The sequence below is a fragment of the Eleutherodactylus coqui genome, chromosome 13 (genome assembly GCF_035609145.1).
Source record: "Eleutherodactylus coqui strain aEleCoq1 chromosome 13, aEleCoq1.hap1, whole genome shotgun sequence".
Classification (NCBI taxonomy): Eukaryota; Metazoa; Chordata; class Amphibia; order Anura; family Eleutherodactylidae; genus Eleutherodactylus; species Eleutherodactylus coqui.
In genome coordinates, this window is record NC_089849.1 from 105324389 (window position 1) to 105383428 (window position 59040).

The 59040-nt window shown below is 48.0% G+C and overlaps 1 protein-coding gene across 2 annotated transcripts; it reads left to right on the forward strand.

Moving 5' to 3' along the window:
• Positions 1 to 10215: 10215 nt before the first annotated feature.
• On the forward strand, positions 10216 to 53367 carry RHOT1 (ras homolog family member T1). 2 transcript variants are annotated; one of them, XM_066585854.1, is made up of 20 exons: positions 10216 to 10377; positions 13827 to 13885; positions 16744 to 16825; positions 17167 to 17210; positions 17688 to 17741; positions 17862 to 17914; positions 18061 to 18169; positions 20863 to 20964; positions 21437 to 21535; positions 21620 to 21728; positions 22157 to 22277; positions 22374 to 22458; positions 23352 to 23497; positions 23575 to 23675; positions 31474 to 31604; positions 38321 to 38404; positions 38486 to 38605; positions 38940 to 39139; positions 43439 to 43561; positions 52817 to 53367. In XM_066585854.1, the coding sequence occupies exons 1-20, from the start codon at positions 10341 to 10343 to the stop codon at positions 52932 to 52934; spliced, it is 1977 nt and encodes a 658-aa protein (XP_066441951.1). In that variant the 5' UTR covers positions 10216 to 10340; the 3' UTR covers positions 52935 to 53367. The 2 variants fall into 2 exon arrangements, with proteins under 2 accessions (XP_066441951.1, XP_066441952.1); XM_066585855.1 differs by lacking the exon at positions 43439 to 43561.
• Positions 53368 to 59040: the final 5673 nt, after the last annotated feature.

Sequence of the window (59040 nt, forward strand, 5' to 3'; positions counted from 1 at the left end):
ATTTCTGTGATTTCCGGTAACGAGATATTCCTGGACATTTGTGCTGGATGTTTCACCAGTAGTCCGCCATCTTATACGTCTCCCATTGTCTGCAGTCCTGTTTTTCCACGGTCCTTATATCCTGGTAAAATTCTTCACCCTGTTCATCACTTACATCACCAAAACAATCTGGAAATCCATCCAAAATGACTGCAGATAATACAATCTGATGCTCATGTTACACCCAAGCGTTCAACAAAAAAAGTTTGATACAGTGTTAAGGCCGCCTGCACACGGGCGGAAATCCCGCGGCGGGATTTCCGCCACTGAAAGCCTGCATAGGAGTGCATTATAATATGCACTCCTATGCAGACGGCCGCGCGAAATCTCACGCGGCAAACAAACCGCGGCATGTCCTATTTTTGTGCGGGGCTCGCAGAGCCTCGCACAGAAACGTCACTCACCCGGCCGCCAGCTCCGGTCTGCGCATGCGCCGGCTGCCCGGCAGCCGGCACATGAAAGAGCCGGGGCCACTGGGTGCGGGTGAGTACGTGCTCGTTTCTGCAGGCGCTCGGGTCGGGTCCCACGGCGAGAATTCTCGCCGCCGGATCCGACTCGCTCGTCTGCAGGTGGCCTTAGCCAGTAGAGTAAAGTGTGATTTGTTCTCAGTAAGAGAAACCAAGTAATCTTGTAGATATGATACCTTTTAATGGCTAACAAAAATGCATAATGTTAATGCAAGCTTTCCAACCTACTCAGGCTTCTTCTCCAGGCTTAACATTCACATTAACCAAGTGTTCAGGAACAGAAGTGAGCGTAGTCTCCACAAGTTCCCTGAAGTTAGCGGCCTTATAGTTCCCAAGGAAATGCTTTGCAACCCTACAAATTAACGACCGCGCATGCACCTCAAAGTGTCCACCGAATCTTGGGAACGCCTGTCTATCATGAGTTCCCAGATTTGTGGTCCATCCAATTTACCTGCTTCTAGCTTCTCCATGCTCCTCACAGGAAATTTTCTACATTTGTAGCCAAAACACGTTCCACTTCTCTTCAATGTCTTTACACATTGTTTCATCAACCCAAGTTTGATTTGCAGCAGTGGTGATATGTATCATATGTAGTAATAGTCAGCAAATGCTGGCGGGAAAATAAATGTGGCAAAAAAAGATAATGATATCAGGAATATTTGAAAAACTAGGAGTCCTAGAACAAAATGAATGGGATTTTCGGAATCAGCGGCACAAAAATGTTATATGTCCCCCACTTCCTATCCTGCGAAATCCCAACCCTCATCTTAGGTGATTTTAACATCCCCACTAATGACCCCAACTCCCCACCTGCCTCTCAGCTTCTATCGCTCACCTCCTCCCTTGGTCTCTTCTCAACTCACAGCCTCTCCCACTCACAGGGATGGTAACACTCTTGATCTGGTCTTCCTCCGTCTCTGCTCTGCTTCCAACTTCACTAACTCCCCTCTCCCGCTCTCGGATCACAATCTTCTCTCTTTCTCTGTCACGCTCCCTAACATCTCTCCAGACCCACCTACCTATAGTACCTACAGGAACTTTAAGGCCATTCATATCCAGAACTTTGCTGAATTCCTACAGTCCTCTCTATCCCCCATCTCTCTCCTCGCCTGCCCGAACCTGGCTGCCGTTCACTACAACACCGCTCTCAAACATGCCCTGGATGAAGCGGCGCCCCCCAGGACCCGAGCCATCCGATGTAAAACGCAGCAACCCTGGCTCACGCCTCAAACGCGCTGTATCCGGCGGTGCTCTAGAAGTGCTGAACGGCTGTGGAGAAAATCGCTAATGTCCGCAGACTTCCTCCACTACAAATTCATGCTCAGAACCTACAACCTCGCCCTCCACCATGCCAAACAAGTCTACTTCACCTCTCTAGTCTCCTCACTATCGCACAACCCTAAACGGCTCTTTGATACTTTTCAATCCCTTCTCAGCCCTAAACCGCAGCCCCCGGTGACTGATCTCAGTGCTGAAGAGCTGGCTGCCTACTTCAAAAAGAAAATTGATGACATCCGTCAGGAAATAACTTCCCAATCCCAGACTAGCCCTGACCCTAGTCTTGTCAGCACTGCATCTAGCTCCTGCTCACTGTCTGTACTCAGACAAGCGACAGGAAGAAGTCTCCAAATTGCTCTTCTCTGCTCGCCCCACCACCTGCGCTAGCGACCCTCTCCCCTCACACCTCCTCTGTTCCTTCTCCCCAGTGGTCATCTCCCATCTCACCACTATATTCAACCTCTCTCAGACCTCTGGCATCTTTCCCTCTTCTTTCAAACACGCCATCATATCCCCACTGCTAAAGAAGCCGACTCTGGACGAGACTGATGCTGCCAACTACCGACCCATCTCAAACCTCCCCTTCATCTCCAAACTACTAGAACGGCTGGTTTACTCCCGCCTTGTAAGCTATCTATCAGAGAACTCTCTCCTAGACCCCATACAGTCTGGCTTTCGACCTCAACACTCGACAGAAACTGCCCTCACAAGGGTATCCAATGACCTACTGACAGCCAAATCGAGGGGCGATTACTCCCTACTGATCCTCCTCGACCTTTCCGCAGCATTTGACAATGTTGACCACAAACTCCTCCTCAGTATGCTACGCGCCATTGGCCTAAAGGACACTGCCCTCTCCTGGTTCTCCTCCTACCTATCTGACCGCTCTTTCAGTGTCTCCTTTGCTGGTTCTACCTCCCCTCCTCTTCCCCTTGCTGTTGGGGTCCCCCAGGGCTCGGTCCTCGGCCCCCTTCTTTTCTCAATCTACACAGCCCCTATTGGACAAACCATCAGGAGATTTGGCCTCCAATACCACCTGTATGCTGACGACACCCAGCTATACACCTCTTCCCATGACATCTCTGCACCTTTACTCCAAAACATCACCGACTGTCTGTCCGCTGTCTCTAACACCATGTCCTCTCTCTACCTAAAACTAAACCTCTCTAAAACTGACTTACTGGTATTTCCACCCTCCACTAACCGACCTCCTCCTGACATCTCCATCTCAGTGTGTGGTGCCACCATAACTCCTAGACAACATGCCCGCTGCCTTGGGGTCATATTCGACTCAGATCTCTCCTTTACCCCCTACATCCAATCTCTGGCCCGAACATGTCAGCTGCACCTCAAGAACATCGCAAGAGTCCGCTCCTTTCTCACTGTGGACACGTTAAAAACGCTTACTGTTGCCCTCATCCACTCCCGGCTCGATTATTGCAACTCGTTGCTGATCGGCCTCCCCTGCACCAGACTCTACCCTCTCCAATCCGTCCTAAATGCGGCAGCCAGTCTCATCTTCCTGTCCAGCCGCTACTCAGACGCCTCTGCCCTGTGCCAGTCACTCCACTGGCTGCCCGTTAAATACAGAATTCAATTTAAACTCGCTACCTTCATCCACAAAGCCCTCCACAGCGCAGCACCACCCTATATCGCCTCCCTCATCTCAATCCATCACCCAGCCCGAGCTCTCTGCTCTGCTAACGAAACCAGACTGAGTGCCTCTTTAATTCGAACTTCTCATTCCCGCCTCCAAGACTTCTCCAGAGCAGCACCAGTCCTCTGGCACGCACTACCAAAGGCTACCCGAGCAATCCAGGACTCGCAGAACTTCAGGCGTGCTCTAAAAACGCACCTCTTCCGGGAGGCATACCGCATTCCCTAAACAAACCCCTCTGTACTCCGCCTGATAACAAACTCCCTGACCTACTGACTGCAATGCTTGCTAGCCATCATAAACCGCTCCTGCAGTCATACTGTTTCTGCCGTCACACGGCTAAATGTCTGACCATTGTCTATGTGTATAACATCGCTCACTCTCCACCTCGCCATACCGTGCACATCTCCAGCCCCTTTACCTTCTGTATCACCCCACTATTCGTAGTATGTAAGCTCGTTGGAGCAGGACCCGCACCCCTATTGTTTCCATCAATTGATTACTATGTAACCGTGGTTCTGTAATGTTTGTACTTTTGTCTTTCTGTATCCCCCTGTCCATGTAAGCGCTGCGGAATATGTTGGCGCTATACAAATAAAGATTATTATTATTATGGCTGGCAGGGATAGGTGGACAGGGGGTCACTCCGCCAGTCCTCTACCGTGTCCCTACCTACTTGCTCCCCTGGGCTAGGCTTCAGGGCGACAACTGGGTGACGGTCTGTGCGCTGCACTAGAGACAGGGACCCCAAGAAAGGAGGGACAGGGTGACAGGCAGGTGGGTACTGCGTAGCGGACAAGACGCAACAACAAGCAACCAAAGAGAAGTCGGGAAACAGGCCGGGTCAAACCAGGAAGGCACATGCGCACTACAGGAAGACAAACCAAAAACAGAGTCAGAATAGAAGCCGAAGTCAGAGCACAATAAGTCAGATCAATAATGCGGGTGTAGGCAGACGGAGTCAGAACCAAACACTGGCAACCAGTGTCTGGCCCAGCCAGGTATATAAGCAGAACCAGAGGGACATACCTTTTAAGGAGCGACTTGTCGAAAACCCTATGGATTCTCCACGTGTCCGCCAGGGCCACCTCGTACGCCGTAGGATTAACCACTCTGGTGACTGGAAAACGGCCCACAAATCGGGGAGCCAGCTTCAAAGAAGGCACTTTTAATTTCAAATTCTTGGAAAGCAAGTGTACTAACTGGCCCACAGAAAAAGGTTTCGAAATGGTACGGGTACTTATGCTCCTTCTTAACAGCCCACCCCTGGATTGCTCCAAGTTGCCACACACCTTCTCCCACACCTCCCGCAGGTCCTGGACCCGAGTGTCAGCAGAAAGATTGTTAGAGGAGGACGACACTGTGAAACTGGGATTAAAACCAAAATTACAGAAGAAGGGAGAAACGCCAGACGCCAAATGAGTATGGTTATTGATGGCAAATTCAGCCAACGCTAAATAATTGACCCAGAGACTCTGATAATTACTCACGTACATTCTGAGGTAGTAAACCAGTTCCTGGTACATATGTTCTGTCTGCCCATTAGACTCCGGGTGGAAGGCAGAGGAAAACGACAACCCGATGCCGATACTCTTACAAAAAGCCCTCCAAAACCAGGCAACAAATTGGGCTCCCCAGTCGGAAACAATATCCTTGGGAACCCCATGCAGGTGGACAATCTCCTTGATAAATATGGGGGCTAGATCAGAAGCGGACGGAAGCTTCTTAAGAGCAGTAAAATGCACCATCTTGGAAAATCTGTCGACGACCACCAAAATTACCGAGCACCCCAGGGACTCGGGCAAGTCCGTAATAAAATCCATCGACAGATAGGTCCATGGTCACTCTGGGACGGGAAGAGGAAAAAGCGGACCTTCAGGCCGTCTCCGTACACTCTTCCCTCGGGCACAAATAGGGCAGGACTTGACAAATTCCCTTACGTCTCGAGACATTTGTGGCCACCAATACAGATGACCACACAGTTCCAGGGTGCCTCGGACTTCTGGATGACCTGCTAAGACCGACGAATTAACTTTCTCCAGTATGAGAAGCCGCAAAGCCCTGGGAACAAATAACCTCCCCTCAGGGAGGCCTTTGGGAAAGGACTGCTGAGCTGCCCAGAGTAGAGCAGCAGTGTCGGACGTAAGGGCAGCTACCACCACGCCCGGGCCCAAAATACCCTCCGGCTGAGGCTCCCCTACCTCAGGTACCCCGAAGCTGCGGGACAAAGCATCAGCTTTGACATTTTTGGACCCAGGCACATATGTGACTACAAACTTGAAGCGTGAAAAAAACATTGCCCACCTAGCCTGATGAGGCACTTGTCGGACTCCAAATAAACCAAATTCTTATGGTCTGTGAGGACCGTAATAGTATGACGAGCGCCCTCTAAGAAATATCTCCATTCATCAAATGCCAATTTTATGGCCAAAAATTCCCTGTTGCCAATATCATAGTTGCGTTCCGCCTGGTTGAACTTCTTTGAAAAGAACATACAGGGTTGGAGACCAGGTCTGCTGGGAGATTCCTGTGAGAGGACTGCCCCCACACCATGCTCACAGGAATCCACTTCAATGATGAATGGGCGATCTAAATACGGCTGAGCCAAAACCGGTGCTGTGGAAAAAGCCCTCTTGAGAAGTGTGAAGGCCTTAACCGCCTCCTGCGACCAGAAATCAACCCTTGCCCCCTTTTTGGTCAGGTCAGTCAAGGGTTTGGCCACCACCGAAAAGTTCTTAATAAATTTCCGATAAAAGTTTGCCAACCCCAAAAAACGTTTTAACGCCTTTAAGTTGGTGGGTTGCACCAATTCGGTGATGGCCTTGACATTGTCCGAATCCATCCGGATGGCTGATGGAGAAATTACATACCCCAGAAAAGCAATCTCCTGTACCCCAAAAAGGCATTTCTCAAACTTGGCATATAAGTGATGGGCTCAAAGGCGGGAAAGAACTGTCTGTAAATGCTTAACATGGCTCTCCCAATCAGAAGAGAATATCAGAATGTCATACAACCATGTACGTACCCAGGATGTCATGGAAAATGGGGTTCATAAAACCTTGAAAAATAGCTGGTACGTTATATAACCTGAAGGGCATGACTAAACATTCAATATGCCCCAAAGGAGTATTAAACGCTGTTTTCTATTTGTCCCCCTCTCTGATACGGATGAGATTATAGGCTCCCCGAAGATCGAGCTTGGAGAACCAATGGGCCCCTACAACCTTGTTGAGGAGGTCAGGAAATAGGGGTAAAGAGTACTGATTCTTGATGGTTATCCTGTTTAAGGCTCTATAATCAACACAGGGCCCGAGGCCACCATCCTTCTCCACGAAAAATAACCCTGCCCCTGCGGGTGATTAGGAAGGACGTATATGTCCTTTGGGGAGACTTTCCGTAATATACTCCTTCATTGCCTCACGTTCCGGGACCATTATGTTATATATTCTCCCCTTGGGGATCTTGCTCTGGGAATAAGATCGATTTTGCAATTCTATTCTCGGTGTGGAGGTAACGTCTTAGACAGTTGTTTCGAAAACACGTCAAAAAAATCCTTAATATATGGAGGAAACCCCTTTACCTGACACTCAGTGGAATGCACCTGGACTGAGACCAAATGCTCACTGCAACCTTGCCCCCATTGCACTAGTTCAGAGGTGGACCAATCAAACTGGGGATTGTGAAGCCGGAGCCAGGGTAACCCAAGGACTAAATCAACGGAAAGGCTCTCCATCACCAAGAATGAACACACCTCAGAATGTAGCGCCCCTACAGAAAAAACTAGTTCATGAGTCCTCGTACTGATTAACCCCGCTGACAATGGACTGGAATCAATACCCGAGACCCGGATAGGAGAATTCACCAGTAAAAGAAATGCAGACATAGACTTGACAAATTCAAAGTTAACATAGTTTGCGGCAGCCCACGAATCAATGAAGACCTGACCACTGAGGTGATGAGCATTATATGAAATAGAGAACGGCACAACCAATTTGGAACATTCCGGAAGTACCGGAGCTCCTAGGCAATCCCTCCGGTCATAGCCTAGGAGCGGAAGTTTTCTGGCGGCTGTTTCTTGGGGCAGTTGGCGACCAGATGATCAGGACCTCCACAATAAAGGCATAGTCGATTCTCGAGCCGGAATTCCTTGCGCTCCTTTGGGGACATAAAGCCCACCTCCATTGCCTCAACTTCGTTGGTAGCTGAGGTTAAGGGCGGATTCTCGGATCGGGTCACGGGCAGTTTGGTCCAAGTCTTGCATCGGGCCCTAAGATGACAGTCGGCTTTTACCGCAATTGTCATAGCCTGTTCTAATGTCTCGGATTCTGGGTGCAACAACAACAGATCTTTGCAAGATAGATCAGACCGGGCAGCATCCAATATTAAAATTCTTCTTTATTTATCCATTTAGAATAGAGGGTGAACAAGCCATGTATCGACCCTACAACCCTGTCTTTTTCAAGCTCGTTCAAGATCTTTAACAGACTCAAACAACCCAGTAAGAAATAAATCTTTCAAAGCTTGGTCATTCCATCTCAACTCCACACAAAACTGCCAAAACTGGGAGTAGAATTCTACCGCGGAACGTCCTCCCTGCCGAAGCCTCAATAACTCACGGTGTACCCCACCCTATCTGGCTTGTCATAAATCTGCCCAAGGGCCGTAAAAAAGGCATCTACCGATTGGCGGGGCTGTGAGGTAGCGTGAATGCCCAGTTTTAAGGGTTGCCCAACAAACATGAAATAATTATGCCCACCCTCTGGTATCCCGAACCCTGAGAGTGGGCACGTAATTCAAAATATAACCTGTACGCTTCCCGAAATGAAAAAAACGTCCTATGGTCACCTGAAAAAAACATCAGGCAGAGAGGACTCAGGCTCGACCCCCGACCCCGGGAATGCAGCAGTTGCGACCGAAGCACTGGTAGCGGACTGCTTCTGACGCTGGAGCCAAGCGGACAGGTCCTGCACCAAACCAGTCAAGACTTGCACCTGGTTGGCAAGTGCTGCAACAGCCTCCATATCAGGGGTCAATAGGGAGGTCAAAACAGGTCCCCAGCAGCAATATTGGCCAGTGTTTCTGTTACGGCTGGCAGGGACAGGTGGTCCCTATGCTAGCCCTCTCCCATGTCCCTACCTATTTGCCCAACTCGGCTAGGCCCTAGGGCGACGGACCCTGCACTAGGGACAGGGACCCCAAGGAAGGAGGGACAGAGAGACTGGCAGGTAGGTACCACGTAGCTGACAGGACCCAACAACAAGCAACCAAAGAGAAGTTGGAGTCAGAGCACAATGTCAGGTCAATCATGTGGGTGTAGGCAGACGGAGTCAGAACCAAAAACTGGCAACCAGTGTCTGGCCCAGCCAGGTATATAAGCAGAAGTCCCTGAAGTCATATGAGACCAGAGGAAATCACAGGGTCGCCTCCCTGCAATACTAGGCACTGCCACTTTACAATGTGAGGCACTGTGCCTGGCGTGGACTGAAAATTCGCCCCCCTGCACACAGCAGAGCTGGATTCCGCATGCAGAATCCGTCTCTGCCAGCACCGGCGTCCGCGTGTACCTGATGACTTTAATTTTCATCTGTACAGCGGATAGTCCACACGGCGAGCTGTCGGACATGCGCAGTACTGATTTTTTTTTTTTTGAAAGTCCTGCTTTTCCTGTGTCATCGCCTAGTGATGACGCAGAATCCGCGACCTTTCCGCAATGTCAGTGCAGAAGGGCCATGGATCGGACGGCTTCCATTGACTTCACTGAGAGTGGTCCATGTGGAATCCGCACAAAAATGGAGCATGCTGCGATTTCTCCTCCGCGAGCGGAAACCGCAACAGATTTCTGCTCATGTAGAGGAATTCGCGGTATTTGGTGTGGACACACGCTCCGGATTCTGCAATGCAAATCCGTCCGTGTACAACTGGCCTAAGGAGCATAAAAAATACACACGTATGTGTGTGTGTATATGTGTATATGTGTATATATATATATATATATATATACACACACTGCTTTCTGCTCTTGGATCTGTTTACTTCGGCTGCAGGGTCGTTTAGCCATGTGACTGTTGCAGCCAATAGAAGACCTGTCTGAAACATCCCGTAAACCTGCTGGGGGGTCTCTTCTACATTAGAAGCCAGGTTTATGGGACGTCACCTATGAGATGCTGCGGCGACGGAGTCCCAAAATGTCGCCAGGGTGAATATATTATTTTTTAGCAATAAGCATTTTATTGCATTTTTTTACATGAAATAAGAGAACATGTAAATGACATATTACAGAATGTACCCGACGCATGGGGTGTACAATAGCTTATAGCTCACAGCTTTAGTACAGGCAATCCAGTAAGCCAACACGTGGTTCACGTTCCATCTTATAATGGGACGGAGTCTGGTGCTGACTGCCGAGCTTGTCTGGTCCCATCAATTATCTTGCACAGATCGGGGTGAATATATTATTTTATATAGTTTTGGGCCCAAAAGTATATAAAAAGAATGAAAGTTGAACAACTCCTTTAAATGAAGTGCCGCTCGCCAGAAATAGCTGCAATGCCCATGACTAGGAGCTGCGCTGGCTGTCACTCATCGATCGTGGCCCCGCCCACAGCGTGCAGTCATCTCGCCCTCTCCTGAGCTGTCACTTGTCACTCGTAGCCCGGCCCACAGCGTGCAGTCATCCCGCCCTCTCCTGCGCTGTCTGTCACGCATCGCTCGTAGCCCCGCCCACAGCGTGCAGTCATCCCCCCTGTGCCCCGCCCTCTCCTGAGGCCGCGCTGCAGCCCCGCCCCCTTTGTCCCACCGGGCCGCCGTCTTCCAACCTCCTCAGTGCGGGCTTCGCGGTGAGGTGACTCCGGGGTCCCGCCGGAGGAACAGGCCGCAGCGCCTCCTACACAGCCGGCAGCATGAAGAAGGACGTGAGGATCCTGCTGGTGGGAGAACGTAAGGGCGGAGGGGGTTGTGGCCGCATCACTATGTGCGGGGGCAGGTTATATAGTCCCTCGGGGACCGCAGAAGTCCTGTATATTCTGCCAAAAACGCCTGATCTTCTATATTACACCTCTGATCCCTCGCCGCATATCAAGGGGCGTAATAACTGCTTCCATATATAGAGAGACAGATTACAAAACTCGCCACGCTGCAAGTGCGTCCGTGAAAGTGACTGCAGCTGAAATGGCGATTATAGCCGGGCTACTGAGCAGAAAGCGAACAGACCCCATTATAGGTAATGTTGTACTTTGGCGCCGTTCGCTTAGTGCAATCCATTTTTGGATTAATGGCGGCCATAGAACGATACATGCGAATGAGAGGTCCACGGACACGGGCAGACCGCCAAAAATATCTAGGTTGGCTTTCGGGGTATTGCGCACAGTCTGTGTTTTCTTCGCAGCGCAGATCCTTCTCCAGTATTTATCCCAGAAGCGGAGAACAAGCGGCGCAGGAAATACGGCGCATTTCAGGGCCTGACTGATGAATCTGCCTCCTCTCTCAGGCATCTGCCATGTTGGTAGTACGTGTGTCCGTGCGCGCCAAAATGCATTCGGCCAGAACGTATTCGCACTCGCTGTCCGGACGGCCTGTTATCTGACAGCGCCGCGCGTGTCACCCGGACGTTATATCTCAGGGTACGTCCAGAAGCCCCCTGGATTGTACGAGGCCGGGGTCACAGCGGCGCCTGAACCGACGGACGGAGATCCCAGCCAAAATATCGGAAGAAAAACCACTGCGCTTTTTCTTCCTTCCAAAAACCGTGCGGAAAGCGTACGGACCCAATGCGGTGCGCCTGGCGCTGTTCAGAGACGGAGCCCCTCAGCTGCGGGGATTCCCCTTTCCTGAATGGAACAGAAAAGTGGAATCCCCAGTGCAGGCGTGAAAGCGTCCGGAGATATTCTGAAGGTAAAGCCAAACACAGTTTAGGCCTCCGGATTCCGCAGCAAATACCGCCCACAGCGTGCTACGGAAAAACACACAAGCGGAAATCAATTGCAATCTTCCCCTCACAGAGCAGCGTGTTCTATTCTTGCACGGATGGCTTCCTTTGAAATCAGTAGCTGCTATCTGACCCGCTGCATTGTGGAAAGGTGGCGGGTACCTACGTCATTGCCTAGCGACGGCGTGGGAAAAGCAGGGATTTAAAAAAAAAAAAAAATTGTACTGTGCATGTCTGCCGGCTCGCCGTGCGCACCATCCGCAGTATGGTAAAAGAAGAGGAAAAATGTGGTACGTGCGAAGGCCAGCCGGCACAGCGTTAGACTCCACCGTGGGGCTCCCGCATGTGTAATCCGTCCTGGTCGTGTGCGGCCTGAACAAATATATACATAAATGACAACAATAAATAAAATAATAGAAACACGTAAACAACATAAACATTCTGAACAGGCGCTGACTATTTTGGCGGCCTCGGAGCGGCGGTGCCTGTTTTGCGCTGGGCTGTTCTCACAAGGGGAGTCCTAACTATAGTTGCCTTACACTCTCGGGCGCTGGCCGTAACCCGCTTATACTTCTATATAGATCCCACCCATACTAGTGATGTCCGGGCAGGATGGATGATGTCATCGCGTGGCGCCGGGGAATTACATAACCTCACACAGCATCCAGGGATTTATTCTGCTTGTTACATTTGGCGCATAAACACGGGTGAGAAAATCGTGCAGGTTTTGTCCGTTGCGAGAGGCACGAAAATACAACCGTTATTAGTAATTGGTGGAGCACACGGGCGATTCTTCTCTCGCAGCGACGCTGCGTCTGCTATCTTCGTGTGCATCTCGCATTAGGATAGAACATGCAGATAGCCGGACTCCCGCATATCCCACGCGGACGGAATGTCCATGTGCGATGCGAGTTCTTCCTGAGAATGACGCGCATGACTCACTCTTGCTAGGATGAATGCTCCCTTGTGGAGTTTTTGCCTTGCTCTGGATCAACAGTGCCAAACAGTAGGCTGAACTTAGAGGGACATGGCAGACCCTGCAGCGTAGTCCGGCTCTGACCCCGGCGGTCGACCCCGCGAAACTTCTTTCTGTATTGCGGATGACTGTGGAGGATTTCTGTGCGCCGCATGGAAGTTATAAAACACATTTTATCTCCAGGACCCTATAAGATAACTTAATATACCATGAAATATGTGTCAGCATATTACTGTTAGTCCGCTCTCCCACAGGCGTATTGTTATTGCACGGCACGCGATGCGTTACAAAAAAAAAACGGGAAAGCCTCCATACTGTCAAATTTAGGGTTTTTAATAATGCTGTAGATGGCGCTATTCTCCATGGCAACACAGACAAACAATATATCATGCCAATACTAAACCATCCTACATGTTATAATCGCGGGATGTGATGGGAGGTTTTATAACATGTATTATTTGTCCTTTATAGATTATGTGGTTTATCAGCCATTATATATATATATATATATATATATATATATATATATATATATATATATATATATATATATATATGGGTGTCCTGACACGTTGGCCTTGATATATATTATTCCATAGGGCACTGGAGATGTTAGATTGATTACACAATTTTAGCAGTCGTTGGACAATTCAGACCCTTAATTATATATTGCATATATTAAAGGGCGTGTCTGGTATTTGGGGGATTTTTTCTATCTGGTCAGCTGATTCCTGGCATCGCTTTCAGTACGTGCAGCGCAGGGAGCAGATCGCAGCCACCCAGTTAGAATTCAGTGGGAGCTAAACCTGCACTACCAAACTGGGCCACCGTGGAATAAACAGCGCAATCTGCTTCCTGCACTGTCTGTACTGAAAGTGGTGCTGAGAATCAGCTGATTGGCGAGGATCCTGAGTGGTGGACCCCACTATTGGTGACTAATCCTAAAATTGGATCATCAGTGGGGAAAATAATCACCAAAGTCCCGAAAAACTCCCCTTAAAAGTTAATAACTAATAGAGATTATAGCCGTCCCGCACCGCGCGCCTCCCGGAGTTGGGAGGGCCCATCTTCCCTGCTCTGAAGCCTCTTCAGAGGGGACCCTACGCCAAGAGACTCGCCTCTATTCGGGCCTACAAAGTAAACTCGGATCAGTTGGGATTCAGCCAGATTCTGCTCTAATGAGCCCTGGACGGATGGGAAGGAGAGCATGGCCACAATGGGGGCGGCCGGACCGCCAAATGTGCAATACTAAACTAGATAGATCCAACGCGACGAGGTAAACATATGTGTCGCACGCCGCTGCAAACACCAGAGAACCAGGAAACATCCAAACACCGGAGATAGGAATGTGGAATTACATCACTACTATATTTACTGCCGGGGATGGATCTGTGAATGTCCTCCCGCACCTGCAGGTTATTCTGCGTCTCTTGGAAATAATTCTGTGGCAATCAATCATTCTTGCTGTTTGTGTTCTGTTTGCAGCCCGAGTGGGGAAGACGTCGCTGGTTATGTCGCTTGTGAGCGAGGAGTTTCCGGAGGAGGTGATGGACATTGCCAGGCCGCTCTGTGACGTGACTTGCCGGGCCGCTCTGTGACGTGACTTGCCGGGCCGCTCTGTGACGTGACTTGCCGGGCCGCTCTGTGACGTGACTTGCCGGGCCGCTCTGTGACGTGACTTGCCGGGCCGCTCTGTGACGTGACTTGCCGGGCCGCTCTGTGACGTGACTTGCCGGGCCGCTCTGTGACGTGACTTGCCGGGCCGCTCTGTGACGTGACTTGCCGGGCCGCTCTGTGACGTGACTTGCCGGGCCGCTCTGTGACGTGACTTGCCGGGCCGCTCTGTGACGTGACTTGCCGGGCCGCTCTGTGACGTGACTTGCCGGGCCGCTCTGTGACGTGCCGGGCCGCTCTGTGACCTGAGACGTGGCGGGCCGCTCTGTGACCTGAGACGTGCCGGGCCGCTCTGTGACCTGAGACGTGCCGGGCCGCTCTGTGACCTGAGACGTGCCGGGCCGCTCTGTGACCTGAGACGTGCCGGGCCGCTCTGTGACCTGAGACGTGCCGGGCCGCTCTGTGACCTGAGACGTGCCGGGCCGCTCTGTGACCTGAGACGTGCCGGGCCGCTCTGTGACCTGAGACGTGCCGGGCCGCTCTGTGACCTGAGACGTGCCGGGCCGCTCTGTGACCTGAGACGTGCCGGGCCGCTCTGTGACCTGAGACGTGCCGGGCCGCTCTGTGACCTGAGACGTGCCGGGCCGCTCTGTGACCTGAGACGTGCCGGGCCGCTCTGTGACCTGAGACGTGCCGGGCCGCTCTGTGACCTGAGACGTGCCGGGCCGCTCTGTGACCTGAGACGTGCCGGGCCGCTCTGTGACCTGAGACGTGCCGGGCCGCTCTGTGACCTGTGACGTGCCGGGCCGCTCTGTGACCTGTGACGTGCCGGGCCGCTCTGTGACCTGTGACGTGCCGGGCCGCTCTGTGACGTGCCGCTCTGTGACGTGCCGCTCTGTGACGTGCCGGGCCGCTCTGTGACGTGCCGGGCCGCTCTGTGACGTGCCGGGCCGCTCTGTGACGTGCCGGGCCGCTCTGTGACGTGCCGGGCCGCTCTGTGACGTGCCGGGCCGCTCTGTGACGTGCCGGGCCGCTCTGTGACGTGCCGGGCCGCTCTGTGACGTGCCGGGCCGCTCTGTGACGTGCCGGGCCGCTCTGTGACGTGCCGGGCCGCTCTGTGACGTGCCGGGCCGCTCTGTGACCTGTGACGTGCCGGGCCGCTCTGTGACCTGTGACGTGCCGGGCCGCCCTGTGACGTGCCGGGCCGCCCTGTGACGTGCCGGGCCGCCCTGTGACGTGCCGGGCCGCCCTGTGACGTGCCGGGCCGCCCTGTGACGTGCCGGGCCGCCCTGTGACGTGCCGGGCCGCCCTGTGACGTGCCGGGCCGCCCTGTGACGGGCCGGGCCGCCCTGTGACCTGTGACGGGCCGGGCCGCCCTGTGACCTGTGACGGGCCGGGCCGCTGTGTGACGGGCCGGGCCGCTGTGTGACGGGCCGGGCCGCTGTGTGACGGGCCGGGTCGGGCCGCTGTGTGACGGGCCGGGCCGCTGTGTGACGGGCCGGGCCGCTGTGTGACGGGCCGGGCCGCGCCGCTCTGTGACGTGACGGGCCGGGCCGCACTCTGTTTTTTTCCACATTGTTCTCTTGCACCTCGAATCCGTAGATAAACTTTATGTTCATCATTTTCCCTGACGCACAACTTGTCCCTGCGAATGAAAACTTTGGCGCGGTGATTGTTTTGTACAGCGTAGCCCATTCATTATACAGTGACTGAAGGGGTTCTGTGAGCTCATGAGACTATCTGTGTGTGCGGCTCACCAGATGATGTCACCACGGCACAGAAGTAGTTATTTTTCATTTTCGTGCTGCACCTTTGCTTTGATGCTGTCAGGGCTGCTGATACTGCTGCCCAGTATGAGCGACGCATCCCTCCCGGAGGGGGCGGCAGCGGCATAGGATGTGTAAGGGAAGGGGGAGATGTGCAGGGGACAGTGTGTGACACAAGCAGCAGATGTGGGTATGTGAACCCAGATTAAAGGCATCTCACTACAGACCGGACAGTAGTGACGGATCTGACTGCATGGAAATCGTTTGCGCATGCTTTTATTTAAGACTGGACTGGCCCTTTTAGTATGGAGGTTGGAGGGTGCAGCTCTATCCTGTCTTGTATGGCGGTGGCCAATAATGTCACATGATGCGTGGCTCCTCCATGTAAGGGTTCATGCGGATCGGATTCCACATGCATGACCCAGCAGCGGAATCCGATCCTGCCCGCAGCTGAGGACCCTGCTTATGCATCCCGGTCTACTATTTTCTTCACTACGGATGTGTGCAGCAGCACCGACCAGCGCGCCGCCGCACATGCGCAGTGGAGGGTTTTCCAACACAATTTGCAGCCGGTTCACAATTGAATTGCAGACGGGCCACGGATCAGTCCACAAAACAAATCTGAATTCTATAATTCATGTGCCGACTCCCATGCTTTCCTAGGGGCAGTTTGATTTGCAGATCTTCCGTGCAATTGACCCACAAATCAGATCCGCCTGTGGGCATTGGGCCTAAGGCTGCTTTTACGCTGAACGATTGCACGAGCCTGTGACGTCACCACTACCTTGTTCGCGTTCATGCAGTCTGTTTAGACAGGCAGATTCATCATTGATGCATTCAGCGAGAATCGCTCAGTGTTTCACATACGTGACTCGTTTGGCGATCAGTCTTTGGCTCGCGTTTATATCGAACGATCGTTCCCTTTCACTCGTTTGAACCATAAGCGTTCCGTCTAAAAGTGCCCTAAATAAGCATGTAGAGCAGAGGTCTTCTAATGAATATGATCTGCAATCTCCTTCCAGGTTCCGGCCCGTGCTGAGGAGATTACCATACCAGGAGACGTGACCCCAGAACGGGTGCCCACCCATATTGTAGATTATTCCGGTAAGACTTCACATCCGCGCCCCACAGGGTCTCCCCATCAAATCCATGTTGCCGTCTCTTACTACTGAAGGCAGTCAGAGAGCGAGAAGCCGCTGTCAGAAGAGCTGAGGGGTCCAACCTTCACCCCAATGGCTGTTTGGTGGATTTCTGTTAACTTGTTGAGCTCTGCAGGGGATGTTCAGTCTATTAGTAGACCATTGCTGGGGTCTTCACTAAAATCTGGTCATTGGGTAGAGCACAGCAAGGGCGTCTTAGGGTGAAGTACAGCGGTTGGCTAAATGTTGTGGTGGCTTTTGTGTGGAGTCCAGTCCTTATCATTGGGTTGTGTGTGCTTTTTGCAGAGTCGGAGCAAACAGATGAGCAGCTGCATCATGAGATCTCACGGGTAAGACGATAACCCTCGCTTAAAGTAGAACCGCTGACCAGATGGTCTTTCTCTTTGCAACCCAACAAAGGGGATGTGTAATTGTCCATTTACACGTAACGATTATCGCTCACAATTCATTCAAACGAAGGCATTTGATCGATAATTGTTCATTGTAAATGCCAAAAAATCGCTCACTATTCATTTGTCGTTATCGATGACTTTCAGTCAGCATAAAGAGCATTGCATGCTTCTCGTTACGTGTAAACGCTCAGCACTTCACGTAGGAGGTGAACCGCCGAGCGAGAAGCCCGCGATCCAATGATATGTCTTTGTCTAAACACTTTGCAAGAGCGCTAAGGACCTCAGCGGTGACGTCATCATTTGTGCAGTAGTTTAGAAGACGACTGTCGTCCCGTGTGAAAGGAGCGCATGGTCGCTTCACTTGAAGCCGCCTGTCAGTAACTGCTTCTCGCTTTTTTCTTGTCATTGGTGCAGGCGAATGTCATCTGTATTGTGTATGCAGTCAACAATAAGAACTCCATAGACAAGGTGAGCAGAACACCTTACTCGCCCCTCCTCCTCGGCCTCTCCGTGTCTGCGGGTCTCTTGCATCATCTCCCCCTCAACCTCTGGTGGTCTTATCACTTTGATCTCTGTTTTGTTCTGCAGGTCACCAACCATTGGATTCCTCTCATTAATGAGCGGACGGACAAAGACAGCAGGTAATGTGGGGGCCGCAGCTCCTGGAGTTATAATCTTGGGATGCCTCTCTGTCCCCCTGACTTCATCTTGGTGATCCCCTCTTCTGTGCCCTGCGCATGTGAGGGAATCCCTTCTCCATTATAACACATTCTGTCTCCTCTGTTAGGATCCCTCTTATCCTGGTGGGGAACAAGTCCGACCTGTTGGATTACAGCAGTATGGAGACCGTTCTCCCAATAATGAACCAGTACTCTGAGATAGAGACCTGCGTGGAGGTAAGATGGGGGCTGTTTTCTACGGTTCTTTATTTCAATGCATTTGACTGACTGATATGTAAACCTTGAAGGGGATAAGAAGTTTTCAAAAGGTCTTTATCCGCGTCCCCCTTTCCTAATCACCACTACCATAATAAAATATTTATGGTCTATCCTGAGAATAGTCCTGGAGAACCCCTTTAAGAGTGTCTCTTGGGACTTGTCTGCTCGTTCTTTCATTAACCCTTTTGCGACCACCATAGTTTATATACGTCCTAAGTGCCTGTGACCCATGCGGTTAGCACTTGTATAGTCGTCGGCAGCTTCCTCCTCCTCTGACAAGTGTCACTGCTCCTGCGCTTCCCACCACCGATGCTGACCAAGATGCTGACCTCGGCTCCTCCCGATCTGGGCAGATGGTTAGTGAGAATCATATTATTAGTTTGGTAGAAATACCAGCTCTTATCCCTAAAGCTTCATTTAGACGGAGCGATTATCGTTCAGAAAATCATTAAAACGAGTGAAACTGAACGATAATCGCTCAATTTAAACACAGCCAATAACTGAACGACTAAAGACAATCACGCGCTTCTCGTTCGGTGTTCAGTTTCAGCCGGCATGTAAATCGGCGCCAATTCGTTCACTTGTCGGAACGTTTAAACACTGATTGTTCAATGGTTCATATAGGAATGTGAAACACTGAGTGACAAATGAAGGAGAACTGGCTGCCCGAGCGCGGACGAGCTGGTGATGATGTCATCAGCCGGGGCAAACGAGAAACGTTTGATTCCGGTTGTGTAAAAGGGGCTTCAGGCCCCCTTCACTCTCCCCGCTGTGATCCATGGCTGAAGAATTCTAGCAGAACTGTAAGGGTATACACAAAATCATATATGTGTATATACACACTTTATATAGTCGTACATCATATCCCTATCGGTAATTTAACCCCTTCACTTCAAAACAAAAAATATTAAGTTAAAAAAAAAAATCTTTTCCCAGTCCTATAAAACCCCCCAATACAGATGTATTGTTGTATTTGTAAGGGTCCAGTGTAGTAAAGCATCACTTTGTAAATTGTACATGGTGAACACAGTAAAAAAAATAAAATAAAAATACACAATGCCGGAATTGCACTTTTTGCACATCTCATCTCAAAGAAATAATTGAATGAAAAGCAATCAAAAAGTTATATATACCCCAAAATGGTACCAATAAAAATGGCATGATTACCTATTAAAAAAAACTGATGTATAAACAGAAAAATTAGCTATGGGGGTCAAAAGATGATGACAGAGCAATTTTTTTTAAGTAGTGCTAAATAAAAAAACTATATAAATTTGGTATTGCTATAATCCTACTGACCCACAGAATAAGGATGTCATTTTTACTGCACCGCGATACAGGGGATATAAAAAGTCTGCACCCCCCTGTTACAATGCCAGGTTTTTTTCATGTTAAAAAATCCGACAAAGATGAATCCTTTCAGATTTATTTCCCCCTATGATGTGACCTGTTATCTGTACAATCCCAATAAAAACAAACTGCAATCTATTACAGGGGAACAAATGCCCCAGTTCCTGCAGCAGAACAACAGCCCCCCACATAACGCTGCCCCCACCATCTACACTGCGGGTCGGGGGTCTTCTGGTGACGCGCAGTGTTGGCTTTGTGACAAACATACCTTTAGAAATTATGGCCAACAAGTTTCCCCTCGGACTCATCAGACAGAACACGTTTTCCCCCAGAGCCCAGAGATATGAAGAACACAGGCGATGGTTGTCCCATGACTACACAACCAGTACTTGCCAGAAGCTCCTACAGCTGCTTTAATGTTGCCGTCTGCCTCGTTTCCTCCCGGACCAATGTTCTTCTGGCCTCGTCATCAATTTTTGAGGGACGTCCAGTTATCGGTAATGTCACTGTGCCAGATGTAACCCACTTCGTGCTGACGTCTTCGCTGTGCCCCTTGGGATATGTAATGTCTTGGAGATGTTATTCCCCCCCCCCCCCCCCCTCTTTCTTCTCCTGACTGACACCTTCCAACAATCACATCCCTTTGATGTGTTCTAAACTCTTTATGGACCAACTAAGAAAATGTCAGGAAAATCCTAGAAGAGCCGAACTTTATATGGGAGGGAATCAGAATCCCTGTAGATAACGGCAGCGGAGTGCCGACTACTGTTCAACAGGAGTGTAAATGTGATTGGCTGATTCTGAACACAGGTACAAGAGGGTGTGAACACTTATGCAACCACGTCATTTTAGTTTTGTTTATAGTTTTCCACCCTAAATGATTGTAGTTTGTTTTCCTTTGGACATTTACAGGTAGCGGGCACTGAAGGGGAGGTAAACCTGAAATCATTCATTTTTTTTTTTTTTATTTTTTTTTAACAGGGGTGTGAAGAATTTTTTTTTATTTTTTGTCATTCACTGTACCCTTGAAAAGTACAACTTGTACTGCAAAAAAACGAGCCCTCATGTAGATATGTCGCCAGAAAAATGCTAAAGTTATAATTTTTTTTCTTTTTAAAGTAGGAATACCCGAACTGCAGAATGTGACGGAGGCGCATGGATGACTCTTGGTTATGAAAGGGTTAATGTGGGATTCTGAATCCCAGCCATGGCACTCCATCTAGTAGACAGATCCTAGAAGGTCTGATCATCTGTTAGGGGTTACACTGCAGGAGGTACTAACTTTGTGTCATCTCTCCCAGTGCTCAGCCAAAAACCTGAAGAACATCTCTGAGTTGTTCTATTACGCCCAGAAGGCTGTGCTGCACCCCACTGGCCCCCTCTACTGCCCCGAAGACAAGGAGGTAATCACGTACGCTCGCCCAATACTGTCAGGGGGTACAGATGTCCACAGCGGGAGGGTTTATATCCCTCAAGTCTATAGATGGGGTTGCTGACAACATTTTGTAATTTTAAAGGGGAAGTGTATATAGTTAAGCTGTATTTGGAAGAAGCTGTCAGTAGGGGGAGCAGTATAGTTAAGGCTTTGGGTGTATAGCTGGAGGAAGGGTGTTCTTGGGTGTTTAGATGGGGTAGGAGTGTTTTTGTCGCCCTGAGAGTGAAGATTAGGAGTGGGATGGGTTTGGGGCACCGAGTATAGAGATAGGGTAAGAGTGTATTTCAGGCTATGGGTTTAGCGATGGGGGCGCTTAGTGTATAGATGCTGGGGAGTTAAATCAGAGTTAAGGGATTTATGATGGGACAGGGGAGTGATAATGACTTCCTGATTTCATCCATCCTGTCCCCCTCGCTTCCCGCCTGTCTTTGTTCCCGCAGCTGAAGCCGGCATGTGTCAAGGCATTGACTCGCATTTTCAAAATTTCTGACCTGGACAACGATGGCATACTAAATGATGCAGAGCTGAACTTCTTCCAGGTAACATGCATGCACCATTACTGCGGCAGAGCCGAGGTAAGTCACGTATGTGGCACTTGGCGCTGATCTTGCTGTGTTTTACAGAGGACATGTTTCCACATTCCCTTGGTTTCTCAAGCTCTGGAAGATGTCAAGAACGTTGTGCGCAAGAACGTCCATGATGGCATCTCTGGAAATGGGCTGACGCTTAATGGTGAGGAGAGTCAGCTGTCCAACTACTATGACAGGGAGGTGGCCTGTGCACAGTAGATACTGATGAGTGACTAAGGCCACTGTCGCGCATACCGCTTTTTACCACGATTAGCGCATCATGCTAATTGTGGAACAACACTACCATTGATTTCAATGGGGTCTCGCAGACCTGCATTCGAACGCGCATTTCGAACACCGGGACTTTCGAGCGCTGTCTGATTTATTTATTTATTCCCCCCCCCCCCCCCCGTGTGTTTTAGTGCTTTATTGCATCTAATCACCCATCACAATGATAGTCTGTGTTAGAAAGCGCTGGCAAACTCTGTGACTTGCATTTCAAAAATGCTGCAATTTCGAGCTGCATTTTCTGAACTCATGCGTGAAAGTGGCCTAAGTGCACGGGTACTGACGCCTCCTTCCCCTATGCAGGCTTCCTGTTCTTGCACACTCTGTTCATCCAGAGGGGGAGACACGAGACTACATGGACTGTGCTGCGTATATTTGGATATGATGACGACCTGGAGCTGACGCCGGAATATCTCTTTCCTCAGTAACGTTTATTTCCTCTGTGTGTGGGGGGAGGGCTGTGATTGGTGGCCCGGATCCATGCGGTCCTTCACCTGACAACTCTCTTCCCCCGTTTCAGGTTGAAGGTTCCTGTAGATTGCACCACAGAGCTCAATCACCATGCTTATCTCTTCTTGCAGAGTATGTTTGACAAGCACGACCAGGTGAGTATCCTGTAGAGGACTGGACAGAAAGCAGCCTATTTTCTATGGATATCTGCCAGGTGTCTCCCATTCTAGCGCAGACTTCAAGAGTTACACTGGAGACTTGCCAAAATCTGTGCAAGTCTGCAGATTGGCAAGAACTACTAGTCAGGCTGGAATATGACTCACGGAGTCTCTCCCCATCAAGAATCATTAACACTTTCCCTTCTAAGGCTGTATCTCCTACGCCCCTGCATGAATGCACTTCATGAATGTATGAGATAAGTACCAATGGCTACATCTCAGGCTGTATTGAAGCTAGAACACCAGTCTTGGTCTTGTTTTAAAGCCTAGCCAAATGTTTATCCGTGACCACATAAACAAATATCAATAAAATGTATACATTCTATACTGCTCTGATCTTTAGCAAAAATACATGATGACCACTTCTTTAGTAATACCTGTTACACGTTACAGTCATAACAATTATCACTAGAGAAGAAGGTCTTATATATTCCTGATGGATGGAAAGGATTTTTGTGACTCTGAAAATACATTTTGGAACCTCCATAGCTGCTTTGCAGTTGCTCTCCTTGCTGGCTAATAGAGGATTGGTTACCCCCACCCCTCATCATGTCCATTTACCCTGCTGGTAGATATCAAGTGATTTGTATCTTGCACAGAGTACAACAGGTTTTCACATGAACTACTATCTATCAGTAAGAACAGCCATTAAACAGCGGTCTATTGGGGTCTGATTATGGGAATCACACTCAGTCCTGCCGTTTCAGTTGCGAGTGTCCAGTCATGCATGCCCTGCTCTCTACTGGCAGACGCGGCACTCTCCAGAGGATGGCATGACTCTGACCCCACATTTTCAGTAGTTGGTTACTCTTGTGTCTTCTCCCTATCAGGACAGAGACTGTGCATTGTCTCCAGAGGAGCTGAAGGATTTATTTAAAGTCTTCCCATATATTCCATGGGGTCCTGACGTCAATAACACGGTCTGCACCAATGAGAAGGGTTGGATCACTTACCAGGGTTTCCTCTCACAGTGGACGTGAGTGTTGCTCCTCGGGATAATGGCTGCCTCCAGACGATTCCCTCCCCGCTGACATAACCTCGTTTCTACTTCAGGTTGACAACATATTTGGATGTTCAACGCTGTCTGGAGTATTTGGGTTATTTGGGTTACTCCATTCTGACAGAGCAGGAGTCTCAGGCCACCGCAGTAACAGGTAAGCTACTCTGAAGACTTGCCAACCAGTCATGGCAATTCATGCATTGTTCCTTAAAGAGACAGTGTGGTTCTTCCCAGTGAAAATGAATTAGTAGCATAGGCTGAACTGGAAAGACAAACAGACTATTAACCCCCATTGTTGATCCAGAGGAAGGCAAAAAAAAACAACAATGAGGTAGAAGCCAATTTTCCTCATTTAAGGGAAAAAAATTCCTTCCTGACTCCAATCTGGCAATCAAAATAATCCCCGGATCACCGACCCTTCTGAAGTTATTAGTGATTATAACTTATAATATTGTATCGCTCAAGAAAGGTGTTGAGGCTCATCCTGTGATCTTTTATCGAATCTGCCATCTCCACGTCCTCAGGCAGAGTTCCACAGTCTCATTGCTCTTACAGTAAAGAACCTCCTTCAGTGTTGGTGTAGAAATCTTCTTTCCTCTATACACGGAGGGCAGCCCCCTTGTTACTGTCACAGTCCTGGGTTTAATAGATGATGGGAGAGATCTCTGTATTGTCCCCTGATATATTTATATATAGTTATTAGAGCGCCGACTTGTTACAGTCCTGCGTATAATAGATGATGGGAGTGATCTCTGTATTGTGCCCCAATATATATATTTTATATAGAAATACTCATTGCCATGTATGATGCTTATCTCTAAACAAGTATGCTCTGTACCATGATCTTTGCATTTTGACAAATAAAACCAAGTTAAAAAAAAAATATATATATATTTTACATAGTTATTAGGGCGCCCCCTTGTTACAGTCTTGAGTATAAATAGCCAATAAGAGTAAAAAAAGTTCCTGCGCTCCTTTGGGACCCAATTCCACAAGGGATTGGAATTACCAATAGATAAGTAAATTAAAAGTTTTTTTATGATTGTGCTTGAGAAAGTCGCTATATGCGACGAAACGCGTTGCACTGCATTTGGACATGGAATAAAGAAAAGTTTTTTAATAAAGGAACTTTTTTACTCTTATTAGATATAGCCACAGTGGATCACACCTTGAGTGTGATACAGTTATCCTGGCAGCTCTCCCGATATAGCCCGTCGGGATACCGTGGACACACAGGGAGATGACCGGCAGTATATATTAAAGCGAACCAGGACTTGGAGGTGTAGGTGGAGCTCAGGACCAGGCTCCACTATACACCGGGGGAGTCCCACTTTGTGTGAATTGTTGTCCACATTGAAATTGCTTTCCATTATTCGTAGTGCGCTGTCCTGATACATATATTATTGAGTATAAATAGGTGATGGGAGAGATCTCTGTATTGTCCTTTGGTATATTTATACATAGTTATTAGAGCTCCCCCCTTGTTACAGTCCTGGGTACAATAGATGATGAGAGAGATCTCTGTATTGGCCCCTGACATATCTATACATAGCTATTAGAGCGCCCCCTTGTTACAGTCCTGGGTATAAATAGATGATGGGAGAGATCTTTGTATTGGCCCCTGATACATCTACACATAGTTATTAGAGCGCCCCCTTGTTACAGTCTTGAGTATAATAGATGATGGGAGTGATCTCTGTGTTGTGCCCCAATATATATATTATACATAGTTATTAGAGCGCCCCCTTGTCACAGTCCTGGGTATAAATAGGTGATGGGAGAGATTTCTGTATTGTCCCCTGATATATTTATACATAGTTATTAGAGCGACCCCTTGTTACAGTCCTGGGTATAATAGATGATGAGAGAGATCTCTGTATTGGCACCTGACATATCTATACATAGCTATTAGAGCGCCCCCTTGTTACAGTCCTGGGTATAAATAGATGATGGGAGAGATCTTTGTATTGGCCCCTGATATATTTATACATAGTTATTAGTGCGCCCCCTTGTCACAGTCCTGGGTATAATAGATGATTGGAGAGATATCTTTATTGACCCCTGATATATTTATACATAGTTATTAGTGCGCCCCCTTGTTACAGTCCTGGGTATAATAGATGATGGGAGAGATCTCTGTACTGACCCCTGATATATTTATACATGGTTATTAGAGCGCCCCCTTGTTAGAGTCCTGGTTATAATAGATGATGGAAGAGATCTCTGTATTGTCCCTGATACATCTACACATAGTTATTAGAGCGCCCCCTTGTTACAGTCTTGAGTATAATAGATGATGGGAGTGATCTCTGTGTTGTGCCCCAATATATATATTATACATAGTTATTAGAGCGCCCCCTTGTCACAGTCCTGGGTATAAATAGGTGATGGGAGAGATTTCTGTATTGTCCCCTGATATATTTATACATAGTTATTAGAGCGACCCCTTGTTACAGTCCTGGGTATAATAGATGATGGGAGAGATATTTGTGTTGACCCCTGATATTTTTATACATAGTTATTAGAGCGCCCCCTTGTTACAGTCCTGGGTATAAATAGATGATGGGAGAGATCTCTGTATTGTCCTTTGGTATATTTATACATAGTTATTAGAGCTCCCCCTTGTTACAGTCCTGGGTATAATAGATGATGAGAGAGATCTCTGTATTGGCCCCTGACATATCTATACATAGTTATTAGAGCTCCCCCTTGTTACAGTCCTGGGTATAATAGATGATGGAAGAGATCTCTGTATTGTCCCTGATACATCTACACATAGTTATTAGAGCGCCCCCTTGTTACAGTCTTGAGTATAATAGATGATGGGAGTGATCTCTGTGTTGTGCCCCAATATATATATTATACATAGTTATTAGAGCGCCCCCTTGTCACAGTCCTGGGTATAAATAGGTGATGGGAGAGATTTCTGTATTGTCCCCTGATATATTTATACATAGTTATTAGAGCGACCCCTTGTTACAGTCCTGGGTATAATAGATGATGGGAGAGATATTTGTGTTGACCCCTGATATTTTTATACATAGTTATTAGAGCGCCCCCTTGTTACAGTCCTGGGTATAAATAGATGATGGGAGAGATCTCTGTATTGTCCTTTGGTATTTTTATACATAGTTATTAGAGCTCCCCCTTGTTACAGTCCTGGGTATAATAGATGATGGGAGAGATCTCTGTATTGTCCCCTGATATATTATACATAGTTATTAGAGCTCCCCCTTGTTACAGTCCTGGGTATGATAGATGATAGGAAAGATCTCTGTATTGTCCCCTGATATATCTATACATAGTTATTAGAGCGCCCCTTGTCACAGTCCTGGGTATAAATAGGTGATGGGAGAAATATCTTTATTGACCCCTGATATATTTATACATCGTTATTAGAGCGCCCCCTTGTTACAGTCCTGGGTATAATAGATGATGGGAGAGATCTCTGTATTGTCCCTGATACAGCTATATATAGGTATTAGAGCGCCCCTTGTCACAGTCCTGGGTATAAATAGATGATGAGAGAGATCTCTGTACTGTCCCCTGATATAGTTATACATAGTTATTAGAGCGCCCCTTTGTTACAGTCCTGCGTATAATAGATGATGGAGAGATCTCTGTACTGTCCTGATATATCTATACATAGTTATTAGAGCGCCCCCTTGTTACAGTCCTGGGTATAATAGATGATGGGAGAGATCTCTGTATTGACTCCTGATATATTTATACATGGTTATTAGAGCGCCCCCTTGCTACAGTCCTGGGTATAATACATGATGGAAGAGATCTCTGTATTGTCCCTGATACATCTACACATAGTTATTAGAGCGCCCCCTTGTTACAGTCCTGGGTATAATAGATGATGGGAGGGATCTCTGTACTGACCCCTGATATTTTTATACATAGTTATTACAGCGCCCCTTGTCACAGTCCTGGGTATAAATAGATGATGAGAGAGATCTCTGTACTGACCCCTGATATATTTATATATAGTTATTAGAGTGCCCCCTTGTTACAGTCCTGCGTATAATAGATGGATGGAGAGATCTCTGTACTGTCCTGATATATCTATACATAGTTATTAGAGCGCCCCTTGTCACAGTCCTGGGTATAATAGATGATAGGAGAGATATCTGTATTGACCCCTGATATATTTATACATAGTTATTAGAGCGCCCCCTTGTTACAGTCCTTGGTATAATAGATGATGAGAGAGATCTCTGTACTGACCCCTGATATATTTATACATCGTTGTTAGAGCGCCCCCTTGTTACAGTCCTGGGTATAAATAGATGATGGGAGAGAGCTCTGTACTGACCCCTGATATATTTATACTTGGTTATTAGAGCGCCCCCTTGTTACAGTCCTGGGTATAATAGATGATGGAAGAGATCTCTGTATTGTTCCTGATACATCTATACATAGTTATTAGAGCGCTCTCTTGTTACAGTCCTGGGTATAATGGATGATGGGAGAGATCTCTATACTGACCCCTGATATATCTACACATAGTTAATAGAGCGCCCCCTTGTTACAGTCCTGGGTATAATAGATGATGGGAGGGATCTCTGTACTGACCCCTGATATTTTTATACATAGTTATTACAGCGCCCCTTGTCACAGTCCTGGGTATAAATAGATGATGAGAGAGATCTCTGTACTGTCCCCTGATATATTTATATATAGTTATTAGAGCGCCCCCTTGTTACAGTCCTTTGTATAATAGATGACGGAGAGATCTCTGTACTGTCCTGATATATATACATAGTTATTAAAGCGCCCCTTGTCACAGTCCTGGGTATAATAGATGATGGGAGAGATAACTGTATTGACCCCTGATATATTTATACATAGTTATTAGAGCGACCCCTTGTTACAGTCCTGGGTATAATAGATGATGGGAGAGATATTTGTGTTGACCCCTGATATTTTTATACATAGTTATTAGAGCGCCCCCTTGTTACAGTCCTGGGTATAAATAGATGATGGGAGAGATCTCTGTATCGTCCTTTGGTATATTTATACATAGTTATTAGAGCTCCCCCTTGTTACAGTCCTGGGTATAATAGATGATGAGAGAGATCTCTGTATTGGCCCCTGACATATCTATACATAGCTATTAGAGCGCCCCCTTGTTACAGTCCTGGGTATAAATAGATGATGGGAGAGATCTTTGTATTGGCCCCTGATATATTTATACATAGTTATTAGAGCTCCCCCTTGTTACAGTCCTGGGTATAATAGATGATGGGAGAAATCTCTGTATTGTCCCCTGATATCTTTATACATAGTTATTAGAGCTCCCCCTTGTTACAGTCCTGGGTATAATAGATGATGGGAGAGATCTCTGTATTGTCCCCTGATATATTATACATAGTTATTAGAGTGCCACCTTTTTACAGTCCTGGGTATGATAGATGATAGGAAAGATCTCTGTATTGTCCCCTGATATATCTATACATAGTTATTAGAGCGCCCCTTTGTTACAGTCCTGCGTATAATAGATGATGGAGAGATCTCTGTACTGTCCTGATATATCTATACATAGTTATTAGAGCGCCCCCTTGTTACAGTCCTGGGTATAATAGATGATGGGAGAGATCTCTGTATTGACTCCTGATATATTTATACATGGTTATTAGAGCGCCCCCTTGCTACAGTCCTGGGTATAATACATGATGGAAGAGATCTCTGTATTGTCCCTGATACATCTACACATAGTTATTAGAGCGCCCCCTTGTTACAGTCCTGAGTATAATAGATGATGGGAGTGATTTCTGTGTTGTGCCCCAATATATATATTATACATAGTTATTAGAGCGCCCCCTGGTTACAATCCTGGGTATAATAGATGATGGGAAAGATATTTGTATTGACCCCTGATATATTTATACATAGTTAATAGAGTGCCCCCTTGTCACAGTCCTGGGTATAAATAGATGATTGGAGAGATCTCTGTACTGACCCCTCATATATTATACATAGTTATTGGAGCGCCCCCTTGTTACAGTCCTGGGTATAATAGATGATGGGAGAGATCTCTATACTGACCCCTGATATATCTACACATAGTTAATAGAGCGCCCCCTTGTTACAGTCCTGGGTATAATAGATGATGGGAGAGAGATGTCCGTACTGACCCCTCATATATTATACATAGTTATTAGAGCGCCCCCTTGTTACAGTCCTGGGTATAATGGATGATGGGAGAGATCTCTATACTGACCCCTGATATATCTACACATAGTTAATAGAGCGCCCCCTTGTTACAGTCCTGGGTATAATAGATGATGGGAGGGATCTCTGTACTGACCCCTGATATTTTTATACATAGTTATTACAGCACCCCTTGTCACAGTCCTGGGTATAAATAGATGATGAGAGAGATCTCTGTACTGACCCCTGATATATTTATATATAGTTATTAGAGTGCCCCCTTGTTACAGTCCTGCGTATAATAGATGGATGGAGAGATCTCTGTACTGTCCTGATATATCTATGCATAGTTATTAGAGCGCCCCCTTGTCACAGTCCTGGGTATAATAGATGATAGGAGAGATATCTGTATTGACCCCTGATATATTTATACATAGTTATTAGAGCGCCCCCTTGTTACAGTCCTTGGTATAATAGATGATGAGAGAGATCTCTGTGCTGACCCCTGATATATTTATACATCGTTGTTAGAGCGCCCCCTTGTTACAGTCCTGGGTATAAATAGATGATGGGAGAGAGCTCTGTACTGACCCCTGATATATTTATACTTGATTATTAGAGCGCCCCCTTGTTACAGTCCTGGGTATAATAGATGATGGGAGAGATATCTGTATTGATCCCTGATATATTTATACATAGTTATTAGAGCGACCCCTTGTCACAGTCCTGAGTATAAATAGATGATGGAAGAGATCTCTGTATTGTCACTGATATATCTATGTATACTTATTAGAGCGCTCTCTTGTTACAGTCCTGGGTATAATAGATGATGGGAGAGAGATGTCCGTATTGACCCCTCATATATTATACATAGTTATTAGAGCGCCCCCTTGTTACAGTCCTGGGTATAATGGATGATGGGAGAGATCTCTATACTGACCCCTGATATATCTACACATAGTTATTACAGCGCCCCTTGTCACAGTCCTGGGTATAAATAGATGATGAGAGAGATCTCTGTACTGTCCCCTGATATATTTATATATAGTTATTAGAGCGCCCCCTTGTTACAGTCCTGCGTATAATAGATGACGGAGAGATCTCTGTACTGTCCTGATATATATACATAGTTATTAAAGCGCCCCTTGTCACAGTCCTGGGTATAATAGATGATGGGAGAGATAACTGTATTGACCCCTGATATATTTATACATGGTTATTAGAGCGCCCCCTTGTTACAGTCCTGGGTATAAATAGATGATGGGAGAGCGCTTCGTATTGTCTCCTGATATATCTATACATCGTATACATATCTATACATGTGAAAGTTTTATGGTCTCTGAATTGGTGTTAGGGGGTCACCAGGCTGTGTGTTATCTCTGCTATTGATTTCTCCTTTTCTCCACTTATGCATGAAGCCACTTCGAATGTTTGTTCTGGTCAAAGGTGGTTATAAACTTTGACTCCCAAATTCTTCTATGACCTTGAGATTTTGCAGTTGCCTTTTAATATAGTAACTTTCATATGGTCTCCTATCTACAGGGTTACCTGGTTTCTCTTGCTGGGAACCATCACATTTTGCTCTACCGGCGACACCGCACTAAACGTTTTTTAAATGCTTATTCATGTAATGCATAAACTCCGTCCAGATGCTTCGTTATCAGTCGATCCGCTGCATGTGAGTCCTGCTGCCTGGAGGCTGTGTGTAACCTGCTGCAGTCCAGTGATAGTCTGCAGGATCTTCAGTCTTCCTCATTGTTCCGACTTTCATGTTTTATTCCTTGTCCTTCTAGTGACAAGAGACAAGAAGATCGATCTGCATAAGAGGCAAACGCAGCGCAACGTGTTCCGGTGCAATGTCATCGGCTCTACGGGATGTGGGAAGAGCGGCATTCTCCAGGCTCATTTAGGGAGGAACTTGATGGTGAGTGTTCAGACAAAGGGCTTCTTAAGCAGATCACAATAGTGGGGTTCCTTCTTGTGCACAGCTTTAGTGGAGCCCCACGCCTTCACTCTTGGGCCCAATGCCCACGGGCGGATCTGATTTGTGGAAGATCAGCAAATCAAACCACCCATAGGGAAGCATGGGCGTCTGAACATGGATTAAAGCATGTGGATTTGTTTTGCTGACTTTTTGGTTTGGAAAACTAATTGCATCATGTACCATTTCAGTGCGATTGAAGTCAATGAAAGCTGTCCAATCCGCGGCCTGTTCACAATTTAATTGCGGACGGGCCGTGGATTCTGCGGGAAAGCAGCGGTTTAGAAAAAAAGAAATCCACTGTGCATGTTTGGTGGTTCATCGTCCGATACTTCTGCACACATTCGCAGTTAAGAAAGTAGAAGACACGGAGCGGTAAGCAGTGTCCTCGGCCGCGGGCAGGGTCAGATTCCACTGTGGGCTCCTGCATGTGGAATCTGGTCTGCCCATGGACATTGGGCTTTACCCTGCCCCACAAAGCTGAGGAGCAGAGGGAGCCACATTTGGGTCTTAGCTGCTGCCCTTTGCCTATGGCAGGTGCCAGAATCTCAAAAGTACTGGGAGCAGGGACTAAAGCTTCTTTACGGACACATAAGTAGTCGTTTATGGTGGGCCGGGAGTTGTAATAGGAAGAGAGAGGCTGAATTCCAGTGGCCTTGTCGCTTGACTGTAAATGGAGGATGGCTTTGTTTGATGAGATGTGCCAAAGTGCACGCACAGTGTAGTAGAAATTGAGTAACCTGGGGGGGCGGAGCCTGGCCGGAGATGTAGACAGTCGCATCTCAGAGTAGCTCCCGCAAAAACCGCCAAATACATCCTGAAAACGGGACCCAAAATTGTCGAAAAACCGATAAACAAGGAGCGGAGGTACAGCAGAAAGCACCGGAGGTGAAACGGGCACCAGAGGAGAAGATGGTGCGCGGCAAGGAGAGAGGGAAAGGAGAAGAAGTCGGTGGCCCGCAGAAACAAGATGGCGCCGGCGGGAGGGAGCCGAGAACGCTCATACCGCGCCCCAGCACAAGCAGTGCAGACACGGCACGCAAACTGGCGAGGTATGCCAGGGAGGAGGGGGGCAGAAAAGAGGAATCCATAAGCCCTAAACAGCAGAGGGGAGACGTAGGGGAGCAGGGGAGCCCACAAAGAAATAAGCAAATGGCGGGAACAGGAGGGGAGGAAGAAGCCACATGTACAATATACACAGAAAGTGAGAGAAGCAAGGAAGGGGCAGACAAAACAAGCACATTAACAGACCCTGACAAGCACAGCAAAGACAAAGACAAACAAAGCAGCTCACACACTGTGCAAGGCTCTGCTAACAGGCAAGAAGCCATAAGTGATGCAGGCAGCCCCAACCACCAAAAAGATGGCGCAAATAATGCCAATACAGCCGAATATCGTGTGAGAGGCAGCATACACAGTGCAAGCAACCCAGACAACCGCGCGCACAGCGCAAATTACGCAAGCACACCAGATAGCTGTACATGGGATGCCTTCCAAAGTACAGACGATGCTGCCAAAAAAGACCAAAGACGAGAAGACGAAAGGAGCGTCAGAGAACCTACGCTGAAAGAAATCTTCAGTGAAATTACCAAATGCAACGCATCACTGAGCAACCTTAACATGCAAATGGGGGCGATGCAAAGTAATGTAAACCTGCTACGGCAAGATGTGAGGAAAATATCAGAGCGTCTGACAGAAACCGAACAACGTATAAGCGACATAGAAGACGTAATGCAACCAATGCAACGTGATGTGGAAAAAAACCTGCATGACATACAATATCTACAGAACAAAGTCGACGACCTAGAAAATAGGTCAAGAAGGAACAACGTGCGGATTGTGGGCCTCCTAGAAAAGGCGGAAGGAAGAAACCCAGCAGAATTTTTTGAAACGTGGCTACCCGAACTGTTCGGAAGAAACACCTTAACTACGATGTTTGCAATCGAAAGAGCCCACCATGTACCTACACGACCCCTCCCTCCGGGGGCTCCCGCCAGACCGATACTCATCAAAGTACTGCACTACAGAGACCAAGACATCATACTCCAAAAGGCCCGCGAAAAGGGTGAAGTTCAATTTAATGGCGCGAAAGTCTCCTTTTTCCCAGACTTTTCTATGGAAATACAAAAGAAGCGTGCAACATTTATAGAAATAAAAAGGCAATTGCGAAACTTACAAGTGCCCTACGGAATGGTGTACCCCGCCAAATTGAGAGTGGTGGCGCTGGGTACGACACACTTCTTTGAAAACCCAAAAGATGCAAGTGTCTCGATAGATCACAATGAAGAACAAATCCGGAGGGGAAGATCGCCGCATAAGTCACCATGAAGAGGCAACAACCAAAGAAATGCTTATCCAAAGGGAACCGAAAATCTCTGAAAGGAGCTCCTGGGACGACAGGATGCATCGTGCAGGAGAATGGAGGACTGGTACCCCGATCCGATGGGAAAACAACGGATCAGTGAGTTACATGTTGGGGGTGTTTGTTGTTTGGTCTCTCTCTCGTATATTTGGGAAATGTTAAACAAGTTACAGATAGAAGGGATAAGGTTATATGATAGAAAAACGGTTCAGGGAGGGATAAGGGGAAGAAATGTTAACGTAATTGTACAAATGAAAAGTATATTACAAATAACGAAAACGTGCACAGTAAAGGTGGATAAATGTATGTATTGGGGGATGCGGGGGGCTAGACCAAAACCTCGCTGGAGAGACCCATTGCTGAGAACTGACAGTGGTACATACACATATACATGGAGTGACGCGGGTGAGACACAAATACAGAGATATGGACCCTCCCAGTGCGACTCACTCACAAAAACAAAAAGGGGTGGTAACACTCAGAAAACAGTAACTCTGAGAAAGGTAAAAAAATAAGGAAAATGAGTAGAAAGGTCAGGATTGTCTCGTGGAATGTGAGAGGTATGAGCGACCAGACAAAACGATCAGCAATACTGCAAGTCATCAAGGAACAAGGTCCGGCTTTTATATGTTTGCAGGAGACACATCTATCAAAGGAAAACACAGACACGCTTAAAGTATGGGGGATGGGACAGAGCTTCCACTCCACACACACAAGGTATTCCAGGGGGGGGGGGGGGTCAGCATAGTGGTACACAGAAACATACCGTTTAAATGCCTCTCACGAAAAACCGACCCAGAAGGCCGCTTTATATGCCTACACTGTAGAATCTACAACTACACATGCATTATAGCTTCAGTATACATCCCGCCACCATATAATAACATGATAATGCGGCAAGTAATAGGATTCATAGCAGATAAACCGGACATCCCAGTCCTTATAATAGGTGACTTTAATTCGGTCATTAACCCTACACAGGACAGACTACGAGCAGGAAACGTAAACGATGAAAGGAACCTGACATCACTTGGCAAACTAATAAATGAAATATCATTGATAGATCTATGGAGAACACGGCACCCCACACATAAACAATACTCCTGTTACTCAACTACACATCAATGTTTATCTAGAATAGACCTAGTAGTGGGGAATATTCAGATATACAGGGACATAACCTCAATAGAATACCTACCAAGGGCTATATCTGACCACTCCATACTACGACTGGACCTACAGCACGGTAACACTGATAGCCACCCCCAAAAGAGATGGAACTTGAACTCGCATTGGTTAAATATACTAAGCAAGGAAAACGCGAAAACAACACTAGAGGAATACTTTGCCCTAAATAAGGATACCACAAGTATGACAGTCTGCTGGGAGGCCATGAAGGCATATATGAGGGGGGTATACATACAACAAATCACCCAGGCAAAGAAGGGACATAGAGAAAGAGGTCAAAAATTACGGGAAAAATTAAAAGAAACGGAAGAAAACTACATAAAAGAGAAAACTATAATAACACTCAACCTATGGAAACAAGCCCAAGAGGCCCTTAACAAATACTCACTAGACACAGCAGCCACTAAAAATGGGTTCCGGACGCAGGCATATTACGAAGAGGGAGAAAGAACGGGACATATGCTGACAGTTATAGCCCGAGCACAAACTAGCCCCACATATATCATCGAACTAAAAGACACACAAGGCGAGATTGTCAGGGATGCAGCATCCATAAGGGAGACCGCGCGGGAATTTTACTCCTCCCTGTACTCCTCGAGACTGGATAAAACGATAGAACAAATTGAGGAATACTTGGCGGACATAATAACACACAGATTGACGGAGGAGCAGAGAGAGTTCCTAGATGCACCAATAGACTTGGAGGAGATGCAGGAGGCGGTAAAAGACATGCAAAATAACAAGGCCCCAGGGGAGCACGGCTTCCCAATAGACTTTGACAAGCAACATGCAGATATACTATTACCACAACTTCTAGAGACAATGGCGGAGGCGGAACAGAAAGGGGAATTACCACGGACAATGCGAAAAGCAAAAATAATAATTCTGTTAAAACCGGAAAAGGACCCCCTGTTGATGGACTCGTATAGGCCAATATCGTTATTAAACGCAGACGTTAAAATTATAGCTAAAATCCTAGCCAATCGGTTATCAAGAGTGGCACCCACCCTGGTGCACCCGGACCCAAGTGGGTTTATACCAGCAAGGTCAACGGCAACAAATATTCGCAGGGTATTCCTAAACCTACAAATACCCGTAGACAACACCAGAGATAGAATCATATGCTCATTAGACGCGGCCAAGGTGTTTGATAGTGTCGAGTGGCAATACCTGTGGAAGGTATTAGAAAAAATGGGATGTGGCCCAATATTTGTGAGACGGGTAAAACTTCTATATGCTAGAGTGGAGGCGGATGTGTCCATCAATGGGGGATCCTCGGAGGCATTCCTACTACATAGAGGGACAAGGCAGGGGTGCCCACTATCGCCACTCCTGTTTGCACTAGCAATAGAGCCCCTAGCGTATAAAATCCGATCACATCAGGAAATAGTGGGATTCCGAAGAGGAAATATGGAGGAGAAAATCGCCTTGTATGCGGATGACATGCTACTGTTCCTGGGGGATGGGGAAAAATCTCTGAAAACCACGATGCAAGTAATAAAAGAATTCTGAGCATTCTCGGGACTCACCATCAATTGGACTAAATCCGAAATACTACCAATAGACACCCCAGAAATGCAAATCGCTAATAGAGAAATAACCCTGAAATGCACCCCAACAATTAAATATCTGGGAGTTAAAATTACGAAAAAGGTTAGTGAATACGGGAAAATAAACCTAGAACCACTTATGGAAAAATGGAAACAAAAACTCCACATATGGCGCAAACTACCCATGACAATCATAGGAAGAGTGAACCTTATAAAAATGATATGGATGCCACAATTGCTATATCTAATACACAACTCCCCGCACTGGATAACACAAAAATTCTTCCACAAGGCCAAGGGACTGTTTAGACAGCTCATATGGGGAGGGAAGACACCTAGGATAAAACTGGAACTACTATACAACACAAAGGAAAAAGGGCGGACTAGCCTTGCCCAACCCGTTCTCATACTTCATGGCCTCCCAGCTGCAACACCTCAGAGGATGGGAGACAGAGGAGACACAAGACGCCAGTTCCAGAATCCTTAAAAATCTTTTTACCGGGTCGCACCTGTTCGAAACTCTGGAGCGTGGAGCGTTTAAAAAAAACGGTCAAAACGCCCCCACGCTATTACTGACACATAAAGTATGGGGGAAGACCAGAAACATGCTGGATATAAAAAGCTGTACACAGTATACCCCCATATGGAATAACCCATGTCTACCAGAAATCAGCAAACTACAAGGTTTCCAAGGGTGGAAAGACAGGGGAGTTAGGAGAATGGCCCAGATACTGGAGGGGGGAGAGCTGAAAACCCTCGAGCAGCTAAGACAGAACTACGACATCCCCAATAGTGACTTCTACAAATATCTACAGCTCAGACACGCTATACAAGCAGAAAAAAACTCTGAGGAAATAACAGTGACAACAAATATAGTAGCGGACATAATAGGAAAAGCCACCACCACAGCGGGGAAAATATCTGTATTATACTCCCACATACAGGACACGGTTAACGCACGCAATCCGATACCAAGAAAAGCAAAATGGGAAGCAGACATAGGACCCATTGAGGAGTCGCACTGGGAGGAAATCCTACAAATGACACCCAAGCTATCTCTGAGCGAGTCACACAGAGTCTCGTAAATATTCCTAATTCACAGAGTGTACCGCACCCCGGCCTTCTTACACAACATAGGAATAAGAACCTCTCCGATATGTGTAAGGTGCAAAACCCACACGGCGGACCTAATCCACATGCTATGGCGATGTCCGAAATTACATAGATATTGGGTGGAAATACGAGATGCAATAAATGAGGCATTCGGCATACGTATGGACTTTACACCATATGTGTGCATTCTGGGATATACACACGACCTAGCGCTAGATGATCATGAAAAACTGGCAGTATCCAGATTATTGTACATAGCCAGAAAAACAATAGCTCAGCGATGGTTAGATGAAGAACCACCCACCCTGGGAGAATTCAGGGGGGGAAACCAGTTGTATACAAAAATGTTATAAAGAAATGTTAAAAAAATGGAAAAGTTTAATAAATACTTTTAATCTAAAAAAAAAGAAATTGAGTAACCTGGAATTCCTCTCCCCTTCCCGTAGCGCCAGCAGAAGATCCGTGAAGAGCACAAGTCCTACTATGCAATAAACACGGTGTATGTGTATGGCCAGGAGAAGTATCTGCTGGTAGGTTACTGAAGACCCTGCTGACGTTACCGCAGCCCACTCCATGGATGCATCACTCAGAATCTGACTCTTGTCTTCCAGCTGCACCACATCACGGAGTGTGAGAGTTTATCTCCAGCCGATACGGTGTGTGATGTCGTTTGCCTGGTCTATGACATCACCGACCCCAAGTCCTTCGAGTACTGCGCAAGAATATTTAAGGTTTGATCAGATCTTGTGTGATGAGGTGTTCATGGGGCAGCTTGTTGTCAGGGTGAGGGATGACCTGGTAACTGCCGCCTGTTGCTCCTTAGCTGCCTCTTTGTAAGTGGTGGCAGGTTGGGGTCCGCTGCAGTGGAAGAGATGCCTTCTGGTAGTACTGGGGACATTCCTGGAGACTCTCAGTATCACCCGTGCATCTCTTCGTGGTCAGATGACTATCCCATTATTTTATGTCCTTTAATCTCTTCCATGTTACTTTCTTCATTTGCAGCTTTTGTGTTTTCAAGGTTGTCATTGGCTTTTCCTAAAACTGTCCTCTCCACTTCCCCCACAGCAACACTTCATGGACAGCCGGACCCCCTGCCTCATAGTCGCAGCCAAATCTGACCTCCATGAGGTGAAGCAGGAGAGCGTCTCTCCGGCTGATTTCTGCAAAAAGCACAAGATGCCTCCGCCCCAAGCCTTCACCTGTAACACGGCCGATACCCCCAGCCGGGAGATCTTCTTCAAGCTGACCACGATGTCCATGTATCCGTGAGTACCTATATGACGTGACCTTGGCATGCCTGCCTCGTGCCAATCTGTTATGTGCCACAGCTCTCCGCACCATGGTTATAAGGTATGGGGTGCTATATTGTGCAGCTGGGGGTCGGAGGGAAAGATGTAAGGAGCAAGTGACAGGTGCTCCCCAGGATTACAGGTATCCATCTGATAGCTTAATGAGCCGAGGAGCCTTCCTCCTCCTCAGATAGAACTGGCTTCCTTTCCTAATTCTCCAACAATTGATCTTCATGCAGTAATCCAAACCCCCATACGTGAGAATCTGGCGTGACCTGGCACCGCAGTCAGTTGTGGCGTACAGCTGTTATAACTTCTTACACTGCATAGGTTAGTTAAAGGGGTTCATAAACATAGGAGATGCCATCAATGTCTGATTAGTGGGGTGCGGCTGCCGAGATATTCACCGAGCATTGTCTCAGGACTTGAAACGGTCTATGCGTTCACAGAACGCCGCGTTTGGAATCGCCTCATTTTACTGCGTTTTGTTTTTTTTTTAGCAGCGGTTTTGAACACCCCATCATTGTAATGGGTGATGAGTTGTGTTAAAAAGCGCCTTAAATGCGCGAAAACGGAGCAAGCGCAGATCTGCGAAGCCCCAATGGAATTAACAGAGGCGTTGTACCACAATCAGCGCGGCTTTTCACAAGCAGCCGTAAAAAGCGGGCTGTTTGAGAGCGACCTTAAGATCTTGTGCCATTTCACCAACTGTGATAGTCCCGCTAATGCAGCGCCGGTGCGTCGTCTACTTGTACATCATAGATGGAGCACACTGGAATCTACGATGAAAGGACTTGTTGGCTCCTTATATATTCTGCCGCAGCCTGCAGGGTTTAACCCTTGCACAAATGGAGGAATGTTCCTGACATTGGTGTCTGCCTGCGCACGCTGCCTTCTCTACAGGACAGATAGGGGCGCTGCACTCCCAGTTGGGATATCCTCACACTCTGCCCCCTCTAGAGGATAGATACATGAACTGCAGCCACCAGACGGGACCTAAATCTGCAGCACTGCCGGGAGATACTGAAATAGTGGGAATCTCTCTAATCTTGAAGAGGGTTGGAGAGGTTATTGTGCTCCTTAAGGGGGACAGTGACACGTTTTATGGGAGGATTTAATGTCGGCTGTTATGGGCAATGGGGGGGATTATGCTTTCTCTTAAGAAGATTATAGCAACAACCCTTAAGGGGGAGGTTGTGTCTCCTGTGGATTTGTGATCCTTTCCACATTTCTGCTGCCCCCCCACTGGACCATAGTAAGTTCCCAGAGCCGGCTGTACTATGTCTGGCGTCCCCCGGGCACCGGTGTTGGCTTGTTAGTGATCTGCTGCACTTTATTATCACCTTGCAGACCCGGTATCCATGCATGCTGTATTTAATCGCTCCCTGCAGAGTAAGATTCACATTGACACAAAATGTTTCTTGAGGTCTGCCATTTTAATCTGAAGAATTAAAGGATTGCTTTTATTTGCTGGTCCTGGATTAACTACTACGTCTCAATGTGATTACACTGCAGACCCCGTGTCTGTGCACGCTGCCCTAACCCAGCGGACCCCGTGTCTGTGCACGCTGCCCTAACCCAGCGGACCTCGTGTCTGGCACGCTGTCCTAACCCAGCGGACCTCGTGTCTGTGCCCGCTGTCCTAACCCGATAGCCCCCCCACCCCTGTGTCTGTGCACGCTGCCCTAACTTGGCGAACCACCCCACCCCTGTGTCTATGCACGCTGCCCTGACCTGGCGGACCCCTAGTCTGTGCACCCGGTTTACACCCCGCAGATCTTTGTATCAATGTACGCTGCTCCAAAATCTAGTAGTGGGAATATTCACTACAGGGGGGTCTGTAGGATTGTATGGCTCTTAAAGGGCTGCTCCAGTCTTCTATAAATTAAGCTTGATTTTGTAGTAAAACGCTTCCTGTTTTAATGTCTCATCATTCTCATGATCTCGGCTTGCTGTCAGTAAATGGAATGTCTTTTGTTGCATCCAGAGGCTGAAAACCTATCTGTTCTAGATAATCCTCTGTGAGCTGCACAGGCTGACGTCAGGACCTGCTGGGGGTCGTAGTATTCTGACAGCCGGAGCACCAGATCCGGTCTCCCTTTGTACTCCACGTCTTTTGCAAAAACAAAATTGAGATGGGATTTGCAAAAAAAAATGCCACCTCGCCTAATCCGGACCCGCCGCAGAGCACCGACATGTCAGCACATCCCTCCACTTCTCTTCTTTATCACATATAATGTACAAACAGCCTCAGTCAATTCTGAGGTTGTGACCGTGCGCTGTGAAGGATCTCAAGCTCAGACTGGGCGAAAACGTGTGTAAGTGGGTAAAAAATTGGCTCAATGATAGAAAGCAGAGGGTGGTAATAAATGGTTTGCACTCTGCTTGGACCACAGTCGCTAGCGGGGTGCCACAGGGTTCAGTATTAGGCCCCACTCTGTTCAACATATTTATCAATGACCTGATAGAGGGGCTGCACAGCAAAATATCAATATTTGCAGATGACACAAAATTATACAATATAATTAATGCAACGGAGGACAATGTGCGGCTACAAACGGACCTGGATAAGATGGGGGCTTGGGCAGGAAAATGGCAAATGAAGTGTTCAATGTTGAAAAATGTAAGACTATGTACATGGGCAGGAGGAACGGATGTCACAAATACTCACTTAATGGGGTACCACTAGGGAAAAGTGATATGGAAAAGGATCTGGGGGTACTAGTGGATTGTAGACTGAACTGGAGTAACCAATGCCAGTCAGCTGCTGCAAAAGCAAATAAAGTTTTGGGATGCATTAAAAAAAGTATAGGGGCGAAGGATGAGAACATTATCCTTCCATTATATAAGGCACTTGTCAGGCCTCACATGGAATACTGTGTACAGTTCTGGTCACCGGTGCTCAGGAAAGATGTCACAGTGCTTGAGGGGGTTCAAAGAAGGGCAACTAAACTAATACATGGAATGACGGGACTGGAATACCCAGAGAGGCTATCAAAATTGGGACTATTTACCCTAGAAAAAAGACGGCTAAGGGGTGATCAAATAACTAGGTATAAATACATGAGGGGACAATACAAGGATCTCTCCCAAGATCTGTTTACACCCAGGACCGCGTCGGTAACAAGAGGGCATCCGCTACAATTAGAGGAAAGTAGGTTTCATCACCAACATAGAAGGGGATTCTTTACTGTAAGAGCAGTTAGACTGTGGAACTCTCTGCCTGAGGAAGTGGTGATGGCAAAATCCATAGAGGGGTTTAAAAGGGGACTTGATGTCTTTCTGGAGAGGAAGGACATTATAGGATATAAATCTTAGGTTAATTGTCAATCCGGGTATACAGGCAGGTAGGAACTATTAGGGGTTGATCCAGGGAACAGTCTGATTGCCATTAGGGAGTTGGGAAGGAATTTTTTCCCCAAAAGGGCTAATTGGCTTCTGGCCTTGGGTTTTTTTGCCTTCCTCTGGATCAACAAAGGAGGATAGACAGGCTGGACTAGATGGACAATGTCTTCATTCAGCCTTACATACTATGTTACTATGTAAGGACTAACGGGCCTTTTTCACGGGCCGATTATCACTCAACGGTAATCGTCTTGTGTAAATGCACAAAAATCGTTTACTATTCATTCACTATTATCGCTGAATTCCAGCCAGCATAAAGCACGCTGCGGGTTTCCTGCTGAGTGTAAACTCTCCCCGCATAGAAGGTGAAGCGCTGAGCAAGAAGCCCGCAATCCTGTGGTGTTCTCTGTCTAAATGCTCTGCAACCACCTTAGTAGTGATGCCAGCGATCGTGCCATCGTCCCGTCTAAATGGGACATACGTTTAGGCACCACTGATGCATTGTAGCAAACCCTCAGATGTGTAAGCAATACTAGATCAGGACAGATTTTCAGCCTCTGGATGTAAGTAAGTTAATGTTTCAATTCACCGACTGCAAGCAAAGATCTTGAAAATGGTGAGCAGGTGAAACACAGTCTATTAGACAGTGTAAGACATGTTCATCGGTGTACATGAGACTGGAGAGTCCTGCGCAGACTGGGAGCTCCACCATACCCTGCTACCTTCCCCATGTCGGTCTGCTGTGTCCTGTTCCTGGCCTTCTCCAGCACGTGTCTCCCCCTGGTGGTCTTCTGGGTAACACCTAGTCTTGGGGGTGTGGGCAGGGTGACGCTACAATGAGGATCGCCTGGGGTGTGGAGTATAATAGTATGATGATGATGATGAGCACTGTGTAGACTCTGACCCTATGTCTTCTGTATGTCTCCGCAGTCACGCCCGGCTACGCTGCCTCTGTACCTGCAACAGGTGTACATACTGTCTGTGTCAGAACCTGCTGCACTCTGACCTCCTCCAGGCTGTAAAGAACAAACTCTTCACGTCCATTGTCAACAGGTCCTTCATCTTATTCCCCCAGTGCCCTAATCTACTAATCCTGTCCCGCTGTGCACCACGTAGACACATCTATACTGTGCATGATATACTCGCATCTATACTGCACACTATATATAGTGCCTCTTCTATACTGCACACCACATATACACACCTGTATCATATATACATATATAGTGTGCCTCTTGTATACTGCACACCACATATGCATCATATAGTGCCTCATCTCAAATACAGCTGTAGTGAGCCGCATCTATACATTTACTGTACGCCATATGTAAATATATGTGTACACTGCTGGCAGAATTAGAGGAGCGCTAGTTAACCCACTAATCTGTAATTTAGCGATCTTCTCCTACAGTTCAATTCCTGTAATCTAATGTAGTCTAGAGGGTAGACCACTCCTTAGGAGGCTCCTCCTAAATGATCCTCTTCCGTTTGTTCTTTAGCTTTCTAATGTTTAATTTTGAAATATCTCTACTTGCTGTCAGTGAATGGGAACAATTATTGTTTACATCCAAAGGCTGATAATCCATCCTGACCGAATCCTTCTCACACGGAGTAGTTGCCAGACCCCAGACTGATGCCATATAATCAGTACGGGAAATTTGTGGAGCTGCTGTGGTAACCTTATACTGGTGCATTGTAGCAAACTCTCAGCTGAGAGTCATATTGGGTCAGGGGGGCTTTTCAGCCTCTGCATGTAAAAAATTGATCTCATTTGCTGAATGTAGCAAAACTTTTCAATATTCAGTGGTAAGACTTACAGAAGATGGCACTATCTCTTTAAATGTATCAGTCGGGTGCTGTGATACCGGATCAGAGCACTGTTCTAACCATAGGTGTAGGTTAATAATGTGCGGTCTGTCTATAGTACTGCATACAGTCAATGTGGTCTGCCCAACTGCTTATGTCTGCTCTCCCACCCTGACCTCATGATCGGCTCCACTTTATCCACTCTTAGTTGGCTCTGGGGAGCAACTGTAAACTTGGCTGCTGCCACCAGCAGTGAAAAACTGATACTGCATGTGTGTGGCTAGAGAGGCCTTCAGAGTTTTTGGCATTCACACGCACAGCAATTCGGAAATGAGTAGATCGGGGATGACCAGTGTTCCCCTCCGCTATGCTATTGCCCCATACATGCAGAAGGAAGGAAGAGTACAGGCTGATAGTCTGCACATGGGTGGTAAGTCTCCCTTGGCTCGCTGTGCTTATTCCCTTAACAGGGCAGTGATAAATTCATCGTACCGGTTAGACAGCTGTTGGACCATCGCCTGCTTGGCTGACAGCCCCTTCTAACATACACCTGCGGGCAGCATTCTGAGAGGGGCGAGTGAAGTAAGGTCACATCGGACGGAGTTCTCACGGAATCACCGCATCGAAAAAACATGAGAATTCCACTGGAAAAGCGCAGCTTCAAAACGTGCGTGTTTTTGAGCGGTTTCGCCGTCTGCATTCCGCTGCGGCTTTCTCTCCCCATAGAGAAAGCTGTATGTCTTCTATGTCTGAGTCTGAAACGCTGCAGAATATCAGAATAGATGCACTTTGAAGATCTATTCCAAACAGCACTTGGAGTCACGCGGGCAGCGCCAGCCTCTTCCTGTTCGCATCGCCTGGAGGGACGGCTCTCTGTATAGGTGAACAGCTGCAATGCAAGGTGGTACAGGTGGGCAAGGCTGTTGTGGCCCCTGTGACTCCAGGCTCTGGTCGGAGGGGATCTTCAAAGTATGTTTGTTCTGACACGCTGCAGTATTTTAGAATAGGACATACGTGCCCAAAATGTATCTACCTGGCCTGGGTTTGGATAGCATGACCATGGCGGTAGGTTAAAGGGGTTGTCCCGTGAAAGCAAGTGGTGTTAAGCACTTCTGTATGTGCCATATTAATGTACTTTGGCCATACAGAAGTTATATACTTACCCCCTCCGGTGTTGGCGTCCCCGTCTCCATGGCGCCGACCGAAGCCTTCTTCTCTCTCGATTAGACGCGCTTGCGCAGTCTGCTCTTCTGTTGAATGGGGCCGCTCCGGCGTGCTTGCGCCGTACAGGTCTTCTGCGCATGCGCGTCTAATCGAGGGAGAAGAAGGCTTCGGTCGGCGCCATGGAGACGGGGACGCCAACACCGGAGGGGGTAAGTGTATAACTTCTGTATGGCCAATATTTAATGCACGATGTATATTACAAAGTGCATTGTAGGGTTAAATACACATACAGGCACAGGAAGGCTCATTTCACACGGGCGAGGGCGGTATCCGGCCATGAAATTTATCCCAATATCGTGCTCGCCAACGTGCGATGTGCCTGCGGATGCCAGGCATTTGTGTTTGGAGAAGTAGCGATCCCCTGCCATGGCGGACGATCACGGAGTGTTTCCCATTGTGGGAGACTTTGCATGGCACCACGTGCACCCAGCACACCATGCCATGCTTTGCCAGCCCCGTTGAAAACAATGGGTGTTGTGAGGGAATGCCCGAAGATAGGACGTGCTGCGTGAAAGCGGCATAAGGGTGGCTTAACATCTGCGCTGGGGATTCCGCTTTCCTGCTCCATTTAGGAACCAGGAAAGACGAATCCTCGCGTTCCATCTGTGGACAGAACCGAACAGCGCCCGACGGACCCCATTGACTATAAGGAGGTCCACGCGGCTGCCTGCCTTTTGGATGGAAGAGAAAGTGTTGCATGCAGCGCTATTTCTTCTGATATTTTGTGCCAACTCTGCGACGGAACCTCCGAAAGGAGATCCTGCGCAAATGTGAAACCGGTCTTATATCCGTGTATACAAAAGATTTGTGCATGACTGCATCTCACGCACGCGGTCATGAGCGGTGTGACTTGTTTCTTTCGATTCCCCACTCTGTCTCCTTAAGGGGTTATGTATTAAACACTGCACAACAATGTATTGCGCACGTACAGCGTTTAATATACGACCTATAGGGAACAATTAGACCCTACGTGTGTAATACGTGGTAAAGTAGAGCCTCCTGCGTTGGGTTTTTACGTGCGTGTTATACACAATGTGAGCGGGTCGGTGAAAATCGATGTACTTTTATCGATGCCAGTGAAATTGCGCTAGTTTTAATGAGCTCCCGGCCGGCTGATCGGTGTGTGCATACATTTCTCTATCGGCTGGTTCCCTGTATACACGTGTATACTCGCTGCCTACCACACAGTATGGTCTGACTGTATACACGCACCTCATCTGCAACCGGAATTTGGTTTTATCGTTTTTTTTAAATATGTTTGACTGTGTGTATAATAAAGTATATTTCTCTTCTGTATATCGGGGTTCTTGCAGCTGTTTGCTATTATTTATTATCGCTGGGATTATTTGGGGATACTTGGATATTGTAGGTGTCAATAAGGGCACTAATCTTACAGCCTGGATTATGGTTTAGAGCTGCACTCACTATTTTGTAGCTTCCAAGCTGAAATCTCCCAGCATGTCCTGCTTGTTGACTGTTTCTAATAACCAGCAGAATAGTGAGTGCAGCTCTGCAGTATAATACAGGATGTAACTCAGGATCAGTACAGGATAAGTAATGTATGTACACAGTGACTCCACCAGCAGAATAGTGAGCGCAGCTCTGGAGTATAATACAGGATGTAACTCAGGATCAGTACAGGATAAGTAATGTATGTACACAGTGACTCCACCAGCAGAACAGTGAGTGCAGCTCTGGAGTATAATACTGGATGTAACTCAGGATCAGTACAGGATAAGTAATGTATCTACACAGTGACTCCAGCAGCAGAATATGGAGTGCAGCTCTGGGGTATAATAAAGGACAAGTAATGCATGTATGTAGACCGTGACTGGTTTGCTATCTGACCTGTCTAATGGGATCTAGATGTGGCTTCATGACCCACCTGTTTCTCTCCATCATCTCTTCTCTCCCCTACAGGTGTTCGCTTCAGTTTCTGTGGACCGCTGTCACGCTCGCTCTTTTGCATCATGTCTCCCCATTAGTGCTTCATTGATCTTCGTATTCCTAGTCCTGTATCAGTATAGCGAGTGGTGATAGACGGGATGCTGCTGTGATCTATAGTCACGGTTGTATTCTTTTAATTGGCTGAAGAATAAGTCACGTGACCAACTAATGGAGTCATCGCTGCACCTTGTCTGATGTCACTGCTCCAAATACTGACAGGGGGTCCAGATCCTTAACCTAGTGGGGGCTTGGAGTGTCACAGTCTTTGCTTGTGAGGGCTGAGGGTGATGATGGTGAACACTGTCATCGCCCCCTGGTGTCTGTGCTCTTGTCACGTTTTTGGGGCATCTTGGAGCAATGATTGAATGTTAGATGGTAACAGTCTGGATCCAGTGATATTGAAGTAAAAAGTGTCCCCACCCCTCCAACTGATTTTAACCTTCAAATCCGCAGTGCATCCGCACTGTATTTGCGGATGCACTGCAGATCGTCCGCAACTCATTGACTTCTATTGAGCTCGTCCGCACGGAATCCGCACTGACACGGAGCGTGCTGCGATTTGTTTTCTGCACCAAACAATCGGCAAATCAAATCTGTGTGCTTAAAGGGGTTGTCCCGCGGCAGCAAGTGGGTCTATACACTTCTGTATGGCCATATTAATGCACTTTGTAATGTACATTGTGCATTAATTATGAGCCATACAGAAGTTATTCACTTACCTGTTCCGTTGCTAGCGTCCCCGTCTCCATGGTGCCGTCTAATTTTCAGCGTCTAATCGCCCGATTAGACGCGCTTGCGCAGTCCGGTCGTCTTCTTTTCTGAATGGGGCCCCTCGTGCTGGAGAGCGGCTCCTCGTAGCTCCGCCCCGTCACGTGCCAATTCCAGCCAATCAGGAGGCTAGAATCGGCAATGGACCGCACAGAAGACCTGCGGTCCACCGAGGGTGAAGATCCCGGCGGCCATCTTCACAAGGTAAGTAAGAAGTCACCGGAGCGCGGGCATTCAGGTAAGCACTACCCGTTTTTTTTTTTTTAACCCCTGCATCGGGTTTGTCTCGCGCCAAACGGGGGGGGCTATTGGAAAAAAAAAAACCCGTTTCGGCGCGGGACAACCCCTTTAAATTCAGTTGTGGATACCAATGCTTCCCTATGGGCACTTTTGAATTGCGGATCCTCTAGCGGGTGACCCCTGCGGGTTCCGCAAATCAAATCCGCCTATGGACGTTGGGCCTTACATCGCTGGACTCAGCAGGTCACTTACTTTCAGCCCATAATCTCAGTCTATAGCGCTAACAGTAGGCGACAGGCTCTTTAAAACCACTATTCCCCATAGAGCGGTGGGCATGTCAAGTGAAGGGCGACCGTATGATCATACCGTCACCTCGCACTGCTATACATCATAATAACTGCCTACATAAGTGAAGACAAGTGACACTCTGCCCCCCCCAACCATCCGTACCCTCTACTCCCGCATGCTCCTCACCGCCTACTTATGGAATGACTTGGGGCTGCAGCAGCAGTCAACTGAGCTGCAGTGCCACTCTCAGGATGGTGCATTGCATCCGGTCAGGGTAGTGTCTGTTGGACCACGTGAGGCCCTACAGATGCATACTTGTTAGTGCTCAGGCAGCCACCTCTGTCGCACCCCTGTATGCTGAGCGGTCCCTCCTCTTTCCAGTAGGGGCAGTGCTTCTGGGCATCTTCTGTGAGGGTGGGGGACTGACACCACCCTGAGGTTTGGACCACAGATACTGTTTTCATAGCTGTCGGTATCATCCATACATTCACAATTGATGTGCTGGTCTGTGTAAGGCGGACAGTTGCTCAAATGAGCATATTATGGCCACATTTCTGCGCTCCGGGTGACGGCCGATCTGAGCTCGGAACATCATAGATCCCAATGCACATCTGTATATATACTGATCCTGAGCAGCTCCAGTCACATCCAAAGCTGTGCTCACATTATACTCGCATGTCACATCCAAAGCTGTGCTCACGTTATACTGCAGTTACTTCATGTGTGATACTCTGTTCTACTGTTATATCGTGTTGTATTTTCAAGCATCCGGAGCTGCACTCACTATTCTGCTGTCTTGTCCTTCAGTCATAGTGAGAGTACTGGGTGTCCCAATGACTGATCTGTATATAGCACTTTTACCGGTGTAGCATTCTGTCCTGAGCTTAAATCTTGCAGTTCTGTCCCTTTATTTCGTGCCTCTGTAAGGCATTATGATTGGTCTGCTCGCCACCGCTGGGTTCTAGTCTGACGCTGTTCACACGGGCGAGGTTTATACAGACTGATTGTCTGGGGGAAAGAAATTGCTGCATGTCCTGTTCTGGTCCTTTTTCATGGATGAGAATAGCCCGTGTAATGCACGCGGCCCGTGGGGATCGGCCGGCCCGTGGCCCGGTGTCTGTGTTGTCCAATGTGAGTTGCTGGCGAGATTTTTGCAAAGCGGCCATCTGAACGAGGCCTAAACTGCACGCTGTGTCCTACTGACTATTAATGTTTGTTGCACTTCTTGCCTGATCATTCACCCTTCTGGAGTGTATATGAGCGCTGCTTGGCCACCAGTCATGTGTGATAAGCTCCTCCCCCTGCGCTGGCCACTAATATTAGACAGCTCCTCCCCTGCGCTGGCCACTAATATTAGATTGCTCCTCCCCCTGCGCTGGCCACCAGTGACCATTCTCCTTCCAGCATGTGAGTGCAGGGTATTGTTGGGCTGCCCAGGTCACCCGGATGACCGTGTGCATAGGGTTGAGAGCTGCTGATGACGGATGCGGAGAGCAACCTGAGCCACCAAGTGCCCCCCACACAGGGTATTTCAGCTTCATGGAATCATCTGCTGTACAAGCAGCCAGGTATGAGGGGGGTGTGCCCTCTGGGGGCTGTGTCCTGGGCACACATTAACCCTCTAATCCCCACGGACTGTGAGTGCAGAGGTGGCTAACGAACCATGGAAAAGCTGGATTCACACAATCGTGTTTGCGCGTGCAATACAGAATATAGAATCCATTAATTTCAGTGGGTTCGTTCATGTGTTACGCAAAAAATACGCAGCATGCTCTACTTTCCTGCACTTTTGCGCAGTGAAGAACGGTTTGAACTAGTGAAGCTATTGGCCATTCCAATGACTGAGAGCATCGATACGTGCTCTTCTGTGAGCGCACAACATATAGAAAAATATCCGCAACGCGCATTCTGCAAAAACGCACAAATATGCTCACGCTTGTGTGAATCTGGCCAATTAGCGTTGTGTGCACAGCAGCGCTGTCATCGTAAGGCTGAGTGGCCCCCACAAGCAAAAACTACTAAGATATATAAGAATTAGGAGAGAATAGCACCCATGTGATGTCGCCAGCGACTAATATAGCGCTCCACTGTGATGTCGCCAGTGACTAATATAGCTCGCCGCTGTGATGTCGCCAGTGACTAATATAGCGCGCCGCTGTGATGTCGCCAGTGTCTACTATAGCGCGCCGATGTGATGTCGCCAGTGACTACTATAGCGCGCCGATGTGATGTCGCCAGTGACTAATATAGCGCTCCCCCGTGGTGTCGCCAGTGACTAATATAGCGCTCCCCCGTGGTGTCGCCAGTGACTAATATAGCGGGCCCCCGTGATGTCGCCAGTGACTAATATAGCGCGCCCCCGTGATGTCGCCAGTGACTAATATAGTGCGCCCCCCTGATGTCGCCAGTGACTAATATAGCGCGCCCCCGTGATGTCGCCAGTGACTAATATAGCGCGCCCCCGTGATGTCGCCAGTGACTAATATAACGCGCCCCCGTGATGTCGCCAGTGACTAATATAGCGCGCCCCCGTGATGTCGCCAGTCACTAATACAGCGCGCCCCCGTGATGTCGCCAGTCACTAATACAGCGCCCCCCCGTGATGTCGCCAGTCACTAATAGAGCGCGCCCCCGTGATGTCGCCAGTCACTAATAGAGCGCGCCCCCGTGATGTCGCCAGTCACTAATAGAGCGCGCCCCCGTGATGTCGCCAGTCACTAATAGAGCGCGCCCCCGTGATGTCGCCAGTCACTAATAGAGCGCGCCCCCGTGATGTCGCCAGTCACTAATAGAGCGCGCCCCCGTGATGTCGCCAGTCACTAATAGAGCGCGCCCCCGTGATGTCGCCAGTCACTAATAGAGCGCGCCCCCGTGATGTCGCCAGTCACTAATAGAGCGCGCCCCCGTGATGTCGCCAGTCACTAATAGAGCGCGCCCCCGTGATGTCGCCAGTCACTAATAGAGCGCGCCCCCGTGATGTCGCCAGTCACTAATAGAGCGCGCCCCCGTGATGTCGCCAGTCACTAATAGAGCGCGCCCCCGTGATGTCGCCAGTCACTAATAGAGCGCGCCCCCGTGATGTCGCCAGTCACTAATAGAGCGCGCCCCCGTGATGTCGCCAGTCACTAATAGAGCGCGCCCCCGTGATGTCGCCAGTCACTAATACAGCGCGCCTCCGTGATGTCGCCAGTCACTAATACAGCGCGCCCCCGTGATGTCGCCAGTCACTAATACAGCGCGCCCCCGTGATGTCGCCAGTCACTAATACAGCGCGCCCCCGTGATGTCGCCAGTCACTAATACAGCGCGCCCCCGTGATGTCGCCAGTCACTAATACAGCGCGCCCCCGTGTTGTCGCCAGTCACTAATACAGCGCGCCCCCGTGATGTCGCCAGTCACTAATAGAGCGCGCCCCCGTGATGTCGCCAGTCACTAATACAGCGCGCCCCCGTGATGTCGCTAGTCACTAATACAGCGCGCCCCCGTGATGTCGCTAGTCACTAATACAGCGCGCCCCCGTGATGTCGCTAGTCACTAATACAGCGCGCCCCCGTGATGTCGCTAGTCACTAATACAGCGCGCCCCCGTGATGTCGCTAGTCACTAATACAGCGCGCCCCCGTGATGTCGCTAGTCACTAATACAGCGCGCCCCCGTGATGTCGCTAGTCACTAATACAGCGCGCCCCCGTGATGTCGCCAGTGACTAATATAGCGCGCCCCCGTGATGTCGCCAGTCACGAATATAGCGCGCCCCCGTGTTGTCGCCAGTCACTAATACAGCGCGCCCCCGTGATGTCGCCAGTCACTAATACAGCGCGCCCCCGTGATGTCGCCAGTCACTAATACAGCGCGCCCCCGTGATGTCGCCAGTGACTAATGCAGAATGGCCCCCGTGGTGATTTTAGACACAGTAATTAATGTTTTGGTTATATACTGATGATGTAGATAATGAATCTTAATAACTTCTTACAGAGTGTTGCTAGTGGTGCTGAGCTTGTGGAGGTCCTCACTAATAGGTGGTCTTCTGTGTTACAGGCACATGTCGCAGGCTGAGCTGAAAGGCTCAACGTTCTGGCTCCGCGCCAGTTTTGGTGCCACTATCTTCGCAGTCCTGGGATTTGCCATGTACAAAGCCCTGCTGAAGCAGCGATGATCCAGAAGATGCCATTGCCCGCCCATGGACATTAAGTAACACCCATTACCCGCCTCAAATTATTTATTCATCACATGTATGGATTTTATAGACTGTTCTCAGTATTACGTACCAGAGATTCCCCAAGACTGGCTCTGTGACCGTGTGGGGTGGGACTCGTTACTGTCCAGCGTCACCTCCGCTTAATCCTTAGACGTTGCAGCTAATGAGGAGGTTTCAGTACGGACACACAGTGCCAAATGTAAAAGCTCGAGACATCCGACAACCGCGCACCGATTGGCATAGAGAACTCAAAACCATCTCCGATATAGATCAGACATGGGAGACAGCAAGTATTCTGTGCTTTCCCTGTATATAATGTACATAACTCGATGTCCAGCTGACTTCCTACTTAGCCTCTAACCTGCCTAGTCTCCGCTCCTCTAGGCCCCCCCCCCCCCCCCCCGAGGAGCCTAGTACTTATGTGACTGTAAAGAGACGATCTGTGCTGTTTTTTTTAAAAAAAGCATGCGGTCTACGATCTCCGCTACTGAACCTTTAGATGGTCTCTCGTGTATCTTTGCAAAGATGCAGTTGACCTGACCGCCGTCGCAGCTGAGGATTCTACATTGTGGGTTTCTATATATTTTCTTTCATCCCCCCCCATCCCTGATTATTTTACCATGTGATCTGCGACATGACCTATTGAATAAAGCTCTCCTCCATTTTAATATCCTTGCACTGTTTTCTGCGATGCCACACAGTTATAAGGGTGAAGGTCCTGCTCATCTCATGCCCTAACCACTACTTGCGACTCTACCAACCACTTGCGACTCTACCAACCACTTGGGTCACTCCTACCCCCTGCTAGCAGCTCACGGTTATTATACTGGGGTGACTATTGGATGAACCTTCAGTTTTTCATCACTGACCTTTTTTTGTGGATCTCATTAAACTCCACCTTGTGTACCATACCGCCTGCCGCCCGCTCTCTTATTTGTTGTACAGACCTCCGCTAAGAAAGCTGTAAAAGGCATATCTGATCCTGGGAAAGCTGGGTGGCTGCCACTCTAGCTGTCACACCAATGGTCACCAAGCGATGCTTCCCTCCATGTATCACTAACCTACAGGCTATCCAGGGGCAGATAGACCTCAAAATGAGCTTTGTGAAAAGAGATCAGATCTTTAGGACTTTTTTGGTGTACCAGGACTCTACTAGGGTAACAGTAATGGCACATTTATGCGGGACGGGCTGTTGGGCAAACAACTCTTGGCAGCTCGTCCCAGTGATGCTCGCTCCAGTGCTGTTACACAGGAGCGAGTATCACTCACATTATATGATGTTTAGCCGGCCTAAGGGCTTATTCAGACATGCGTATATCGGTTGGGTTTTCACGCCCGGCTGATTTACGCTGTCCCTCACTGCAAGGGAGGAGGCGGTCCGGGAGCAATGCACTAAGCTCCCGCCCCCTCTCCGCCCCTCGCCACTGTTTGCAATGGGAAGGGGCAGGACTTAGCTCCGCACCTGTCCCGGCCCTCCCATTGCAAACAGTGGCAAGGGGCAGAGAGGGGGCGGGAGCTCAGTGCGCTGTTCCTGGCCCGCCTCCTCCCCCTGCAGAGAGGGACAGCGTATATCGGCCGGGCGTGAAAACCCAATTGACGACTGAATAAGCCCTAACTCTGGTTTTATAGATGCACTAACCTCACATAAAGTGCTTGTCCCGATCTAACTGGATACCGAAATATTAGCGATATGCAGGCTTTATGATTGGAGTAATTTGACGTTTCCGGGTAAAAAATTTCACTTCACCACCCGGAACAAAACTTATCAAGAGTTTTTACAATTACGTGGCATCCTGGATTCTAACCTGAAATTACGGGAAAAACCAACTAATTTTTTTGTAATCTGTACGAATCAGTTCTAAGATTTAAGCATTACGGTATCTGATTGACATTTTAGTTACTCACCTGTTATTTTTGTTTAATGCCTTCACTCCTCTAACCTGGTGGATCTGAATAAAGGGACATATATTTACCTTAGCTGGGCGACATCTCAGAGCCGAGAGCTCCAGTAACTCAGAATTTTCAATGTAATTTTCCTTTCCATGGTGAAATTATTAAGAAATACCTATTTTGAAGTCGGGAAGATTTTCCCTGTTGGCTGGTGTTATCGTTCAGGTTCCCGTGGGAGTGCGGCAATCTATACAATCCTAATGGACAATTGGCCCGTGAAAAAGGGGCCCTAACCTGTTGTTGACGGATCTGTTCTTCTGACACATCGGTTTCTTAATGTGTCGTTGGGTCTTGCTGTAAGGGGGCTGTCTGTCGGATTGCCTCTTCCAAGGGGTATTCCCATCTCGGCTTTTCATGGACCAGAGGTGTTCCAACCACATATTGGAAGGAGCCCAGTGCTGTAGCCATAGCTCTCGTTGAAGTGAACCGGAGCTGCGGAAACCATGTAGCACAGCACTCGCTTCAATAAGACTTACAGAAACCGCGCCAAGTGTCAGGCTCTTTTCTTAAGGTCCGACCCGGTGGCCCGTAGCCATGGCAAAGGTTTCCTGTCTCGGCTATGAAAAGCTGAGAGGGGAATACCCTTTTAGCAACCCAATATGTCACCTTCAGTCAAGGTATTCCTACTGTGTGTTACCTGCGTTTTGGGTAGAGGATCAGGATGTGTCGAAAAAAAGAATCAAAACCCACTTGTCATTCATCAGCCATTATCAAACGCAGGAAATTCAGCAATTTCCATCAAATGTCTGGAAACAAAGATTAATTAAACTACTGGACATTTGAGGCCAATGAAGGGTTAATCAGGTGTTACAGGCTTTGAGAAAAGTAAAGGCTTAATGCCCTTTTCTATAGGTTGATGACTGAACACCAATGATCATCTGGCCATGTAAATATTCCCCCAGTAGATCAGTAGATTAACAAAAGAAAACACTTGTCAACTGATTGGGTCATTAATGCTGCAGAGAAGTCCCTTAGCCACATGTGTTCCTCTCATGGCGGCTACCAGAAGGATAATGCTCGGCCGCACACACAAGGGGGTCACAGGAAGCCCCCACAACATTGTCACATTTCTGTGGCTGCCCGGTCACCAGATTTATTACCAATACAACATGTAGGGGACCATCTGAAACACACCAACAGCCACAGCCTACAAGTGTACACGATCTAGAGGCTCAGATACAGCAAATGTGGAGTGATATGCTGCAGGATACCATACAGAACCTATATGCCTCCATGCTGGCCTATATCACATCTTGTATCCAAGCTAGAGGCGGTGCAACAGGGTATTAGAGCCTCCATGCCTGCCCGTATTACATTTTGTATCCAAGCTAGAAGTGGTACAACAGGGTACTAGAGCCACCATGCCCCCCATATCACATATTGTATCCAAGCTAGAGGCGGTACAACAGGGTACTAGAGCCTCCATGCCTGCCTGTATCATATCTTGTATACAAGCTAGAGGCGATACAACAGGGTACTAGAGCCTCCATGCCTGCCTGTATCACATCTTGTATCCAAGCTAGAGGCGGTGCAACAGGGTACTAGAGCCTCCATGCCTGCCCGTATCACATCTTGTATACAAGCTAGAGGCGATACAACAGCCTCCATGCCTGCCTGTATCACATCATGTATCCAAGCTAGAGGCGATACAACAGGATACTAGAGCCTCCATGCCCACCCGTATCACATATCCAAGCTAGAGGCAGTACAACAGGGTACTAGAGCCTCCATGCCCCCTGTATCACATCTTGTATCCAAGCTAGACGCAGTACAACAGGGTACTAGAGCCTCCATGCCTGACCATATCACATCCTGTATCCAAGCTAGAGCCTCCATTCCCCCGTTCCACATCTTGTATCCAAGCTAGAGGCGGTAAAACAGGGTACTAGAGCCTCCATGACAACCTGTATCACATCTGGTATACAAGCTAGAGGCAGTACTAGAGCCTGCATGTATCACATCTTGTACCCAAGCTAGAGGCGGTACAACAGGGTGCTAGAGCCTCTGTACAAGAGGTCAGTTCTCCATAATAAATTCTCCTTTTGGTCTGATATGTAATCACTTACATCAATGTTACAATCACAGAGAGAAAGTTTCATTCCATTCTGACAACAACCTATAGTGGAGGGGTGGGTTTTGACAATAAGTGTAAGTATATTTCTATATAGCCAGAGACTGAAGACAAATGTTTTTTCTGGTTACATCCTCTGCTGCTCCCAGAGACCGGGCCTCATCTTCTGCCATCTGAACTGGATCTTTTAACAATGGCATCACATACATGGGCATGCTGAGTAACAAGGCCCTACACACCTCAATCTGTGGTCTCTTCACACATGGATGCTACCATCACCCATGCCGTGTGATCAGAATACAACGTGAATACAGCACCTGCTCCCTGGCACGTTGTCTTCTCTGCCCCCACATACACACTGCCTGACAACTGGGTAGGCAGCCCGAAGGAGAGGACAATGGCAGGACTGTAGTGGGGCTCACATGCACCTGAGGCTCATGAAGCAGCTGCAGGCCAATGGGAGACCTTTCATTACAGAAGGCAGTGCAGCTGTGTAGCGTGGGGGTGGTGCCTGTGATTCCCCTCTGCTTACTTTTTGGTGCAATAAACAGCTGAGCTGGTGTAATTGTGCAGAGAGCTCAGCCCATCCAGATCCAGAGAAATAAGCAACGAATGGATGACGCCTCGAAGCACAGATCCAGCATCATCAGGTAATGCTTGTTTTGGCCCCCTCTGATAGTAATTTGGACCCACATCCAACATAAAGCCACTTTTACATTTTTTTCCAGGTCCATTTTAAGTTCTCAATCTGCCCATGCAAGATTGTGAGGTTCCATTGGGGTCCCGTAGCAGCTCATGCCCTTGTGAAGCCTCCCAAGGCTGTTTTATAACAGTTCCTGTAGCATGTCTTAACCTTTTCCAATTCACTGTCTGACGTCTGAAAACATTCTGATTGAAGGCTGTACAGCTCCAATTTCGGAAGATGTCCAGTAGGGTATTCTTACTGTATATTACTGGTCGCTCTGTTGTCGGGGGCCTCTCCAGCATGTCTAATACCGCAGTACTGGCTCTAGGCAGCAGATGGCACCATTGTATAATGGCAGAAAGAGAAAACGCCCTAGGAAACCCTGAATCCAAAATTGGATTGCAAAGGGTTAATAGGATGCCTGTATATTAAATGATTACAAGTGCAAGTCCTCTCAGCGGATGAAAAAATGTAAATATAGGTAAAAAATTATTTTCTTCTAAAAAGTAAAGATGCCTAAAAATAAAACAAAATCCACATTTATAATAAAACAGGACAAAAATAAAACATATTTAATATTGCTGTGTGCAAAAAATTTGAATCTAGAATAGTGCATTATTTATCCCACACAGGGATCATCATCCGAAATAAAAAAAAACAGTACTGGAAATGTTTTGGTCACTCCATCTTAGAAAAAAAAAACTTAGTAGGAAGTGATCAAAAAAATCGCAACTACCCGAAAACGCTGTTAATAGCAGCTCGTCCCATAAAAAATAAGCCCTAACGCAATCGCACAACGAAAAAAAACGATATAAGGGCTTATTCACACGCGCGTTTATGGGCCACTGTTTTCGCAGCCGGACGATATACGCTACCATCTGATGTATTGGATTCCAGTGCATTAGATCACACAGGCGTATTCCCGCAGCATAAAAGCGTCCGGCCAGCCGCTATAGTATCGGGTGCTTTTACACCGGGCAGGAAAGATAGTCCTGGAAATCCAGACGCTGCCATAGACTCCTTTGGGAGCCAATGACAGCGGCTGGGGAGGGGAGATGAGAGGGAGGGAGATTAGCAGTGTGAGTGCTAAACTCCCTCCCCCTTCTCTCCTCCCCTCAGGCTGTTTGCAATGGGAGGGGGCAAGTCGGGACAGGGCTAAGCTCCAGCCCCCTCCTATTGCAAACAGCCGAAGGGGAGGAGAGGGGCAGAGAGTCGGCAAGGGGAAGGGAAAGCATTTCGGCCTCGGCGTATATGCACCTGGCTCAGGGTGTCTGAACGGGTGCACAAATGTTTGCTTTGTGCATCTGTTCACGCGTTTTTATGGCGCCGGTGGGCATGCGGATAAGCCTTAATTTGGC

What these genes read in the sequence shown, in the direction of transcription:
- RHOT1 (XM_066585854.1), top strand. Translation starts at nt 10,341, where the DNA reads ATGAAGAAGGACGTGAGGATCCTGCTGGTGGGAGAAC. An exon ending in GATCCTGCTGGTGGGAGAAC is followed by an intron (nt 10,378 to 13,826) that starts GTAAGGGCGGAG and finishes TTCTGTTTGCAG; the next exon opens with CCCGAGTGGGGAAGACGTCG. An exon ending in AGATAGAGACCTGCGTGGAG is followed by an intron (nt 18,170 to 20,862) that starts GTAAGATGGGGG and finishes CATCTCTCCCAG; the next exon opens with TGCTCAGCCAAAAACCTGAA.